At 34.2% G+C, this 72,089-nt stretch overlaps 3 protein-coding genes and 2 long non-coding RNA genes across 5 annotated transcripts; 4 read left to right on the top strand and 1 right to left on the bottom strand.

Annotated features, from left to right (window-relative positions):
• The first annotated feature begins 33,261 nt into the window (after positions 1 to 33,261).
• Positions 33,262 to 34,330, top strand: LOC111916028 (uncharacterized). The gene is made up of 4 exons (XM_023911672.3): positions 33,262 to 33,442; positions 33,522 to 33,597; positions 33,698 to 33,870; positions 34,009 to 34,330. Exons 1-4 carry the CDS (start codon positions 33,327 to 33,329, stop codon positions 34,082 to 34,084), a joined length of 441 nt encoding a protein of 146 aa, XP_023767440.1. The 5' UTR covers positions 33,262 to 33,326; the 3' UTR covers positions 34,085 to 34,330.
• A 2,694-nt stretch (positions 34,331 to 37,024) lies between these two features.
• On the top strand, positions 37,025 to 38,219 carry LOC111915975 (uncharacterized). Its single transcript, XM_023911607.3, has 4 exons — positions 37,025 to 37,384; positions 37,463 to 37,538; positions 37,647 to 37,819; positions 37,975 to 38,219. Exons 1-4 carry the CDS (start codon positions 37,269 to 37,271, stop codon positions 38,051 to 38,053), a joined length of 444 nt encoding a protein of 147 aa, XP_023767375.1. The 5' UTR covers positions 37,025 to 37,268; the 3' UTR covers positions 38,054 to 38,219.
• A 10,781-nt stretch (positions 38,220 to 49,000) lies between these two features.
• Positions 49,001 to 50,277, bottom strand: LOC111916029 (uncharacterized). Its single transcript, XR_002858356.3, has 3 exons — positions 50,120 to 50,277; positions 49,552 to 50,022; positions 49,001 to 49,233 (listed from the first exon to the last, which is right to left on the bottom strand). It is a non-coding gene; the product is annotated as an uncharacterized LOC111916029 (long non-coding RNA).
• LOC111916030 (uncharacterized) lies at positions 50,074 to 55,701 on the top strand. The gene is made up of 2 exons (XR_002858357.3): positions 50,074 to 50,210; positions 53,961 to 55,701. It is a non-coding gene; the product is annotated as an uncharacterized LOC111916030 (long non-coding RNA).
• An 8,169-nt stretch (positions 55,702 to 63,870) lies between these two features.
• On the top strand, positions 63,871 to 64,906 carry LOC111915976 (uncharacterized). The gene is made up of 4 exons (XM_023911608.3): positions 63,871 to 64,065; positions 64,161 to 64,236; positions 64,316 to 64,488; positions 64,584 to 64,906. Exons 1-4 carry the CDS (start codon positions 63,950 to 63,952, stop codon positions 64,657 to 64,659), a joined length of 441 nt encoding a protein of 146 aa, XP_023767376.1. The 5' UTR covers positions 63,871 to 63,949; the 3' UTR covers positions 64,660 to 64,906.
• The last annotated feature ends 7,183 nt before the right edge of the window (positions 64,907 to 72,089 follow it).

Here is a 72,089-nt window from a genome sequence, read left to right as displayed (position 1 = left end):
ATATTAAATTAAAACGTTTATATTAAATATTATCATTATGTAGAAAATATGATAATAAAGTCATCTTTTTATCTGTCTTAAATTTTATCATTCTGTACAACATATAATAATAGAGACAGCTTTATATCTTAAATAGTAAAAAAATGTTTTGTATCATAAATATTACCATAATTATGTAGAACATATGATAATAGTGACGTCGTTTATAAAGGTTACAACTTTAAATTGTATTACATACAGGGTTGTGAAACTTGGCTAACACAACCAAATACTTGGCATGTTACTTAAACTCGGCCACCAATGGAAGCGAGTTTGCCTAAATCAGCTAGAAGACACTCGGATCCTTATTAAACTTGATTTAAATCTAAAAGATACGGTCCAAAATCATTTTCGAAATTCTGAAATTTAATTGGTCACTTGTCGACAAAGACAATATCACCAAAGAATACACTCAACGTCCTACAAAGTTAGATGCAAGGAATATCTCATGGCTTAGTCCCTTTGAAATATTTCACAACCTTTCCTATTTATAGAGGAGAATACATTCTCTTGTTTACTCTCACGATCAATATGGGATGAAGACATTTTAATTAAACTCATTTCTTTATTTGCCAAAAATTTCATTTTGTTAAATAAAATATTAAATAATAAAAATAAAATGTTATATAGAAATTTATTGTTCAATAGTTCCATTTTTCAGTAATATCGTAAGTTGCTATAAAAAATTAAGTTTTTATTGAACAAATTTTTGTTAAATCCTAAAATCATAAATTCAGTTAGGTACTTAATATAGAAAGTTTGTTTATATGTATTTTCATGATTCAAAATGTCATTATAAAATAAATTCATTTATAAAATATAACCAAGTATATATTTCGTGCTTTTGAATCAAAGTGATTTTCCAAACAATTATAATTTTATGTTTAAGTAGATTTTTTTTATTTGTATAACATTAAGTAACTTATAATATTATTATAAACAATTTGAATAATCATGAGAGTTTCAATTGTATGTGGTGAAAGGAAAATGCTTCATTTATCTGTCCAAATTGATCAAACTCGGACCGATTCAACTAAATATACCAAACTACATAACGTTTTTTCTATTGAAACCCGGTTTGTATATATTTTGTATTTTTGAATCAAATTTATTTGTCAAACAATTATAATTTTATGTTTAGGTAACTTATTTATAATATTATTAGAAACAATTTGAAAAATCACGGGAGTTTCAAATGTATGTGCTGAAAGGAAAATGCTTCCTTTATCGGTCCAAATTGATCAAACTCAGATCGACTCAACTCAGTACACCAAACTACATAACGGTTTTTCAACTGAAACTCAGTTTGAACCTAAAAAAATCTTGTTCAAAACCATTTTCAGGATTCTAAAACTTAAATGGACAGTTGCCAATAAAAACAATCTCACCAAAGAATACCCTCAACATCCTAAAAAGGTAGGCATAAGGAAGTTCTCATAGTTTGTTCCCTTTGAAACATTTCACAACCTTTCCTATTTATAGAAGAGGAAACGTTCTTTTGTTTACTCTCACCATCGATGTGGGATGAAGACATTGTAATAAATCACGCTTTCTTGTTAATAAAACACTCAACTTATTTAGTGAAACATCTTTCTCTTGTTTACCCTTTCTTTATTGTTCAATAGTTCCATTTTTCTATAATCTCGTAAGTTGTTATCCAAAAAAGTAAATTTTTATTGAATAACTTTTTGTTCAATTCTAAAATCATAAATTCAGTTAAGTACTTAATATAGAAAGTTTGTTTATATGTATTTTCAAGATTCAAAAGTTCATTATAAAAAGAATTCATTTATAAAATATAATTTGCGTATATATTTCGTGCTTTTGATCAAATCGAATTTTCAAACAACTATAATTTTATCTTTAGGTAAATGTTTTTTTATATTTATATAACATTATGTAACTTTTTTAAAATATCATTGGAAACAATTTGAAAAATCATGGGAGTTTCAAATGTATGTAGTGAAAGGAAAATACTTCTTTTATGGTCCAAATAGATCAAACTCGGACCGATTCAACTAAATATACCAAACTACATTTTTTTTCTAGTCAAAACCGGTTTGTATATATTTCATGCTTTTGAATCAAAGTGATTTTTCAAACAGTTATAATTTTAGGTTTAAGTAGATGTTTTTTTTTTATATTTATATAAAATTATGTAACTTATTTATAATATTATTAAAAATAATTTTTAAATTCATAGGAGTTTCAAATATTTGTTGTGAAAGGAAAATGATTCATTTATCAGTCCAAATTGATCCAGCTCCAGTTCAACTCAATATACCCAACTACATAATTTTTTTTTCTAACAGAAACACGGTTTAAACCTGAAAAAATTCGGTTCAAAACCATTTTTGGAATTCTAAAAGTTAACTGGACACTTGCCAATATAGACAATCTCACCAAATAATACCTTCAAAATCCTACAAAGGTAGGCATGAGGAAGTTCTCATGGTTTGGTCCTTTTGAAACATTTTACAACATTTCCTATTTATAGAAGAGGAAACATTCTCTTGTTTACTCTCACCATCGATGTGGGATGAAGACATTGTAATAAAACACCCTTTCTTGTTTATAGAACATTATTTAACTTATTTATAATATTATTGTAAAGAAATTGAAAAGTCATGGGAGTTTCAAATGAATGTGGTGAAAGGAAGTTAAAATGGGGGTTTCAAATGTATGAAATTCAAGAAAAAATGCTAACTTTATAAGTATGTATGATTATGCGAATGCTCGCGCGTTGCGCAGAAACACCTATATAATTGAAGTCTTTACAAATATATGATTTTTTGAATATAACAATAACGTTGTTGTTAAATTTGATATAATAATTTGTATATACTAAACTGATATAATATATTGATTATTTTGAATTATATGATAATATATACATTTATTATAACTTCATAATCTCAATCGTTTGAGTGACTTCTACCCGCGAGTTACACATGAATAAAATTAAATATAATATATGATTTGATGTTATTTATAGTTGTTTTTATTGTTAATTTATTTTTTAAAATTTATTTACTTAATGTTTTAATTTCTATCATTATAATTATTTAAAACATCAAACATTGTTTTTTTATTTTAAAGCTAACAATATAATAATTTATATAGAGTTGTTTTTAACTATTGTTATTGTAAATTATTTTAAGCTACTTATTTGGAAACTTTTAACTATTATAAAAATATATTTAAGAAATATTTTAGTTAAATTGAAGTTACAATTTAGTTTATGCTTTTATCACTACAATTTATCACTTTTAACTATTTACAAAATATTTTTTAATTTTTTTTTAAATGGAACTGAAGTTTATATTTGAATTGACATTGTAATGCGCAGAAATACGTATATAGTTTAAGTCTTTACAAATATATATTTTTTAAAATATAATACTAACGTTGTTGTTAAATTTGATATAATAATTCGTATATTAATTCGATATAATATATTGACTATTTTGAATTATATGATAATCGTTTGAATAACTTCTATTCGCGAGTTACACATCAATAAAAATAAATATTATATATGGTTTAATATTATTTATAGTTGTTATTTTTAACTATTTTTTTAAAATATATTTGTTTAATGTTTTAATTTCTATCATCATAATTATTTAAAACATCAAACATTATTTTTTGATTTTAAAGGTAACAATATAATCATTTATATAGAGTTATTTTTAACTATAGTTATTATAAGTTATTTTAAGCTACTTATTTGAAAATTTTTAACGACTATATAAATATATTTAGGAAATATTTTAGTTAAACTGATATTACAATTTAGTTTTTTGCATTTATCACTATAATTTATTACTTTTAACTATTTACAAAATATTATTTGGTTTTTTTAGTGGAACTGAAATTTATATTTAAGTTGACACTGTAATGTTATATTTAAATTAACAATTTAAGTATTTTGTCCAAACTGTTCAAAAATTGTAGCTTTAAACTGATAATGGTTAAATGCAACAACATTTTAAATCTAATAAATAAAGTATAATATGTTAAAATTTAAAGACATAACTTTATAAATAGAAGTAAAGATATTATTTTAAAATTGAAATTTAATCTATTTATGATTACACTTTAGGTTTGATATTTATTTAGCTTTATTAACCAACTTACAATCATTATTAGAAAGACACTACAATTTATCACTTTTAACTATTTATAGAATAATCTTTGGGTGTTTAATTTAAATAAAATTTATATTTAAGTCGAGCCTATAATGTTATATTTTAATTAATAATTTAAGTATTTTATACAAATTGTTCAAAAATTATACCTTTAAAATGATAATGGTTTACATCCAACAATATATCAAAACTAATAAATTAAGTATAATATGTTAAAAGTTAAAAAACATAATTTTATAAGTAGAATTAAAGATATTATTTTAATAATGAAATTTAGTTTATATATGAATACACTTTAGATTTGATATTTATTTAACCTAATTACCAAATTATAATTATTATTATAAAGAAATTGAAAAGTCATGGGAGTTTCTAATGAATGTGGTAAAAGAAAAAAAGAATGGGGGTTTCAAATGCATAAGATTCAAGAAAAAATGCTAGCTTTATAAGTATGTATGATATATATATATATATATATATATATATATATATATATATATATATATATATATATATATATATATATATATAAGTATAAAAATTTGTTCAACATGTTAAACAAAAAGAATATTTTACAACTCATTTTATTACCGTATGTATAAAAACGCTAAATTTCATGGAATATCTTTATCACAGATTCATGATTATAAGCATACATAGATGTTGAAAATTTAAAAGTTTTCATTTCAATAGAACACACACTATAAACTATAATAGGTATAGTTTATGGAACTTGCATACCATTTTACCAAGTTCGAGATACAATACAGAAAGAAACATATAAACTATAATAGGTATAGTTTATTGAACATATGCACTATTATACCAAGTTCAAAATACAATACGGAAAACAAACATATAAACTATAATAGGTATAGTTTATGAGACATACATACATTTTATTCATTACAAAAAGGACTTTTCATTATTCTACACGTAACCGTCAATATAGATTTGTGAGACACACTTCACGTACTTATCTAAGTACCAACGAAAGCCCTGAAATTATAACCAGAGTCTCTTGGAGGGAGAGTGTGACACTAGTGTATAGATCTATACGGGACTGACAATCCCGCACCTAAACTGTTCGCTACAGTTAGGCCGATAGGCCTGGGGTGACAAATAGCGTACCGATTCCGACGCCTAAAGAACGTCTTATTCAGGCCATCTTAGGTCATCAAGCATGGTTATAATAACTCACAGTTTGGTATTGAACAATGCGATTAGTGTACACATACATAAACAATTTCACATAGTTTTATTAAATAATAAAACTACAATAAAATATTTTAAAGTACAGCTGGTGGATCCAGACACATACATTCACAACTACAGTATACTATTTTTTAATACAGAGAAACTTACATTTTAGGAAAGATTCATTTTATGGTTTTATGTGGATGAAAACTACATTATACTATTTTAGAGTATAACAATATTTACACATTTTGGTCTTAAGGTATTAAGACTACAATTCATTTACAACAGAAAATATAGGATTTTCTGGAAGAAAACACTTACATTTTCAAGGAACAAATGACAGAATTCTCATACAAATATGTTTATGAACTCACCAACTTAATTGTTGACACTCTTCTCAAAACTACTTGTATTCTCAGGAAATCAGTAAACAGGTATCCATATAGATTTTGAGAAGACGAAGCTTCATAGAGTCTCGTCTTTTAGTTTTTTCTATACATTTTGGTGTAAAGTATACATTCATTTGAACACAAATGTAAAACTATACATTATCAATATCATGGTTGTTGTACTTTGATTACTATTATGCAATTGTTGTGATGCTGTACATGACGTCAACTGCCCCCGAATGTTTCCGCCGTTCCGGTTTGGGGGTGTGACAACATAACTAAGAATCAAATCCATATTTAACATTGCTAATAATAGAAATATCATCACCAATTTTCATAAATGTCATTGCAAGGAAATATAAAGTAACAAAAATTCAATTTATTGATGAAATGCGAAAAAATTTGTCCTTACAATGCAAATATACAACTATGTTCCTAGACATTTCCTAAGCAATCTATTTGTCTATCATAAATCCTAAGCAACAGCTCAAAAATTTGATCCTCGAACCATGCGATCGAAATCCATCTCTCATGATCAGATTCAGCTCACTCTTCTTCTTAAGCTTCCTTCTTTCTATTAGATCCTGCAAAACATCAAAATGTAACTATCACATCATGTAATAAGAATCTATTAATAGGAACTTAAAAGAGTTAGATAGTGGATGTACCTGAAGTAGAGTCATACAACTTGACTTTACTATCTCTGCGATCTTTCAATAAGATAGGGCAGCTTCACATCCAATGTCCCTTCAATTGGCAATAGAAACATATGGAATCCTCAGGAACAACACATGGGACTATCTCTGAACTAGCCTTTCTCTTTACCATATGGTCAAATGGTTTGACCTTGGCCGATCCCTTTCCATCGGGAAAAGAAACCTTTTTTGGACTGCCATTGTTGCTATTGTCCATGGAGTTTTGGGAGACAAATCCTTCAAACATATTTGCTTGACCAGTGCACTTGAGCATTTTTGCTTCAGTAGCAATTAGCAAATATGTAAGATCAGTTAGGGTCACGTCCTGATCAGTCATATAGTAGTATTTAATGAACTGACTATATGACTCAAGAAGTGAGTAAAGAACCAAGTCAACAACCAGTTCCCTTGGGAAAACGACGCCCAGCATCCCCAATCTGTCAATGTGTGACTTCAGTTTTAGAATGTGCACACACATAGACTTTCCATCTTGATGTTTACTAGCCAATAATGCTAGAGTGACTTCGTACTTTTCAGCTTGACGAAAATGTGGCTCGGGGAGAATTACTGGAGGCGGTGAAGGAAGAGTTGGAGAAGCATGATTTCTAGTTCCACCATTTGAAGAAGGGCACATTCTTTCACCTTGATCAACTTGTGGAAGATCATCTTCATATTAAGAAGGAAAACCATTTCGAAAAGGATGAAGAAAACCATTATTGTCGGAACTCGACATCTATAAGGGAGAAAGGAATTCAATTTAGTTGATTTATATCCTTAATTATTAACCCACAAAATTCAAATTACGGCTAGGATCCATATTTTCGATTCGAATTCTAAAGAGGGATGCCGTAATCAAATTCGAGTCTATTTTAGGTAGGTAAGCAAAGACTAGTTTCAATCAAATGAAACTCCTAGATCTTTTGAGATTCATTGAACTATTCAATGACATTTTTAATCTCGATTATGCTCTCACTTTGTGATTGGGATGCGGAGGATCACAAACGAGATGTGAATAACCATGTAAATTAGCTTGGTACTCTCAATGTCATTTATCACCCAATCAATGTGTCGGTTAACCACACACGATCCATCGATTAATGATAATTTACGAGACACCCATTGCCAATAATATTAGTCCATGTTAGTGTGTCGGTTAACCCCACACACTCCACTAATGACTAATAAGGTGTAATGTGCAATTTCATTGGTTAGCATCAAATTCATATTTTTCCTAAAGTAACTAAGAAAGGGATGTTAGAAAATGGTTTAGTTACTTTTGTAATCGAATTGAATTTTTTTGGGTTAATTAATTGAATTGGTTTGGGCTTGGACCCATTGGGCCCTTATGTTTGGGCTAAGAGTGTGAACGCGGGGCGTACCACTCTAAGTACGTGCAACCTACTCACGAGTTATGAATGCAGATGCCATGCGTGTACGCATGCAGTCCCTAAAACCCTAAAATTTAGGGTAACCCCTATATAAAGAACATTATGCCCTAAAGACTAGCCATCCTCTCACCCTTAAGCAGATCCCACGAAACCCTAATCCCTTGTTTGTGTGTTTTGAGCTTAGAAGGCCATTAGAAGAGTATTTTGGTGTTTTTGAAGAAGGCGTTCACTCTTGAAGATTCATTGAAGAAGATACAACTTTTAGATCCATAACCTTATCAGCTTTTGACTCTCATTTGAGGTATAAAGTCTTAAACTTTGTGATTATTTCCTTAGATATCTTGTGTTGGGTTTTTGGACCTTTTTGATCCTAAGGATGAAGCTTTATGGTTCAAATCTGTTTCCTAGGCTTAGGGTTGTCACCCTTAGTGCTATTTGAGTCTCTAAGATAGAAAGTTTCCATCTTGAAGGTCTTGATTTTTTCATGCATGAGTTAAGGTCATTTTTATCAAAGTTTATTTCTATTTCTTGAGATTGGAGCTTTGGGGGCATGCAAAGTCACCAAGTCCGTGACTTTATAGTTCTAGAGGTCCTAAATGGCTTGGATCTACGTTTTGGGTAGTATGGCTTAAGCATTAACTGCTTAATGGCTTTTTTGAACTCTGGACGCGAACGCACTGCGTAAGGTCCGGGAACGCCTTGTGTTCCGGCCAAGACCCGCAATCTGAATTGACGAGGAACGCCCAATGTTCCACAAGGGAACGCCCTGTGTTCGATCCAACAATGGGCTTCCTTGGGCCATTTTCTTGTACTTTATTACCGTGGGCCTTAGTGGATCATCATTTGGGCTTTATTGGACTATATCTTATTGTGGGTCTAGGGTAAGAACCATTAGAGGGGTTGGGCCTAATTTAGAAAATTGGGCCATTGGTAGGCCACTAGTGGGCTTGTGAAGGCTATCTAGAATTGGGCCTTTCATGTTATGGTTTTGGGATTTAGCATGGCCCGAATTAGACCAGGGGTAAAATGGTTATTTTAACCAAAGAAGGATTATTGTGTTTTGAATAAGTGTTATTTTGGTAATGATAGCTTGGGGAGTCGCTAGAGCAGCCGTTAGATAATCCTTATCGTGAGATTCAACATTTAGGTGAGTTTGCCTCCTATGTGAACGGGACAAAGGCACCTATGACGGCCTGTATTTATATCAGTATGTATTTTAGACTAAGGTCTGATGTCGGGCGGTGCCCGATGTATGTTTATATGTTTTCTGGATTTTGATATGATGTCGGGCGGTGCCCGAGGGATGTTTGTATGCTTGATGTATTCGTGATTCTTGCATGTGTTTGTATTCGTATGCTTTTCGGATTACTGTCCAATGCACGATAAATGTTTGTATGCTTTCCAGATTTCGGTTTAATGTCGGGCGGGGCCCAAGGAATTTTTATATGTTTATGTTATATGATTGTTCTATGTGTATTGTTGATATGATATATATATATATATATATATATATATATATATATATATATATATATATATATATATACTGAGCTCTGCTTGATGCCGGGAGGGGCCCGATGCCAGACACTTTCTGATGTCGGGCGGGGCCCATGATATGTTTATATGTGATTTTGTGTATGGTATGTGGTAGTTTGGGGAAACTTAATAAGCTTTGTGCTTACGGTTTTCAGTTTTGGTTTCAGGTACTTCTGGTAGCAAAGGGAAGATTTCGGGATGACTGCATTGCACACACCATGATGTTTAGCCTGGGATGTTTACTGTGATATATTTGACATATGTTTTGATATGGATATACTGTTTATGATGTTTTGAGATACTAAATCTATGTTTTGAAGAGAGGTTTTGATAATTATGGTTTTGTTTTATAATTAAAAATGAAATTTTTGGTCATAAATTTTTGGATGTTACAACTCTATAATTATACTTTTAATGAGGATTAATTGTCATATCGAACCAGTTCGGCTAACGATCCTCCACCATAAAATTGAGCGGTGGGTAAGAATGGATACCCAATGACTGTCATTTTACAGGCTGCTTCCTTAAACTCCTCTTATAGTATAGCTTCGTGAATAAGGCGTACTAGCGGTTCGACTGACTCGTCTTATATATATAGTAATATTAAACCATTAATGTTACATATAATATAAGGGTGTATTTTAAACTTTTGAAATACTAGGGGTTTAATCTTTTAATAAATTAAACTTTTAATTTGATTAAATTTACACCTTTTATGGATTTATTAATTATCTTTTAATTAAACACTTAATTAAATTATTAATAACATCCATAAGGATGTACTTTAAACCTTTTAAAATACTAGGATGTATTTTCAAAACTTTTCAAAAATACTAGGTTAATTTTTTAATAATTAAATTAACAAATAATTTTATCTTTATCAAAAATTAAACCAAATCATGAAATTTGATAAGGATATACAATTACATTTAATAAAAATACAATTTTAGGCAGAAAAACGAATTAAGGTAATAATCTTAATCAAGCTAAGATAATCAAAATCGAAAAATAAGGGATCTGATAGGCCAACTTGTCGAGTTCCACATATGAACTCGCTGAGTTCTATGAAAAGAATGACGATTCAGCTCCCTTCCCCTTTAAACGATTCACAATTGCTCAAGTTTAACTGAAAAACATCCCAGGCACTGATACCACTGATGGGTTATGAGCATAACTACAAATCCTATGTGTTCATACAGCCCTATAATTAAGGATCTAGGTTTTCACTAATTGAACATGCAAACTTGAATACAATAGAGAAAACCCTAGGGACTATGTATTATAATCAAAATTCACATAATGAAGGGTTATAATACATACCTTAATATTGCTACTATAAACAATCTTGAATCCTTGCTTGAAAGACCTTTGGTAGCAAGTGCCACAAGTGTCACGCTTCTAATGGCTCACAGACAAACCAAACAACCAAGGAATAACATAGAGAGAGAGAGAGATAAGGGAAGAAGAAATTTTGGCACTAAGCCTTTTCTAATAGTGCATTGCCGAAATTCCTTATGGTATAGGGTTTACTAGGATGTATTTTCAAAAGTTTTCAAAAATACTAGGTTAAATTTTTTTAATAATTAAATTAACAAATAATTTTATCTTTATCAAAAATTAAACAAAATCATGAAATTTGATAAGGATATGCAATTAACTTTAATAAAAAAAATTCAATTTTAGGCAGAAAAACGAATTAAGATAATAATCCTAATCAAGGCAAGATAATAAAAATCGAAAAATCAGGGATCTAACATGCCAACTCGTCGAGTCTGTGCAATGCACTCGTCGAGTTCCACATATGAACTCGTCGAGTTCTATGAACATAATGACGATTACGTTGCCTTCTCCTTTGAACGATTCATAATTACTCAAGTTCAACTGAAAAACATCCTAGGCCCTAATACCACTAATGGGTTATGAGCATAACTACAAGTCCTATGTGTTCATGCAACCCTATAATTAAGGATCTAGGTTGTCTCTAATTAAACATGCAAACTTGAATACAAAAGAGAAAACCCTAGGAACTATGTATTATAATCAAAATTCACATAATAAAGGGTTATAATACATACCTTTCATATTTTTATTGTAAGCAATCTTGAATCCTTTCTTGAAAGACCTTTAGTAGCAAGCGCCACAAGTGTCGCGCCTCTAATGGCTCATAAACAACCAAGGAATAACATATATATATATATATATATATATATATATACATAGGGTTAGATTATTTTGTTTTTAGTAACTATTGTGTGCCAGAATGCACAGATCTGGACCATTGGATGGAATATAATCAAAAGTCATGATCTGAGGGTCTATGATAGTAGAATAGGATAACATGTACCATATAATCACACAAATTTGAGCATAAGGGCATTCTAGTCAATTAACCTATATTAAAAAAAGAAAATTTTCAGATTTTTAGGGATAATTAATTCCTTTATTTTTAAAAATCTAAATATTTTAAATTAATTTAAAATTAAAAATTCGATTTTTATTCTGTCAGAATGATAGAATTTTAACCATAAAGTAGTAAACATATTTTTCGATTTTATTCTGTCAGAATGACAGAATGTCAACCATAAACTAGTAAATATATTTTGAAAGAATACACAAAATCGATTCTTGAACTAATAATATACCAAATAATTACATTGTATGATTGTGATTCATTGAATTATAACAAACATTCTGAAAGAATAACAAATATAATTTTTAAAAAATAACAACATTCTGTCAGAATTGTATTGCATGAGAATGATTTTATACAATGAGTCTTTCCCATCAGGTCTTCAAGCCATTTCTATCACAAATTTATTGACAAATACTTTGTAGTGATACACTTGTAACAACTGCACATTAAACATATAATTAATTAACTACAAATTCTATCAGAATAAAGCAATAATATTCTTATATAATAAACTATTCTTTCAGAATGAAAATAATATAAAAAGGTAAACAAGGTCAAAGCTATGATCAGACCATATGTCTGTTTGCTTCAACATCATAAACATGAGGAAAAGTCAGTTTGCTTCAACATCAAATCTATGATTAGGATAGATGTTTGCTTCAACATCATAAACATAGATTGAATCATCAATACTTCCAGCTACAGGTTCTATGCCATCAAAGAATGGTAATTTCTGAAAAAAAAAAAAATTACAAAAACCCAACTCAAAAAACTTAATCAAAGATCAATAAAGTTCATGTAAACTTACCAGCATCTCCTCATTAACCAATGATTCCATCACTAACCATGAATACAATCTGAGACTGTCATATTTCTCTTTGGCGTTTCATCAAACACTTTAAGGACGCTCCTAAATCACCACATTTTCTATGAATCATGAATGAAAAAAACCAATTCAGAACCATCAACATCAAATGAGTTACACAGGAGGGTATACCTCATGTGTTCGGTTTCCATACGATCGAAGAAAAAAAGCATAAATTGTTATGTGGCTTCGGTTTTGATTGAAAATGGTAGAAAAAAATCAATTATGATAATTTTCATATCATGTAAGAAGAACAGAAGATGTATCATGAAATGGGTTTGAAATCATTGTCTGGAATTGATTAAAAACATATAAGAGTCAAAATTTTGGTCACCAACAGAAATAATTGAGGAACATTTTGTTTTACCTGAATCAATAATGAAGATAGATGCAAACTTTTCTTCGGCGGAATGATGGTGTGTGTGAACGGCAGCAATGGGATGGCCGACAATTTGGTTAGGGTTATGAAGATGCAAATGTAGGATTAGAGAAAGAGAAGGAGAAGATATAATAAATGGAAAAAATTGATGTCCAACTTTGTAAAAGAAATATATTAGGTATTTGTTTTGTTCCCTTAATTGTAGGGATTTATTTAAATGATCTCATTAATTGCTAGTGCAAAAAACCGGAAATACCCTTTTTTATTTAATTAATTATTTAATTATTTGCAATTTTCTGATTGGTGCATTTAGGCACACAATAGTTGCTAAAAACATTTGAACCTAGCTCTCTCTCTCTCTCTCTCTCTATATATATATATATATATATATATATATATATATATATATATATATATATATATATATATATATATATATATATATATATAGAGAGAGAGAGAGAGAGAGAGAGAGAGAGAAAGGAAGAAGAAATTTTGGCACTAAGCCTTTTCTAATAGTGTATTGTCGAAATTCCTTATGGTGTAGGGTTTATGTAGGTGTTAGGAAGGTATTGGATTAGGCAGGTGTATCCAAGATAACTCTAATCCCTTATCTTCCTCCCTGTGGCATCCAAGGCACCCTTAGAGCCCAAGGAAACCCTGGGAGCATCTAGATTTCGTTCTCCTTACCATAGGGAGGTTCTAGAATGCTCAATACTCAACTATTGAACATTGTCACCTTTAGTCCCCGCAGTTTCAATTAATTCCTTTAATCCTAAAATTAATTTCTGATTAAATATTAATTAAACAATATTATTTCTAATTAATATATTATTTCCATAATATATTAATAAATCATTCATTTTGATTTCTAATCAACTTATTAACCAAGTAATAAATTAATAAATCATTCTTTTCCTTCTAACTATTATCCTATTCAATTGCCAGGTTTGAAGGCAACCCAAAAGGACATTGCTACTATCAATTCATGTACATACCAAATATAGTTATGGGCTTAGACACCTAATCCAACACAGAACTCGCAGTTAGAGAACTTTGCAAAAAGTCTCTCCCTCCTTAATATCTCAAGCACTTCCCTCAAGTGCTCCTCATGTTGCTCCTGAGTCTTGTAATAGACCAAGATATCATCAATAAAGACTATCACAGACAGATCCAACATCAGTCTGTACACACGGTTTATGAGATCCATGAACGCGGCTGGAGCATCGGTAAGCCTAAAAGGCATCACCACGAGCTCATAATGGCCATATCGAGTCAGGAAAGTTGTCTTATCCAAATCCTCATCCTGACTCGCATCTGATGATAACTCGATTGAAAATCAATCTTGGAAAACCAAGATGCACCCTGAAGTTGATCTAAAAGATCATCAACCCTCGGAAGGAGATAGCGGTTCTTCACCGTTACCTTATTCAACTCTCGGTAGTCGATACACATACGATGAGACTCGTCCTTCTTTTTCACAAACAGAATCTGGTCTCCATAAGGTGAACTGCTTGACCTAATAAATCCCTTGTCTAACAACTCCTATAGTTGTATAGATAACTCCTGCATATCGGGAGGAGCCAGCCGATATGATGCTTTGGCTATCGGAGCCGCACCTAGAACCTAATCAATCCTGAACTCTACCTGCCTCTCCGGAGGTACCCCTGGAAAATCCTCTGGGAACACATCCGGATAATCCCGAAAGATCAGCACATCATCCACAGTATCCTTACCCGTATCTCGGGTATCCATGACATAGGTGATGAAACTCGAGCAACCCTGATGAAGATAACGTTTGGCCCTCGCTACAGAACAGATAACCGGCCCACATTGCGGTCTCTCACCCTGAATCACCAACTCTCCCCCACTTGGGGTCCGAACCCGTACTAACTGCTGCTAACTGTGGATCACTTCCTTATTAGGGCTTAACCAATCCATAACTACGATGACCTTGTTCCCGCGCAGAGGAATAGGAACCAGGTCAACCGGGTAGTGCTCGCTGAATATTTGGAGGGTACAACCCCGATTAACCCTCACAACTTGAACCATCATATCATCAGCAATCTCAACATCAAGAGGACAACCCATCTCCCCCGAGCTCCAGTAAATCTCTTTCTAAGTGCAAGAGATACAAACAATTGAGTAGCCCCCGAATCAAATAATACTAGGGCAGAGATGTCGTTCACAAGGAACGATCCTAAAATAAAACACATTACCATAAGCAAACAATTCAATATAAAGAGATAAAGAGAAGATACATATACGTCAGAGGTGCATCTGCCTGGCCCTGATGACCATCAATAATCTGAAGAGTCACAGGAGCGGGTGTTGACACCGGTCCTGCTGCAACCAAACTCGGACATTGGGCCTTCTTGTGGCCCCTCTTATTGCAATGAAAGCAAATCAGATCTGATCCTTGGGGTGGTGGTATCAGTATAATCCTTGCTATAATGACCAGTCCGGCCGCACTTGAAGCAACCAGAACCACCACCACTACCACTCCTGCACGAACCCTCGTGCGTCCTACCACACTTGCCACAGCGGCTACGGCCCTGACGATCGATTTGGAATCCGATACCTTGGGCCTTTTTCCCTAACCATATGATGTCTGAACCTAATATGGCTTCCTATTACTCTCCATCTCCAAGTCAATCTCCCTCTCCCGGGCTCGAGCTATCATATCCTCCAACGTCTTGTAGCTGGATCGGCGCAAACTATCGGATGTCACTCCTTAGTATCTCATGATATCGGTCCTTCTTCATCTCCGCATGTGCGACATATTGCGGAACCAAAAGTGCCCTCTCCCTGAACATAGCAGTGATCTCAGCCACCGTCTCAGTAGTCTGGCAGAGATCCTGGAACTCTCGCGGCAACTGCTGCATCTCAATAATTGGTGCAAACTCAACTCGGAACCTGGTCGAAAAATCATCCCAGGTCATCCCATCAGCAACATCCTCACCCACATCACTACCAGCCTCCTCCCACTAGTCTCGGGCCCTGTCCTTCAAAAGGCGGGAAGCTAGTCTAACCTAGTCCCTCTCCGGACAACGACTGGTGCGGAAAGCGTTTGCAACATATGCTAACCAATGCCTGCTCACAATAGGGTCCTTCTCCCCATGATAGTCTGGAGCTCGAAAAGCCCAAAACTCCCAGAAAGTCAAAGATCGAGCTCCTGCTATAGCCATCGTTTCAGAACGAAACGATCTCAATCCCTCCTCTAAAACCTCCAGGATACCCTCCTTGACTGAGCTGAAGATCACAGGAGTTTGATCGAGAATGCAACGAGTAATATCTGACAAGAGAAACTCCCTAGTCTGCTCATCGAGCTGACCGACTCCAGATCCTAAGCCTGAACCCTCCCCGACACCTGAACTGCCAACTGGTCTGCTCCGCAATACCACCATATTGAAAAATTGACTATAAAACTATCAAAATACGCATCAAAATATACTGATGAATTACAACCCTACACGCATCCTGATTTTATCGCATCACTCCTTGACTCGAGTAAGGATCCTCTGCTTCCAGTAGTACGGTCCCATACTACCTTCCACAACTATCTATATTTTCCTCAAGAATTTCCTTGACTCAATCAGGTTACTATAATTCCATCTAACCATCCCCCACAAATAAGGCTCCCAACACTAGATCTCTTCCTAGGTTTTCCTAGGGAAACTACCACTATCCGGCATCAGCTTCAGAAGGAACTCCCGCTATCTCCCTCTAACTAGCTCAGGAAGCGAGGTAAGTTGGGCCCCAGGTACATTGGACCATTCAGGGTTGTAGCCCGGGTGGGAAAAGTGGCGTATAGGTTGGATCTGCCAGCCGAACTCAGTCAGATACACAACACTTTCCATGTTTCTTAACTGCGAAAGTGTCTGGGGGACACCTCAGCAGTGGTACACTTGGAGGACATTTAGGTTGATGGCAGCCTGAACTACATTGAGCGGCTGGTGGCAATCCTTGACCGGAAGTTGAAGGATTTGAGGAACAAAAGAGTGGAACTTGTAAAGGTGCAATGGCAGCACCGAAAGGGGTCGAAGTAGACTTGGGAGCCAGTGGACAAGATGATGGAGCATTACCCCGAGCTGTTTCAGGATCGAGCAGCAGACTTCGAGGACGAAGTCTAAGATAAGTGGGGGAGATTTGTAGCACTTGGTTCTTGGTACGTATTCCCTTCTTTTAAATATTTTGCATTTTGGCCTTGGACTCGGCGAGTTGAAGGACCAACTCGCCGAGTAAAAGCGGGATGAGACGCGAAGTTTAAGCTGTGGACTCGACGAGTCGGGTCCCGGACTCGGCGAGTAGGCCCTGTCTGGACAAAAACCCTAATCCGAGGGTTTGCACCCTATTTAAACACCTTAACTCGGCCTCCTTTGTCCCATTTGCTCCCATAAGACCCCCATAGCAAACCCTAGCCGTTATTGAAGCAATCTAAGGCATTTGGAGTGATTTTGGTGCTTTTGTGATTCAAGGAAGGAAGGAAAAGCTTGAAGGATCAAGAGGAGGCTAGAGGGATCCGACTGTGAGCATCTTTTACAGTCTACAAAAGGTATAAAGTTTATACCTTGTTTGCTCTTTTGATAGATCCCATTTTCTGGAGTTTTATGGCTTTTTCTAAACCATTTTGGTCACCAACCATGATTGCAAGCATGGGTTGGGGTTGATGTTTCAGATTTGGTTCCTTAGAGGGGTTACAAGGCAGAAAGGAGTGGCTTTTGCACTCAAAGAAGGCCCCATGCATTGTAAGAGCTTGTTTTAGGCCCTTTTAAGCTCAAAGTCCCATGCAAGCACGTAAAGGTTGTAACTTTAGGTGCTAGATCGATTGTAGAAGCATAGATCTATCTTTTGATCAAGGGTTGTACATTAGAAATCGAAGATTTAGTGAGTGGATGTGACTAACTCGGCGAGTCCAAGGTTTCTGTCCCATATCAGTTGAGGGTCAAAGGACCCAGTGAGTGAGGAAGGTTTTAGGGAGGGTCTTGGGGAGTGACCCAACGATCTACACTAACCCTTTGTTCTGGAAGTTCATGGGACTCGACGAGTCTAAGGCAATCTTCTAAGGATGAAGATGAACTCGACAAGCTGTTCATACAACTCGGCGAGTCAAGGACAGGACCTGTGTATCAGTTGATGATGAACTCGACGAGTTGTTCATACAACTCGGTGAGTCGGATGAGGATTCGGTCGATGTTCATTTAGAAGGAAAACTCGTCGAGTCATCGCCTAACTCGACGAGTAGAGACAGGTATAAAGACAAATGGAAGGATAGGGACTCGGCGAGTTGGCGAGCCAACTCGGCGAGTCAGGTTAACTGGAAGTTGACTTTGACTTTGACTTGGTCAGGGGTAAAATGGTCATTTTACCCTAAGAACAGTTAGCATTGTATGACTAAGTGTTTTGTGGGAATTATAGCCGAAGGATTTTCGGAGCAGTAGCGGAAGCAGTCAGAGGATTCCCGCACAGTTCAGCAGCTACTACGAGGTGAGTTACCTTCCAGTAGCGGTGGGTCCACAACCACAATGCCGACCCACCAGTAGGAGTCGTATGTTAGATGATTGTCTTTGTGATATCATCTAGGTTTGCTACTACCTGATATGTTATATGTTGGCATGATATGTTATATGTGATAGTAGTAGAGTTCGGTTGTTAGGAACGAAGGGTAGGTCAGACACCCCAGATATGTCTGTCAGTATGTAATAATATGTTTATATGCTGGCATGATATGTTATATGTGACAGTGATAGTAGGAGGGGAATAGTCCCCAAGTTCGGTTGTTAGGACCGAAGGGTAGTTCGGACACCCTAGATATGTCTGATAATATGTTTATGTTATGATATATGTGATAGTAGCAGTAGGGGGTGGAATAGTCCTCGAGGGTCGGTTGTTAGGACCGACGGGCAAGTCAGCACCCCAGAATGGCTTGACATGGGTAGGATGGCACCCCAGAATGGCCGCATGGGTAGGACGGCACCCCAGAATGGCCGCATGGGTACGTCGGGCACCCCAGAATTGCCCGACAGTATGTATGTGATGTGATTGTTTGGTATGTGGTACGATGGGGGAACTCACTAAGCTTTGTGCTTACAGTTTATAGTTTTGGTTTCAGGTACCTCTTCAGCGAAGGGGAAGGAGCTGGCGCGGTAGCGACACATCATACACACACATTGTTTTCCGCACTACGAGTTATTCTGGGAATTGTACTCTGACATTATTATGTTTTACGATTTGGTTTTCAGACTCGAAACATGTTTTTATATGATCGGTTGATATTTTTTTACAAATGTTTTGCAAATCACTTAATCAAAAATGAATTTTTTGGACGTGAAAATTGGGTCGTTACAAGTTAGTATCATAGCCCTGGTTTGAGGGATTCGGGCACACCTTCGAGGGTGTCTGGACTCAAACCAAGGGATTAAAAGATTTTTACAAGGAAAATGACTTTCTAAAAGTTAAGGTAAAAGAGTTTTGAGAAGGAACAAGTGGGTGATGTGCGCAATCGGCCGAGCTCAAGTAAGTATTCCCCATAGTACCCATACAAGTTATCTTATGTCTATCTGTTTCAGTAGAACAGCATGCTAGAATAGGACTAAGGATCTAGGAATGCTGCCTTATGTGCCTGCTTTATGTGTTTCAGCTTATGTGAATTGCATGCTAGTATTGAGTAGACAGTAGTAGGATAGCTTGTTTAGGTTATGTCTGATAGTATGAGCTTAGCATTGTATGCTAGTGCAGTTTCTCACTATGAGAACATATTTGCTTGAATAGTTTTCCTGCATCCGAATGTTGCTTGCTTTGTGCATACGGGACTCTGAGTGATGGGAGTTAGCCATTAGGTGAATACACCACGTCACATGTGATCAGGGTTGAATAATCTAAGAGTGTTGGATTTGGCCCTATTGCATAGCTCTTGTCTGAGTCTAACCGTTATAGAGACGAGTCTATTACTCAAAGGATTATCTGAGCCTCATCACATGTGATGGTATTCAGGTAGTGGCTAATTGGAATGACAAGGAGGCCTTCAGCAGCTGAGGACCGGTTTGGGTGGAGTCAGAGATTTTCCTTAGGGCAAGCCTAGAATGGGAATAACAGAGAATCAGCAGTGGTGAAAGGGACTTGGTGGAGTGAAGGTAGACCTTAAGGAAGGTAAGGATAGATGTGGAAGGTAGTATGGGCCCGTACTACTGAAAGCAGAGAATCTGTACCCGAAGTAAGGAAAGCTGAGGCAAGACCAGGGAACTTGTAGTGGATGTGATCCCTCTAGAGGTATCGGTATCACTAACGGTTGGTATTATGTCTTGCAAAATGGTGGTACTTTAACAGAGGCCAGTAGTTGGCAGTTCAGGAGAGGGATCGGGTTTGGGATCAGGTTCCGAGCCAGTAGATGAGAGGCTACGCGAGTTCATCGCGTCAGAGATCACTAAAGGCATCCTTGAGTCGACCCCCATCATTTTCGGGTCGATCAAGGAAGGGATAGTTGAGCTGATGGAGGATCGCCTCAGGGCGTTCAAGAGTGATATGGCGTCTGGCCAGTCAGGATCCCACACACTGTCCTTTAAGGACTTCAGGGGCAGTGGTGTGCCGGATTTCCATGGGACGAAGGACCCCATTGCTGCCAGATGATGGATTGCAGACATTGAGTCTGCACAGTTGACCAGCTTCTGCCCCGAGGGGTCGAAGCTGAGATATGCAACAGAGTGTTTGAGAGACAGAGCTAGAGACTGGTGGGAGTCTGTTGGTGACTCATTGGGAGCCTCGGCTGTTGAGGCGGTGACCTGGTCAGACTTCGTGACCAGATTCAAGGAGGAGTTTGCGCCAGCTGTAGAGCTTTAGCAGCCGGCCAGAGAGTTTTTGGACATGAGACAGACTACGGAGACTGTGGCAGAGATCACCGCCAAGTTCTGGGAGAGGGCATTGTTGGTGCCCCAGTATGCGAGAGATGAGGATATGAGGAGGACCCGCTACCATCACATGCTACGAGCCGATATTCGGGAGCATGTTAGTTTTTTAGCTTGCCCTACCCTGGATTCCATGATTGTCAAGGCTAAGGAGAGGGAGATTGATCTGGAGCATGTCCGGAAGAGGAAGATTGAGGAGAGTCGGACGACTGGGGCTTCAGGAAAGAAGCCCAAGGGATCAGATGGTAGGCCAAAAGGCCAGTCAAGACCGGGCCGCTGCAGGAAATGCGGCAGGCCACATGAGGGGGCATGTAGATTGGGATCATCGGGCTGCTATAAGTGCGGAAAGACGGGGCACTTCAGCAAGACTATACTGCCCCTGCACCAGTTGTTCAGACGTATGAGTTGTTGTGTTTCCACTACAACCAGAGGGGTCACAAGAAGGCCAATTGCCCCCAGTTGACAGCAGCATCAGCGCCAGTGAAGGTGCCAGCTCCAGCGACCCTGCGGATCACTGATGGTCGGCACGGAAAGGCAGAGGCTCCAGTGGTGAGGATCCGGGCATTCCAGTTGACTACCGAGGAGGCACGCGCTGCACCTGATGTGGTGACGGGTATGACTTCTTATTTATGCTATTATGATATGCTGCTGTGATTTGATATGTTATGTATGTGCTCTGTTTAGGATCGTTCCATGTGAATGGTATTCCAGTTTAGATATTGTTTGATTCGGGTGCTACTCGATAATTTGTCTCTCTTGCGCTTAGCAAGAAGTTCCCTGAGTCTTCGGGCATGTTGGATTGCCCTTTAGAGGTAGATATTGCAGATGACCGATCGGTGCGAGCATCGACGGTATTTCGAGACTGTGTGCTGAGAATATTCGAGGAGCGTTATCTAATAGACTTGGTTCCTATTCCGTTGAGATGGAACAAGGTGATTATAGGCATGGATTGGTTGAGCCCCAATGGAGCAGTGATAGATTATACGCAGCAGCTGGTTCGGATCAGGACCCCAAGTGGGGGAGAGTTGGTAGTTTATGGCGAGAGGCCACAACAAGGACCAATGGTATGTTCAGCAGTGAGGGCTAGGCGTTACCTTCAGCAGGGTTGCGCAGGATATGTCGCTTATGTCATGGACACCCAGGAGACGGGTAAGGCGACAGTGGATGATGTGGCTGTGGTGCAAGAGTTTACAGATATATTCCCCGAGGAGTTGCCAGGGATACCTCCGGAGAGGCAGGTGGAGTTCAGGATCGACCTAGTCCCTGGTGCGGCTCCGATAGCCAAGGCACCGTATCGATTGGCTCCTCCTGAGATGCAGGAGTTGTCTACATAGCTACAGGAGCTGTTAGACAAGATATTCATTAGACCGAGTAGTTCTCCCTAGGGAGCCCCGATTCTGTTTGTGAGGAAGAAGGACGGTTCGCATCAGATTTATATAGATTATCGGGAGCTGAATAAGGTAGCAGTGAAGAACCGTTACCCACTCCTGAGGATTGATGACCTCTTTAACCAGCTGCAGGGAGCATCTTGGTTCTTCAAGATTGATTTACGTTCAGGATATCACCAGATGAGGGTTAGAGAGGAGGATGCACAGAAGACTGCGTTTCGTACGCGCCATGGCCACTACGAGTTTGTGGTGATGCCCTTCGGGCTCACCAATGCTCCTGCCGCATTCATGGACCTCATGAACCGCGTGTGTAGACCAATGTTAGACCGGTCGGTGATAGTGTTTATTGATGATATCTTGGTTTATTCCAAGACGCAGGAGGAGCACGAGGAGCACCTACGAGAGGTGCTAGAGACCCTGAGGAGGGAGAGCTTTTATGCTAAGTTCTCCAAGTGTGAGTTTTGGTTGCGCGAGGTGCAGTTCCTTGGGCATCTCGTCAACCAGAACGGGATTTTAGTGGACCTGGCCAAAGTGGAGGTCGTGATGAGATGGGAGGTTCTGAAGTCTCCATCCGAGATTCGGAGTTTCCTAGGATTGGCTGGCTACTATCGGTGATTCATCCAGGATTTCTCCAAGATAGTCGTACCCCTGACCAGGCTAACAAGAAAGGTTGTGGTCTTTTGATGGGGGCCTGAGCAGCAGGCTGCATTCGAGACACTGAGACAGAGATTGTGCGAGGCGCCAATCTTAGCCCTGCCAGAGGGCATGGAGGATTTTGTTGTGTACTGCGATGTGTCCATCTCAGGGTTGGGCGCAATATTGATGCAGAGAGGGCATGTCATCGCCTATGCGTCGAGGCAGATGAAGCCTCACGAGGTGAACTACCCGACGCATGATTTGGAGCTGGGGGCTGTCGTGTTCGCCCTCAAGATTTGGTGTCATTACCTTTATGGGGTTCGCTGTACCATCTACACTGACCATAAGAGTTTGAGGTACCTCAAGGATCAGCCAAATCTAGACATGAGGCAGCGTCGGTGGATGGACGTGGTAAAGGATTACGATTGCGAGATCCTTTACCATCTCGGGAATACCAATGTGGTGGCCGACACGCTTAGCCGCAAGGCAGCACCAATCAGGGATATCTGTCTGAGGATGAAAGTGGTGACTCCGTTTTTGGAGCAGATTCGGGAGGCCCAACAGGAGGCCATGAAGGAGGAACATCGAAAGAGCGAGCGGATTGTGGGGCAGGTTTCCTCCTTCGACTATGACAGCCGAGGATTACTGACACTACACCAAAGGGTGTGGGTGCCGTACCTCGGGGGTGTGCGCCAGAGGGTGATGGAGGAGGCGCACAAATCTCGGTTCTCCATTCATCCTGGGGCCACAAAGATGGATAGGGATCTTTGTCTGGATTATTGGTGGTCCTGCATGAAGCGGGATGTGGCTTGGTTTGTGGAGCGGTGCTTGAACTGCAGGAAGGTCAAGGCGGAGCATCAGAGACCTCATGACAAGATGCAGCCGTTGGATATTCCATTGTGGAAATGGGAAGACATCACGAAGGATTTTATCACCAAGCTTCCCAGGACCACGCGAGGAGTGGATTCGATCTGGGTCATCGTCGATCGATTGACCAAGAGCGCCCATTTTATCCCGATTCAGGACAGCATCTCGGCCAAGAAGTTGGTCGACATCTATATCCGGGAGGTAGTGGCGCGGCGCGGGGTGCCAGTATCGGTGATTTCAGACAGGGATGTGCGGTTCACTTCCAGGTTTTGGAAGAAGTTTCATGACGAGATGGGTACTCGTCTACATTTTAGCACCGCCTTTCACCTGCAGATGGATGGTCAGAGCGAGCGGACCATCCAGAACCTGGAGGATATGCTGCGAGCTTGCGTGTTAGACTTCGGAGGTAGCTGGGATACCTACCTTCCATTGGCAGAGTTCTCCTATAATAATAGTTATCATGAGAGCATTGATCGTCCTTCCTTCGAGATGCTATATGGGAGGAAGTTCAGGACCCCGATATGTTGGGGCGAGGTTGGCTAGAGGGTGATGGGGAGCACTGAGGTAGTACTCAAGACGACAGAGAAGATTCAGCAGGTCCGGAGCAAGCTTCAGACTGCTCAGAGTCGGAAGAAAAGCTATGTCGATAAGCGTCGATCAGACCTAGAATTCCAGGTCGGGGATATGGTTCTTCTGAAGGTGTCGCCATGGAAAGGCGTTATCCGATTCAGGAAGCGGGGTAAGTTGGGCCCCAGGTACATTCGACCGTTTAGGTTTGTAGCCCGGGCGGGAAAAGCGGCGTATAGGCTGGATCTACCAGCCGAACTCAGTCAGATACACAACACTTTCCATGTTTCTCAGCTGCGAAAGTGCCTGGGTGACGCCTCAACAGTGGTACCCTTGGAGGACATTCAGGTTGATGGCAGTCTGAACTACATTGAGCGACCGGTGGCAATCCTCGACCGGAAGTTGAAGGATTTGAGGAACAAAAGAGTGGAACTTGTAAAGGTGCAATGGCAGCACCGGAAGGGGTCGGAGTGGACTTGGGAACCGGTGGACGAGATGATGGAGCATTACCCCGAGCTGTTTCAGGATCGAGCAGCAGACTTCGAGGACGAAGTCTAAGATAAGTGGGGGAGATTTGTAGCACCTGGTTCTTGGTACGTATTCCCTTCTTTTAAATATTTTGCATTTTGGCCTTGGACTCGGCGAGTTGAAGCACCAACTCGCTGAGTAGAAGCGGGATGAGACGCGGAGTTTAAGCTGTGGACTCGACGAGTCGGGTCCCGGACTCGGCGAGTAGGCCCTGTCTGGACAAAAACCCTAATCCGAGGGTTTGCACCTTATTTAAACATCTTAACTCGGCCTCTTTCGTCCCATTTGCTCCCATAAGACCCCCATAGCAAACCCTAGCCGTTATTGAAGCAATCTAAGGCATATGGAGTGATTTTGGTGCTTTTGTGATTCAAGGAAGGAAGGAAAAGCTTGAGGGATCAAGAGGAGGCTAGAGGGATCCGACTGTGAGCATCTTTTGCAGTCTAGAAAAGGTATAAAGTCTATACCTTGTTTGATCTTTTGATAGATCCCATTTTGTGGAGTTTTAGGGCTTTTTCTAAGCCATTTTGGTCACCAACCATGATTGCAAGCATGGTTTGGGGTTGATGTTTCGGATCTGGTTCCTTAAAGGGGTTACAAGGCAGAAAGGAGTGGCTTTTGCACTCAAAGAAGGCCCCATGCATTGTAAGAGCTTGTTTTAGGCCCTTTTGAGCTCAAAGTCCCATGCAAGCACGGAAAGGTTGTAACTTTACGTGCTAGATCGATTGTAGAAGCATAGATCTATCTTTTGATCAAGGGTTGTACATCAGAATTCGAAGATTTAGTTAGTGGATGTGACTAACTCAGCGAGTCCAAGGTTTCTGTCCCATATCAGTTGAGGGTTAAAGGACCTAGTGAGTGAGGAAAGGTTTTAGGGAGGGTCCCGGGGAGTGACCCAACGATCTACACTAAGCCTTTGTTCTGGAAGTTCATGGACTCGGCGGTCCTACTTTGTGCTGAATGCCAACATACCCGCGGGGGTCTGGATAGGATGTAGGCCCTACGAGGCGGTCCAGTCATGTTAAAGGCCAAGCGAGTGGTCCGGATAGGTTGTAGGCCCAGCGAGGCGGACCAGTCATGCCGAAGGCTCGGGAGCGGTCCAAATAGGTTGTGACTTCCTTGATAAACCAAGAGGATATCAGATAACATACATATCATAACAGGGAGCCAACACCCAACAAAGCCCTAGGGGTTGTGACTTCCTTGATACGCGTAAGGGTCCTGCGCTTTCAGTAGTACGGGCCCATACTACCTTCCACACCTACTCGTATTTGTCTCAGAGGATCATCACAACACCCTAACAATAATTTTAGTAGTACGGGCCCAAACAACTCTACACCACCCATGGTTCCTTTGGTCTCAACTACCACAACTGTCCCACTTCCTTTTAATATTGCTTCCCAATCATCTTCAGTTCATCCTATGACCACTCAGTCCAGGTCTGGAATTTTTAGACAGAGACATATAGCTAATCTTGCCACTTTTTCTACATAAAGGCTTCATCATGTTTTTTTCCACCAAAGACCTAAAAAGATACAAAACAATATCTAAACAAACAAAGTGGGTGTTGGCTATGAAAGAAGAGATGACTGCCTTACATAAAAATTAAAACTTGGGACCGTGTTCCACGTCCCAAAGACTAAAATGTTATGGGATCTAAATGGGTTTATCATACCAAATACAAATCAGATGGCTCCATTGACCGATACAAAGCCCGCCTGGTTGCTCAGGGCTTTACCCAAGTATTTGGATTGGACTACTTTTTCAACTTTATTCTAGTTGTTAAATCTTCCACCATTCAGGTTGTTCTTGCTCTTGCTACTATCCATCATTGGCATTTACATCAACTTGATGTAAAAAAAATGCTTTTCTAATCGATAATCTTACAAAAACAATGTACATGGAACAACCACCTGGTTTGGTCGACCCAATTGCTCCAACTTATGTGTGTCGCCTTAAAAAGGCACTCTACGGACTTAAACAAGCTCCATATCTTGGTTTCAACGACTTAGCATGTTTCTTATTCACATGGGGTTTCAATGCAGTATGGTCGCTCCTTCTCTTTTCATTTTTAAACGAGACTCGACTAATCTTTACTTACTTTTCTATGTTGATGATATCATTTTGATAGGTAATGATGCTCCCCTCATTAAAAAGTTTACTAATCAACTCCATGATGATTTTTCTATGAAAGATTTAGGCAAACTAAGCTATTTATTGGGTCATGAAGTCATCTACACAAGCACTGGTCTCTTCCTTAGTCAAGCAAAATATGCATATGATATTATATCTTGAGCCGAATTACTTTATGTAAAACTCATTGGAATACCTCTCAATACAATTGAATCATTCAGCTCCCAAGGGGAACCATTTCATGATCCAACCTTATATCGATCATTAGTAGGAGCTCTACAATATCTCACCATCATGAAACCAGACCTCTTCGATACGGTGAATCAAGCCAGGCAATTTCTTCACGCTTCTACTATATGTCATTATCAATTGGTAAAGTGTATTCTTCGTTATGTCAAGGGCACATTTTCATATGGTCTTACCTTTGATAAGCCAGTCACTACTCAGTTAGTTGGTTACTCTGATGCAAATTGGCATTGAGACACGAAGATCCACATATGGATACTCCATCTACTTGGGTGGTAATCTTGTTTCTTGCAGTGCATAAAAGCAACCAACCATTTCTAGATCAAGTTATGAATCGGAGTATCAGGCAATGGCCAACACGGCTATAGGAATCATATGGCTTACTCATCTTTTAAGGGAACTCCATGCTCTACCACCAGATCGACCCACTCTTTTATGTGACAACAAAAGTGCTATATTTCTTAGTAGCCAAAATCCTATCTCTCATAAACAGGCAAAACAAAATGATATTGACTGCCACTTCATCTGCAAGCTTGTGTCATTCGGTCGATTATACAGAAAGTTTGTATTAACCAAGCTTAAGGTTACTGACATATTTACTAAAAGTCTTATATGACCATTATTTGAACATTTTCGTGGCATGTTACGTGTTGCCCCCCCACCAATCAGCTTGAAGGGGGGAGGGGGGTACTAGTTGTACATTAGTTGTACCTAATTAACTCTTGTGCATAATTATAGGAACCTAAATTACTCAAACATTGCGATAAGAAACACCTGACACAAAATAAACAGGTTGACACTATATGCCACAAATATTTAATTTGTAAGGTTGGTTCAAGCTCTTTCAATGCAACACAACATGACATGTTTAATAGAGATTAGTTTGTTGATCATTAAAATAACTCTTTTAGAAATGTAGATGTTGACATGCTTTAAAGAATCTCACATGTTTCTCAAAATATAAAGTTCCATATGATCTTACATTTACATGTTAACATCTATATTGGTTAGATACAATTGGCATTTACAATCTTATCCATCATACTCCTTCTAGAAATATGTGGAATTTTACAATCACTAATTTACTACCTTACGAACTCAATTAATAGTTGTATTTTAGAAATTTTATGAAAACAAATAATATCACACTAAAATGTAGGATAAAATTAGGGAAATCTTCAGAAAAGTCCCAATATTTACGGAAAAGTTACACTTTAGTCCCAAGATTTTTTTTTGAACGAAAAAGTCCCGAAAATCGGCAAAAATTTGCAGTTTGACCCTTTTTGACCGGTTGAAACCGGTACCAAAGTAATTTGGGACTATTTCGTAAACTAATCCAAAATATTTGGATTTTTTTGCAAACAAAAAGTATTAGGACTTTTTTGTAAACAAAAATATTAGGAGTTTTCTACAAACAAAACCCTTATTATTATTATTATTATTAAAAATATAAATAAGAATACTATTTTTGAACTTGTTATTATTAATATTGTTACTAATACATATAAATACATTAAATGAAAAAATAATATTAATGACATTGTTTAAGGGTGAAGGTGGAGGAGATGGTGATGCTTTTAGCATTAAAATCATGAATGTCTACTTGTCTATTTTTACTTTGTATATGTTCATTTTATATTTATTATTATTGTTTTCAATTCATAATATTAATACGTAACAATTTGAAAGAAGTTGCATATTAATAGTTTAAGGTAGTAGGGTTTCTCACTTTGTATATAAAATTGTTTAAGGTAGAAGAATTACTTTCCAAATCCAACAAATCCACTACAAACATCTGCGTAGGTAACCCATATCAAAATTCAAAAGTATTTATAACAATATTTAGTTTAATAAAAAGTAATAGGAATAATTCAAAAGTATTAATCAAAATTCAAAAGTATTAATCTAAAAAACATGTCCTATTGCTTTTTATTAAACAAGATATTGTAATTAATATTTATGAATTTTGATATGGACTACCTATGTAGATGTTTGTAGTGGATCTGTTGAATATAAAAAGTAATCCTTCTACCTTAAACATTTTTATATACAAAGTGAGAAATCCTTCTAGCTTAAACTATTTATAAAGAATATTACAAATATGTAACTTCTTTTAAATTGTTAAGTATTATTATTCTGAATTGAAAACAATAACAACAAATGTGAAATGACCATATACAAAGTAAAAATATACAAGCAAACATTCATAATTTCAATGCTAAAAACATCAACATCTCCTCCACCTCCACCCTTAAACAATGTCATTAATATTATTTTTTTTCATTTAAATGCATTTATATGTATTAGTAACAATATTAATAAAAACAAGTTCAAAAAATAGTATTCTTATTTATATTTTAATAATAATAATAATAATAATAATAATAATAATAATAATAATAATAAATGTTCTGTTTGTAGAAAAGTCATAATATTTTTGTTTACAGAAAAGTTATAATATTTTTTGTTTACAGAAAAGTCATAATATTTTGGATTAGTTTACGAAATAGTCCCAAATTAATTTGGTATGAGTTTTAACCCGTCAAAAATGGTCAAACTATAAATTTTTGCCGGTTTTCGGGATTTTTTCATTCAAAGAAAAAATCTTCGGACTAAAGTGTAACTTTTCCGTAAATATTGGGACTTTTATGAAGATTTCCCATAAAATTAACACTTCTAAAAGATATTTAAGAAAACAATTTACCTGATTAGAACCAAATCAATAGCTTTTCCGATATGTAGTTTAAGAAATAACATGTAGAGCTCCAAGATATTATTCTTTTGTTTTGCCTCAATGACATTGGGATAACTAACAGTAAAGTCTCAATATTTTGGCAAAAGTTTTAAAAAAGTCCCAAAATCTTTTTTTTTAATAAAAAAAGTCCAGAAAACCGGATAATTCATTCAGTTTAGTCCCTTTAGACCTTTTCAACAGGTCACCCATGCCACCTGCCATGACAATTGAACAGGTGTTGATGTAGGGTCACGTCAGCGAATTACTCTTTAATATGAAAAAAACAGGTTTTTTGAGGAAAAGGAGGAAGTGGGATTCAAAAACACAACCTCCCAAACACTAACCAACCATCCTTCCACTAGAGTACATGACATTTTGTGTTTTTACTCCTCAAAATTGGAATATAACCTTTTAAACGCATAAGTCTTAATTACAATTATTATTATTAAAATTATAATTATTATTATTAATATTATTATTATATATAAAACATAAAAAAAATTAATATTTCGTAAAAAATATGTTAAATATATAAAGTTTTTTTTTACGTATTTATATGTATTTTTACGTATTTTTATTTATATTAAATATTTTTTATGCATTTTATATATTTATACACATGCATAATTTTTATGTATTTTTTTTTACGAAAAACCTTCTAAAACATGTATGTGTATATGACGTATATTTTTTTACGTAATATATATATATATATATATATATATATATATATATATATATATATATATATATATATATATATATATATATAACATAATTTTTATGTATATTAAATATCTTTTTTGTGCATTTTATATATTTTTTTATATATAAAATATTGTAATTATTACGAAATATTAAAATTATTTACGTTTTATAAATAATAATATTAATAATAATTATAATAATAATAATAATTATAATTATTATATATATATATATATATATATATATATATATATATATATATATATATATATATATATATATATATATATATATATATATATTAAAGTTATGAAAGATATAACAGTGACAATTTTTTTTTGTCAATTTTGGTCCTCCAACTTACAACATTACCCTTTCATCTTTATGCTTTTGTTCACAAACAATCCTTTCACTTTGGTTTGAATTTTTCATAACCCTCGCCTTTTATTACATATTATTAGTATTTAATCTTTTGGCAGAAATGGTCCCTTATTATTATTATTATTATTATTATTATTATTATTATTATTATTATTATTAGACAAAATTACACGATTGGTCCATGTGGTTTACCAGATTTAACATTCTCTTTTTAGTTTTAAATTAATGTTTTATTTATTACAAAATACCCACCCACCATCTGTCATCACCACCACCACCACCACCGCCAAAATTACATAAATGGTCCATATGGTTCACCCATGGTGACAAATTCAGTCCCTACTACCTGAAAAGACCAAATTACCCTCATATTAACGGACAAAAAACAACCAACATGCTACTTTACTTTACAATGCAATACCTTCTGACCCCAGCAACACCGGAGAATCTTTTCTAGTTGTAATTAAGACTTATGCGTTTAAAAGGTGGTTGGTTTGTGTTTGGGAGGTTGTGGGTTTGAATCCCACTTCCTCATTTTCCTAAAAAAAAACTGTTTTTTTCATGTTAAAGAGTAATTCGTTGACGTGGCATGCCACATCAGCACCTGTCCAGTTATCATGCCATGTGACATGGGTGACATGCTGAAAAGGTCAAAAGAGACTAAACCGAATGAATTATCCGAGTTGTCATGCCATGTGGCATGGATGACCTGCTGAAAAGGTCAAAATGGACTAAACTGAATGAATTATCCGATTTTCTGGGCTTTTTTATTAAAAAAATGGGATTTTTTTAAAACTTTTGCCAAAATATTGGGACTTTACCGTAGTTATCCCCAATGACATTAAATATACCGTTTCGTGATATGCTTCATGGTCTTGCTATATCGATCTTATCTCCTCTCATCAGTTATCCTCCCACCTACATGTTTATGATTTTGCCTATTAGATTTATTGAAAATTTTAGGGTTTCTCATCATTTTAGGCCATTCTACTCGCATAACCAAAGCAAAACAGAAAGTAAATTGAAACATGAACAACTTAAAGAACTAAAGGGGGAAGGAACATGTATTACTTAAGAATGCTTACAACTACAAGAGAGAAAACAAAACTTAAAGAGGTGATTCACAAATGAGGGTATCCTACTCATATATACAAGTGTTTTAACATACTACAAATTTGGAACTTGCTTTTTCTCACAATAGATTTCAAAAAAAAAAAATCAAACATACCTTTTTGTGAGAAAATGAATGTTTGAAACTCATAAATGAGTTCCAAAGTAGGTCAGTTTCAAGAATAAAAACTTATTTTTGTATTTTCTCAAAATGTTAATTTTGTACTACCTATTTCTAGAAAATTATGATAATTTCTTTTTATTATCTCTTATTATCGTCTCCGTAATATTAATAAACAAATACCAGAACTTATTCTACTTTATATTTAACTGATTATTTTATCGTGCCGCATGTTCGAAAAAATAATATTTATGCGTCGTGGTCATTACCACGAATTGCATGACGTCGTAATCAATTTATAATGGGAATAGTGGGAACGACGAGAGAACTTGGGAAGAAAGCCAAAACAAGAGGTCAACACACACCAGCTACTACTCTATTCTTCGACCACTCAATTTTCCATGTATTGCATTTCACCCCCTATCATTAACCGAGTTTTTATCTATTGATATTATTGATGTACATTTTTTTTATATCATAATCACAATTTTTAGCACACGAGAAATATAACATAGGTACCATTAATAGCCACATGTCGAAGAATACGATTTTTAATTGAATCATTATATTTAATTTCATTTTAAACGAATTGTTGTTTTTATAAATGTATAATAGATATATGTTTATTTGGGAAAGTGTGGAGTAGTGGTATTATGATATATTATGTACATTTTTCTTTAAAATTTATATCCATATAAGTCTTTCAAAATTGCTAGTTTAGTTAAGCGATATTGATTTTGACATTTGAGATTGCAACAAAAAAGAATGAAAAGGGTTAACGTGTCATACCCTCAAAGTCAAAGGTAAAAGTTTAGAAATTCTCGATACTACAAGGACTTTTCAGCAATTCATCTCAAAGCCAGCTACAAATACCCTGAACCTAAAGACGAAGGTGTTGAATCCTACCTAGTTTTCAATTAATCATCTTCAGATCTTCGCCGGAGAAAAAAGATGACCGGAATAGTTGAAATTTTGCCGAAAGAGTATGGCTACATCATTCTCAACCTCACTGCCTACTATTTCCTCAATCTGTATATGCAGATTCAGGTCGGCAGAGCTCGAAAGAAGTAATATTTCCAAACAAACACTGTTTCACTTTCATTCTAATTGCCCTAATTTGAAATTTAACAAAATTTTCTGTTGAAGGTATAATGTTTCATACCCAGCACTCTACGCTACTGAAGCAGATACCAAGGATTACAAACTCTTCAACTGTATTCAGGTTTGTACAGATCGCTTGCTGATTTGTGAAAAATACATCATTTTTCTTCGATTCGTTTGTGGGATTTTGATGAATCTGAGTTTTGTTTGTTTGATTACAGAGAGGGCATCAGAATTCGCTCGAATCTCTGCCGATCTTCTTTGTTTTGATGGTTTTGGGAGGGTTTAAACACCCAGTTATATGTTCGTATCTGGGATTAGCATACACAGTTACTCGGTTTTTCTATTTCAAGGGTTACTCCTCCGGTGATCCTAAGGGACGTCTCCCGATTGGGTATGTGAATTCTAGTGATAAACCCTTGTCTCTTTGCTTTATACTTTTAATTCGATGATATTTAGATTAAGTTTCTTGTAAGGAATGATAATGGATCTGTAATCTGTATTCACCTTGGATTTCATGTTCTGTCTGCAGAGGATTCAACGGTCTTGCATTATTGGGGCTTGTGATAGTCAATATCACTTTTGGGGTGAATCTTCTAAAGGCATAAATCACAAGCATCATGAAGAAAAGAATGTTCTTTGGGACCCTTTGTTTTTTGTTGTATTTGATTAGAGGAAGAAACAGTTTCATTTTGTAATGTTGATGAGAAAAAAAATTATTGTTTTTACTTTTTAGTTGAGGCATTGGTCTTTAAGCTGTTGTAAACTGTAGTTTTAAGTGCATTTGGAATGATAGTTCCAAGAGCTTTCAGTAAAATGTAACTCTTTAATAATATTGCATTTTGTTCGACTCATGAGAATCCTTCAATGTTATCAATATAATCTGTTCAAAAAGAGGACTACAACATAGATTTGTGTGAATTTACACAGTTGCACAGTCTTCCAGTTAGGAGTATACATCCTACACATAACAAGTCGGTAGGCAACCTTGATAGGATCATATAAGATAAAATGCATGGCAAAATTGAGAAACCAATATTGATCATATATTAGAATGATTAAATTTGTAATTAAGTCTGTTATCTTATCTCACTTTGCACATTGAGAAACCAATATTGATCATATATTAGAATGATTAAAATCTGTCTCAAGTTCAATGATAGGAGAACAAACGGAAATAGAGATTACAATAGATACACCATTAAAAGTAAATGAAAACCTTTGGAAGCAAACATGTGTATGGTTAGGGACATCAGACATGCATTGGTTGGTGTTGTGAGGTGGTATTGACGACCCTTTAAATTTTATTGTGAAATGCAAAAATTAATGGAAACTCTTCAAAATTCGCCATAAATCCATCACAAATCCTTCGAAAATCTGTTGGGAATCTGTCATAAAGTCCTAATAAATGTAAATTTAATATAAATTTATCGATGTAACCCTTTTAGAGATGGAAACTGTCGTCGCAAAATGAGTTTTTTTAGTAATGCAACCCTTTAAAAAATCATGCAACCCCTAATAAATTTGATATTGTTGGTTGTTTTTTATATATAATGTATGATACTAACAATTTGATATATTGTTATGATGTTCAAGGGTATGAGGTCACATTAAACGCTATGTTTCGGGTTCGGTTAACCAAACCGAAAAAGTCAAAAATTTTGGTTCGGTAAACCTAAAAAACAGTATGGTTTTCAGATTTTTATGTTCGATTTTTTGATTTTTGGATATTTTGAAGGGAAAATTTGTGAAATGACCAAAAAGTGGAGGTGTTTGAAAAAAATTACCAAGAAAATGGATGTTTCAGAAAATGACCATGAGCTCCACAGAGAGGTCTCTGCAAAAATCATTCAGCTTTGAGGAATTAGAAAAGCTCTGAGAAAGTGGCGTGGCATTGTGGTAAGGGTAAATTTGTAAAATCAAAAAGAAAAAACTTAACAAAATTGAAATTTTTTCTTATAACGTAGTTTTATAGTTTAATTTGTTATGTTGAATCAATGGTATGTGAAAAAATGATGAAACATCGCTAAATTAACAAGAAACACTTACCAAAATTGTTTTTTGGCCATGGTTATGCGAAAAACAATTCCTGAGAGACATGTGTTTGAAGAACAATAGGAATTGTTCTTCAAACATATGTTTCTGAGAAATTGTTCTTCGTATAGCCATGGCCAAAAAACGATTTTGGTAAGTTTTTTCGATTTGAAACATAATTTTTTCAAACGATTTCAAACACAATTTATTCGATTTTGGTGAGTTCAAACATAATTTTTTCGATTTCAAACATAACTTTTTTCGCAGCACCCTTTCAATTTTGGTGAAGCTTTTTTTTATGTGTGTTTTTCGAATTTACCACTGCCACGTCACTTTCTCATAGCTTTTTTATTCCTTTGAACCAAAGGAGTTCCTTTTTTACCCTCTATGTAGAACTTGTGGTAATTTTCCAAAACATCAATTTTCTTGATTATTTTTTTCAAACGCCTCCGATTTTTTGTTATTTCACAAATTTACCTCTAAGTCTGACTATCTTGACAATGCACCAACATGCCTCTGCCGGCGGAGACTTAACTGATTATATTATTGTGTCGCATGTGCGGAAGAAATAATATTTATGCATGAGTGGTGGTCATTACCAAGAATTGCATTACGTCAAAATCAATTCGACCATTCATTTTTCCATCTATTGCATTTTCAACCCCTATATTTAACCGACTTTTTATCTATTGATATTACTGAATGTTATTTTTAGGAAGGAAAATAAAAAGATTCTAACTTGTTATCCTGTTTATCTTCCAATGCTACGGTGGGGAGAGAAAAATGAGAAAACGAACTAAGAACATAATTCAGATTTTACCAAATGTTATAATCTTAGAGGGTGTTTGACAAAGCTTAAAAAATGAGCTTTGTAACTTATTACTGGTTTGATACCGGTATAAGTCAAAAAAAAAGGTTTGAGTAAAAAACAACTTATAGTTGTTGGTAAGATCTAATAAGTCAAAAAATGATAAGTAACGTACTCATTACTTAATAAAAACTCATTATTTAAGTCTTTTCAAATAAATTTTACGGAACACCCTCTTATTATTATATGGTTAAATATGTGGACTGGGAAAAAAGATTTGCATCTTTTAATTGAAATATGACAGATTCTCATTAATTTTCAATCAACATTTAGATTTTGGTTATATCTGCTAGTTATTTAAAAAGAGTAATAATTTCATTAAGTTATAAATAAAATCAAAAGTTGTATTTATCTCCAAACATAAGAAAACGTTTAATGATTGATTTAGAGAAATAACTTACATAACTATAATCGTTCATGCATGTGTAACTTAAACAAGTATTTTATCCTGAAATTTTTCAAAATACCTTTCTTTTGTATCATAACAGTTTTTTTGTACACTAGAAGTATAATATAAATACCACTAATAAATAATAACCACATGTCAAAAACTATAATATTTTATTGAATTAGTATATTCGATTTCATGGCAACGAATTATTGTGTTTATAAATGTATAAACAAATATTTCTAGTTTTATTAAGCGACAAAAAGTTTTTGAATTTTGACATTTAGGATTGCAACCAAAAAGAATGCAAGGGTTAACATGTAATACTCGAGAAACCAAAGGTGAAAGTTTAGTACATCTCCATACTACAGGGACTTTTCGGTAATTCGTCTGAAAGCATACTACAAAAACCCTGAACCAGAAGACGACGCTTGCTGATAACGTCGTTAACAGAATCCTTACCAGTTCTCAAATAGTCATATATCTTAATCGGAGCAAAAAGATGGCCGGAATAGTTGTTCTTTTACCGAAGGAGTACAGCTATATCATTCTCACCATTATCACCTACTGTTTCGTCAACCTGTATATGCTGCTTCAAGTCAACAAAGCTCGAAAGAAGTAATATTTCCATACAAACACTCTTTCCCTTTGATTCTAACTTCCCTAATTGGAAATTTAATAACTTTTTCAATGAAGGTATCATGTGTCATATCCAGCACTCTACGCCACTGAAGCTGATACCAAGGATTACAAACTCTTCAACTGTATTCAGGTTTGTACAGAATTACAGATCGCTTGCTGATTTGTGAAAAATACATCATTTTTCTTCGATTCGTTTAAGGGGTTTTGAGGAATCTGAGTTTTGTTTGTTTGATTACAGAGAGGGCATCAGAATTCGCTTGAATCCCTTCCGATCTTCTTTGTTTTGATGGTTTTGGGAGGGTTTAAACACCCAGTTATATGTTCGTGTTTGGGATTAGTTTACACAGTTACTCGGTTTTTCTATTTCAAGGGTTACTCTTCCGGTGATCCTAAGGGACGTCTCCCGATTGGGTATGTGAATTCTACTGATAAACCCATGTCTGTTTGCTTTGTACTTTTAACTATGATTTGATGATATATGCAGATACGATTTCATCTAAATAAACGATTTTGTAAGGAATGATGATGGATCTGTTTTCACTTTCGTTTGCTTGTTCTGTTTGCAGGGGATTCAACGGTATTGCATTACTGGGGCTTGTGATAGTCAATATTACGTTCGGCATAAGTCTTCTGATCACGGCATAAATCACAAGAATCATGAAGAATCAAGAAAGAAAGCAGATTCTTTGGGGGACCCATTGTTTTTCGTGGTATTTGATTAGAGGAAGAAGCAGTTTCATTTTGTACTGTTGATGAGAAAAAAATGATGGTTTTTGTGTGGCAAAAAATGAAGGAAAGAGAATTGTGATAAGGGTATATTAGTCTTTTTAAAACTCGATTAGGAACTATAATTGAAACAAATCCAAACCACAAGAACTTTCCAAATGAAAACGAAAGAGTTATGCATCAAACACATAGACTTCTTTAAACCATAAGGAGCATTTATGTAGTTTACTTTAAAATTTAAGTGATAAACCGAAGTGATTAGTGGTTACAAGGTCTTTTGAACCGGAATAAAAATGGTAAACAACATCATTTTGTCCACGTCAAAACCCGTCCCATGATTCACGTGAGAGATCAATTGCAGAATTCCGCCAGTATTTTAGACGTGTCAGTATTTGAATCTTTTAAACCTCGGATCTCTTGTATGAAATTTCACTGCTCAACTATTAGACTTCCGATGCGTTGACAAGTTTAAAGAGCAAAGAGCAACGGAAAATGCGTTCAAGTTTAAAGAACAAAGAGCAATGGGAAATATGGAACCCTTAGGAAAAAACGGAGTAACCCTAAAAATGATTCTATTGCCGATTTTTTTCGAAGAAAAATATAAGAACCAAAAGGAAAGTTTTGACTGTTCTTTCCGATATTTCCTCCTAAACAAGGAAATATAAGGTCATAAGCATTGTTGACTCGATAATGTGATCACCACATCCACCAAGGTGACAATATCAATAGTTAAACTTGGAAAAAGGAAAGAAAAGTATTACAAAATCTATAACTATGCAAACTATCCGTACACGTACTAGCTTCAAATGATGAAAGAGAGTCTTCTTCTTGCTACCACCATATTCATCATCATTGCCACATTTATAGTATCTCTTTCAAATAAAATCAACATCACGTTATAACGAATTTTGTTAGATTTCTCTATTGAATCTTTCTATTGCTTGTGTTTTTTTATTCATCAATCTTGAGAAGATGTTATGCTTGGGGAAAATATGCATGATATGCACATTCTTGATAGTGTTGGGAATAACAATCGGCTTGTTGTTCGGTTTTGGCGTATTCAGTGATGGATTTCATAAGATCAAGAACGTGTTTCATTATTCTCAATCTCATTCGTATTCACATGTTGTTTATGGAAGGTCTTTTCGCTCCCCTCCCCCGTTCTAATGTAAATTGTCATCAACAAAAAGTTGTTTAGAATATATGAATTCGGTTCAAAATTCCAGGTATTCGGTTTTGGGAACGGATTCATATATTGTCTTTTTTAATATAGATACTCGATGTATTTGGAAATGTGAATTATATATTTTGAAGTATCTAATTTTAGTTTGTAATTATTAGAATATTTGAGTGAAGTACATGTATAATGATCTTTCTTTATATGTGTTTCAAGTATGAAATAAATAAGTTTGTTCATACCTATTGGCTTGTAATCCCTTAAAATGACGAGTAAATATCATCATATGGTGTTGAGTGAAAAACAAAATACATAAAACCAGTAAGGGCATTTTTGGTACAGAGAATTGGAACTGAAGCAGAGAATGGAAATGGAGAGAAATGGAATTAAGATGGAGAAAGAGAATTGATTCTCATGTTTGGTACCACAAAGAAATTACCATAGAAATATATATATAAAGATCAATTCTTTTGTTTGGTTCTACTAATCTATCGAATGAGAAATGATTTTTTTTTTATCATGTTTACTTTATCAAACAACAATCTTTTGTCATAATGATTTTTTTTATTTTATTAAACTTTTTTTATGTGTTATTGTATTTTTTTAACTAACAGTACTCAAAGTTCAAATGAAGTATCTTGTGGGTATATTTGTATTGGTAAATAACATTATGGTTTATTTGTGATTTTTTTAAATTTATCAAAGTGAATGCGATTTTCTTATATGTGTCGTTTTCAAAAAAATATATATATTAAAAAGTTGATGTCAAAATATTAAATCAACTAGCAAAATAATATAAAAAATTACTGTTTGTCGAAATTTTGAGTCATGGTTGTAAAAATTTGGAGCTGTGTCCCATTAGATTTCCTTTTACCTTTTGACGTCCTATTATTCATAATTTAAAAAAGTAGTAGACTAGCAGCGACATTGTTTTCGTATCCATTTCTCCGCTTTTTTACTCAATTCTCCCTAGAAGGTAATTTTTGTTTTCTCACCTTTTCTCCTTATTTTATAGAGAATCAAATAGGTGGAAAGGGAAACGATTTTTTTCTCACTTTCCTCATTTTTAGTGTCAAACAAACAAGAGAAATGGAATCAATTCTATTTCTCTCCTCCCATTTCTTTGTACCAAACACCTCCTAAGTGATTAGATTGTTTATAAAATATATACATTGAAATTTTGGTATATGGAAATCTGGATACTCAAATTAGTATCCAAAAGTTTCAATACTAATTTGGATATCATTTGTCAAGATTCAGTATCGCAAATTTTAATATCTCTACTCTACTCAATGTCATAAAGTTCCAATATTAGTTTGGATATCAAAATTCGATATTAAAATTTTTCATATATCTAATATACTCAAATGGTTATAATCTATCGAAGGACTTGTCATGGTAGTTGATGTAACAAGGTAGGAGAGAGAGTTTAATTAGGTATGTACCTAGCTAAATTTGGATTTAGGGCCAGTTTGATTTGATACTTACCCAGTCCGGTTAGACGTTTTTGTCTGACTCGGTCCGATCAAATACAGTCAGACTGTTTGACTTGTATCTGACCCAATCCATATGTCTAACTCGGTCCACAAATAATCGCTGATTCGGTCCACAAAAAAAATCACAGCTGACCGAGAAAAATCTTTTGGTTGCCCTTATCCCAAATCACGTGTGCTCCTTAACGCATCTTCTTCTTTGTCGCTAAAGTCATGAACGAATGCAAGTCTTAAGCTTCATCGCTTCCTCCTCAACTACCGACCTCCTCCTCCACCGTCACCTTCCTCCATCCTCGTCGCAACCGCTGTCACCAACCTCGTCCTCTGCCGTCTCTCTCCTTCATTGTTAGTTTCTTGTCTAGTCCCTTCTTTATCTCTACAAAGCGATTTCCAAATGGATTGTTCAAAGACCTAATTATTGATTAGTATTGTTCTTCTCCCTAAAGCCCTAGTTGTTGCATAAAGTAAAAACTTTCTCCATTTGAATCCCGAATCAGTGATCACTGTCATCGGTTCTTAGGCGTTTCATATATGTTTTTAGTGTTCTGGATCGTTTTCCTGCTTCAAGTTGCTTAATATTTCAATTATGCTTGTGATTTTTTACTATTGGTTTATTATTATCTAATGTTCTAATGTTGAATCAGCTACAAGAACAGAGATCATTGATTTCTTATGAGTTGGATTTGAGGGGGTCCAACTAGTAATGTGGAGAAACTGATTATGATCCTATCAGACAATATAGTCTTGTTAGTTCTGATGAATAGCTTCATGCTCTAGGAGTAGTAGTTGATGTGATTTTCTTGCCTTGATCTTGCTCTACATGATTTTCATGTCCATTATTTTGTTATGCTCGTGATTATTTGCTGTTGTTCTGCAAGGATTTTGTTGCTCTAAATGGTATTTGTATTTCTCAGTTTCTAGAAGGACAAAAATTCTTCTTTGATGGGAGCTCCTACAACTAATTTGAAGGAGCTTCACATGGATCCAAATGATTTGAAAGATGTAGCATCTACAACAGTTTGATGTTTGTATGCTAGAGCTTCACGTGATTTTGATAATAATGTTTGATTTTGCTGTAAGGATAGAACTCTACAATGTGTAATTGGTAAAACTATATCTATAATTTGTCAAGTTAAACGTGAAGATGCAAGAACTCAGTTGTGTCATTTAATTTTGTTTGTTATGAGATTGCATTTAGTTTTATTTTTTATTCATGTAACTTGGAACTTGGAAGGTGTTTGCTCTTATGAATGTATTTGTTTTACTTTGGTATATTCTATTCAAATTATGACTTAGACATGACAAATGTTTTGCTTATTATAAAAAAATGTTACCCTAGATGTAATGTATATATAAAAATTTAATGTTATAAATTAAATGGTAAATCATAAATGAATTATTATAAAAAATGTTGTTTGTGGGTAATATAGTTATTTTGCACGGTCAGTCAGAAGCAAAATCAAACAACAAGTTTCAGTCAGAAGTTAACTCAGTCAAAACTTCTAACCCAATCAGCTTATAACCCAGTCAGATCTAACCCAGTTAGCAACTATCAAACGACCCCTTAGTTACAATTATGTTAAGGGATAGCCCATGTTATCTTTTAAATTTTCCATGGTAATGTAAATAGTTTAACAAATTCTATGACATACTACAGTTTTATATGTTTATATGACGTTTAGATAGAATTATTAAAGGAAGTGTTAATTTAAAACATGAACATTTAAATTGACATCAGAAAAGAGAGCTCTTTGGGCGCTACTACACATAATTACTCATAGTATTGTGCATGTAAGTCCTCTCCTTAGCTTTTAGGCTAGCTCGAACGGAACAACTGGCAAAGATTTCACGCCGCGAACAAACTTTCTCCGCCTGAAAATATTCTCGCGTCCCTTACGTTAACCTGAAAGGAATTAAATTTTGAATATTGGTAGATTAGTATGCATAATGGCAGCTTTAAAAGGTTCTCCAATCTGGGGGGGGGGGGGGGGGGGGGTACAGGGGGGCACCAGCAACCCTTACATTTTTTGGCCACAGTGGAAAAAATTTCGAAAATTTTCAAAATTTTTCTACTATCGTGCAACCCCTACTGTGAAATCTTGCGTCCGTCTCTGCTCCAATCCAAGGACTTAGTGAATTTGCGGAAAGTAAAGAATACTTAGCATTACATACACAACGTAAAATCAATAAAAAAATAATTTATATTCAAGTGTTTTTTCTATTATTAATGCATAATATCAATTTAGAAGCCCAATAATTTTGTGAAAAAAATAGATTTCTATATTTTACCATTATATCTACTCACAAAATATCAAGGACAATGATGTTCTCATAAAAAAAAAAAGTCCACCATTTCCAATTGGCCGACACTAAACAGTCAAATACAAACTAATAACAAAAACCAACAGAAAAGTCATCTCAATCGAATGTCATGTCAAAAAAACAAAGATCTATCAGAGGTTGTTAGTTGCAAATAGAATTTAATTAGACGTACTAGATTGCGACAAGTCAACACAATTTTGATTAGCTTTAATAAGATATAGATGTTTTGTATAAAAAATGAATATTATTTGTCACAAGTTGTTATTTGCAAATAGAGTTGAATTAGGCGTACTATATAGCCTATAAGCATGGTCTTTGCGACAAGTCAACACAATTCTGCTTAATTACATAGGATATATAGATGTTTTGTATAAAAATGAATATTTTTGTTACAAAAGTACAATGAAGTAAGTTTTAAATCTCTATGCTTAATAAAAACCTCCCTTAAACGCCACATGTCACCATTTTACTCCACTTCTTGCCACGTGTCACTACTACACCTATGTGCTGCCTGCTTTTCCCGCCCATTTCTTGTAGTCAAACATCGACATCTTTATCTCCTATTAATCAACAAATCAGTTTTAATACTCCAACATTCTATCATTGAAAGCATTATATTTACGTTTGAATGTTGTACATATAATACGAATAAAGATATGATATCAGCTACTGATAATTCAATCGCATTATCTTTTACCAAAAATAACTCCAACATAATAGGAATGCAATCAATCCCCTAAATTAGTTTTCTTTATTGACATTTTCAGAGCTATCGATACTTCTTATGCATCTTTGCAAACTACCATTTGCATTCAGACATTTGAATCCATCAGGTTAGTATAAAACAAAAAATTGTTCACTGATGGTAGTTTATGTGATGTACGATCTTTTTTTCTTCTTCTCCTTATGTTTCTGATACCTTCCTTTGATTATTTATGTGGTAAGCAAAAGGTATAATGTCAGTTTATGATCATTTACACTTCTGTTTATGTCCCTTTTCTAAACAACCTAATATTTGTTAACAACCTACTAACTCTTTTGGGAAACCTAATCTTTGAGTTCCACTTCCAAGTCTATTAGCATCTACCTATAGATATATATAGATCAGTCCCTGTACTGATACTCATAATTTTTAAACCCTTTTTTTTTTTTTTATTATGGGTGTCTTCTACAACCCAATTCTTACCTGCAAAACTTCCATCAATGAAAATAACAAAATGATGTAAATTAAAATAATTTTTTTTTTACATAATAAGTGAAAAAATGGGGAAAAAATGAATACGTGAAGATATATTTTTCCTGGTTTGCCTTCGGAAGTGATAATGTAGCAAGAACAGAGAAAACTATCATCGATTTCATGTATATTCCTTCGTTTCTTAGATATTTTCACTTGTATGTAAAGAAATAGTATGGACATCAGAATGTCACAAACCCAAGTCCTACCTAAGCATTCAATGATAGTGGAATGAAGAAGAGCAAAAAAGAAAAATACAATATTTATGCTACAGGAAAAAATTTATGCTATTTTTCGGCTACTTTTTGCACTTAACAACCATTACAACAATGAACTTGGCATGTAGTAGCATTCTACAACTAATACCGTTTATGTCCCTTAGCTTAATGTTGTATGTTTTTTTTCTGTTCATCTGTTAGTGTGTGTCAATTTACATTGATTTTGTTGAATTTTATATATGTTACTGCGTGTTTATATATATGTACTCAACAATTGTTAACAATTTACTTACCACGTTTTATAGCAACCTACTTTTAATTTTTTTTAATTTTTCTTCATGTGACTGTTATTCATCCCAACTTGAAGGGATCATTTAGGTATTAATTATTATTTTACTCTAATAGTGGATGGTTTGGTACAATTAAAAGAACAAAGGGCAAATAGGGCAATTTGGTCCTTTCATGGTTGTTACCAAAACTCCACCATTCAATACAACTAAAATGCTATTTGTTTTTTTATTTTTTCCATTTGTTTACTCAAAGGGCCAAAAATGTAATGTAGTTTTGTTATTATGATTACATTTAATACACATTTAGCATTTTTAAATTAAAAAAAGAACATATTACCCCTACTACCTTTTCATGTTTTGGTATTTCTACTTATTTCTTAGGGACGTCATATATAATTTTTTAGTACTTTTTATTATTTCATTTTCAGTTTTTCGTATTAGAGCCATATTCTTTATAAAATTATTTCCTATTATAGCCCTATACTTTATAAAATGATTTCTTAACTAAAACAATGCCTTGAATGAAAAAAATAGTAAAATAAATCTTTGTAATATAGAAGTACGGAACTATGATGCTATAATATGCAAATAGTTGTAAGTAAGTTGTATGCTACAACTATATTACTACAACTCGAAAAAAGAGACTTATATGTATTACTACAACTGGGCAATTGACTTTTTGTACTTTATCAACATGAATGATCATTTACACTCTCATGTATTAACACACCAACCAATTCCTACAAACATTTTGATAAAAACGAATATTTAAATGGAAAAGTAAACACAACATATATATTTCATTTTAATGAAATTCCTATGAAAAAATTAATATGGAGAAGATGTTTTAGATTAGAAGTATAATCATATGATCCAACAGAACATCACGTTTATCAAAAACAAAAGAGAACAGGATGACCAAATTTAAATCTGAATTATTAAGGGAAAAATAGTTGAAGGGCAGTTTGGGAATTAACTTTAAAAAGTTAAACAAAAATGTCACTTTCACCGGATATAATAATCCTACTTTTCATTCCAACGTTGCATTAAAACATAATTTTCTTTTTCTTTTAGTGAATTGTCTCTGAATATATCTTACCAGAGACCATGAAATTCAACGATGATACTTTTAATTTAAAAATAAAAAAAAAAAAAAAAAAAAAAAAAAAAAAAAAAAAAGAAGAAGACCATATTAGCTTCCAAAACCCCAACTCAAAATACAAAACATGTGCATCCACTTGTGTTGGATTCAGCTATGTGTGCAGCTTTCAATGGGCTCATAGACAACACAGACAAATAACATTTTAATTAATTTTTTAAAATACCATTTTATAATAATTTTATATATTATGGTCGACAATTCTATAAGTCAATCTAATTTATACTATATCATTATACATGAACATTTTAATTAATTTATTTAAACGTAAATATCATCAAAACATATTAAATATTATTTATTAAAGACAAATAACATAAATATGTAAATTGTTAATTGTTTCAAGATAATTGATTACTCATTATGATTTAGAACTATCCTTTATTTACTATTTTATTATTATTCAATTTCTCAATCATTCGAGTTACAAGAGATACCAATTGTCTCTAACTCTTACTCTAAAATTATTAATTTTATTTTTACCTTTACTTTATTATTTATCAAACAAGAATATAAAGGACACATACATTACTTTATTATTTTTTATTATTTATCAAACAAGAATATAAAGGACACATACATTAAAGAGAGAAGATAAAATAGAAAGTTATACTTGGATAATTGAAAATCCAAGAAAAAAATATACCACATCATTTTCTCAACATATATCCGGTGCTCAAGTTATTCATTTTTAACCAACACATTACTTGTGTTGTTAAAAAAACTAGGAATTAACTTGTAATGACCATTGTCTATTTGGATCACTTTAACTATTAACAGGTATAAGAATTTTTATCCATCTTGAAGTTCGATATTGTGTATAAAGAAGTTTTTAAAAATTTATAAAAACAATGTATACTTTTATTATTTATATCAATTATTTTATTAATTAAATTACCATTAATTCACCATTTTAATTCGTAATTTTTTTGTGTCTATTTATTTTTCTTATATTATAATAGTTTTTAAATGTCATATAACAACTGTCATTTACATGATTGTTTATGTTTCTCTTTTAATATTTACAAATTGTCCATCGGATGTGCAAATTACTATACTTTCATAGTTTCAATCAATCATTTTATAATATGAACTTACTGACAAAACATTTATATTTACAAATTATTAAAACAAAAGTTATCATTGCTCAATAATTACGTTATAATTTTATTAAAAATATTTTTTTTTTTTCTCATCCGTGGTGTCCACGGGTTATAACCTAGTTCAATAATAATTACATAAACATCCGTTATTTTTTAATTTTGATCCATAAAATTTCTTCATACCTTATATTTTCATTAAATTATGCTAATATCAGATCAAACACTAAAATTATTTTTTAAAGCATAAGGAATTATTAAATCAAAATAAATAATTTGGAAAAACAGAACATAACAACCTTAATACATGTCGAACTATCGCATTCATGTTTGTTAATATTTACCTACTTATGATCCTACAAGTGAAAAGTTATCCCAATCACACTGTGATCCCATTCTAAAGCAAGGTTTTAGTAGGATTTTAGGATCCAACTAAATCATAAGTAGATATGTCATCACCTCTTTAGTCTTTATTCTATAATAAGGTTTTTAGTATTTTGAATCTTACTCAAGTCTTTATTTCTACTAAATCCAATGCATAGTCTAAAAAGCTTTCCAATAAGATCAAATCAAACTTCAAAAATTTATCCATTCAATTCGAAATCGAGCATTACAAATCATGAGAAGCCTCATAGATAGAGTAGCAAAACTTCATTTATTAAGAGCACAATGACATGCATGCCATTTACTTTATGTTCTGTTCATTTAGTTGTACATGATCACAATGATATTGTTTCTTTTTGCGATTAAGATGTTTTGTGTCTAATTAGGACAATTTTCATGATTACATCTATAAAAATTATTGTTATTGTCTAAGATATTAAATTTGATTTTCCCACCGATGCCTTAAGCAACATCAAGTTATAATCGCAAACGTAAAAACAATACATTACAATCAAATTTGAAGACTAATTCATATGCATATAACATTTTGATTTGGATCCACTCTTACGATTATAATTTTACAAAATACAAAATGATCATAGATAAAATTTCAATCTTGACAACCGCAATATAAATTATTGTTTTTAACAATGTATAATATATGCATTTTGGGAAATGTGGTAGTGGTGGCATAATGATATCTCATATTATTTATTATTGGTTTCCTACGATATTTAAGATTGGAAGTTGTAACTGATAGTCGATATTTCTTTGGAGGTGAGTCTTACCATGGCGTCAATCACTAGAATCATGAATAAAACTATGTCCTTCGGTTATCGTGTGTGTGTGTGTGTGTGTGTGTGTGTGTGTGATTGACTCTCCAATTGCCCACATTCACTTTACCATACGAGATACAAGGGTATTTGCAATGTCAAGGCGTTTAAGGAAGGGAAGATAGATCACAATATTTCTTTAAGTTGTAGACTTGTAGCATGTAATTTGTAAATTGTAATACAAAAAAATGTGTTTTTGAAATGGATAGTTCCAAGAGCTTTCTATAAGTATAAAGTGCAAATATACAATAATAGCAACCATCTTATTTTTAAGTCCATCCTTTGTATTTTCTTACCTAAAAATACAACGTTTGGTTCATTACATTAGGGAGTTTTTAACTTTTTAATCAAAATAAAAGAGTAAATTATATAAATCGTTACTATGGTCTCATGTGTCAACTCTATCTTCTTCCTTTTTTAATTGGACCATCTTTATAGTAACCAAACATAAAATGACTATATTACCCGTACACTTACCTATCTATATTTTTATTATTGTATTTTATATTTGTTATATGATAACTATTATTAAACTATTAAAACTCATCTTTACCCCTCCCAACATTCAACATTATCGTCCACCACAAAAAGCTTGTACCAACACGATCTCCAAATTCACACCACAAAAGTTCTTCATTTTTAAGGTCATTATTACATATACGCAAACAACTATTTCATTGATGCCAAGATCAAATTTACAACAAAACATCCAGGAGCATCCATTACAAGACATATAATACCCTATTTAGAGTACTTGATTTAGTATTCTTAGTCCCAAAGTTACTTACATGATAACCCAAAAGTGGTGAACATATGTTTATACAAAATGAACACTTAGTATTCTTGTTAGAAGCTTAAGCTAGCTCCTTACCCTTAGCATAGCTTGTACCTGAAATTTATAATGAATTTAACAAAGGATAATTACACTTTGGGGTTTTGGGGTAAAGGAGCTAATAGTTAAAAGTAATTAAATAGATTATATAAATCTTCAATTTTACCTTCTTTTCATAGTTGAAAATTGAATAGAAGACTTGTGATTATGAGAAATTGGGTCAAAATCATTCAATGTTCGATTACATTTACATATAAATCATGGCTAACAAAAACCCGAATTTCAAATAGAATCTGTTTTAGCAGATAAGTTCCACGAATATCGACAAGAATATCAACAGGATTCTAAAGGAGAGGATTTGTGCGAATAACATACCTTATCTTTTGGAAGAAACCCAAGCACCATTAATCCAGTTTTGATGAACCCTTAAAAATCCCAAGGGGAAAACAATCTCTTCCTTTGAATTTTCAAAATGCACAAAGTAATTCGACCCTATTTTCCCGCTAATTTTTCCGACCCACCACCCATCCTTCTCGTAGGCGTCAACAGCGTCGCCCAACGAAAATCCAGTTACCGGAATCTGTGGAGGAAGCGGCTGGATTTGATCGGCGGAGACCACCTCTCTCAAGGGCCCGAAACCGTCTTCTTTCAGGAGAGTTCTGTACTGGATAATGTACTCTTTCTTGGAAAGCCTAGCGATGATGTTTGCTGTGTAGTATGAACCCTCGAACCCCTCTTCGTTGCTTGAAATTTCGACTCTGTCGCCTCTTTGAAACGCCATTGTTGTCGACGACGATGATGCTTTTTTCTTCATATCAGCAACAGAAAGCTTCTGGGGTTTCGTTACTGAAAATTGAAAGGAATGCTTAAAAATCAAAACATGATCATGAGCTACAGCCTACAATAAATTGAAGAGAACAGGTAAAATTTGATCTTGACGAACATTTGAACTAGAAAAAAGATCAGCGAGGACGTTTCTCGTGATCGATCTTGGTGACAATCCCCAGAAAAGCAAAATATCCCTAAAGCTGAAGGTACGCGATTTGTAGTAATCCTATATGCCTCTTGACCAAACTAGAGAATAGCAACATGTCTTATACTCTAAAAGATGATTTTATTTCTTATGGCAAATAATATTTGCATAGTATGTAACTTTATAATTTTAATAAAAGTACATAAACCACATTATTTTTTTGGGCTAATCAATAGCTAAAAATAGAAATCATGAGTCACAGCGTAATCATTTTGTGAATTTTGTTATAACTCTAAAAAAAAAAAAAAAAAATTCCACTATGCAAGCCAATCACTTGTGAAGATTTTGATTTTTTTTGCAAAATGAACAGTTTTGCCTTTACTAATTACTAGTCTAACTGCGATATGATTTTACAATATATTTGCTTTAATGTTGTAGTTTTTTCTTTTAACATACGTTAGAACATCTACAATGATAAATCTATAATATTATAATATTATTTAAAAATATTATCACCATAGTTGCTATTATAATACCTTATTCAAGTGTATGTAAGTCGTCAAGTGCTCTTGATGTGGTTATCTTTTAAAAACATTTACATGTGGAATTCAGTCCCAAAGTATGATCATAGGTTTTACAAATTAAATTCGAATTAGGTATAGGAGCAGTCAACATAGTATCATCAAAAAAGTTTAGGGATATATACACTAAAGTCTCAATATTTTCAACGATTTTACAAGAAAGTCGTAAGCTTTAATTTTTTTTATAGTAAAGTCCTAAATTAGACTCTAGGGTGTTAGGAGCCTATGTTGAGGGATGTGTTGAGGGCTTCCTTGTATGTTCTTGTTTGATTGGGGCTTGGAGGTCTGAGTCACGGCCCGAAGACTTGGTAGGATCAGTTAAGTCTTATTGGGATCGATTTGTGTTTTGTTAGGCTGTGAGTGTTGTTGTTGGTTAGTGGATCGGGGGGTAAGCTCGAGTGTTGTTCGTTAGTGGATTGGGGGTAAGCCCGGGTGCTGTTGTTGGTTAGTGGATCGGTGGTAAACCTGAGTGTTGTTTTTGGTTAGTGGATTGGAGGTAGCTCGGGTACTGTTTTTGTTTAGTAGACTAGGGGTGAGCCCGAGTGTTGACAATAGATAGCCAAGCATAGCTATTAGAACCGAGTATAAGCATGGCCTAGTTTAGTATGCGACCAGTTGGCTTTCGTCACATTGGTGCACTTATGTGCAGGATTAGCATGACGACGTTCGGCATAGAATGTCTTGAGCTGATCAAATCTACAGATTTCCAGACAGTTTGGTTGATGTGAGGGGTTGCATCATGAAGTAGAAGCGAGAAATGAATTTGAGGACAAAATCTAATTTAAGTGGGGGAGAATTTTAACATCTTGTTTCCTATCATTTCTTATTTCAAGGTCGTGGGTCGGAAGTCAATTGTGTAAAGGCTATGGGCCTTAAAGAGGCAAAGTTTAGTCTTTGTGGAAGGAGGTAATCATGGTTAAGTGATTTAACCCTTGAATTGTGTTTTGGGCCGAAGGGTAGAAAGGGAAAAGTGATAGGTCGGGTTCTTGCATAAATATGGATTTTTATTCGATAAGTTTTTAGCCCAAGATATTTAGATAATATTGTGGCGCTCTTCAATACCTTTCCGTGGATATAAAGATCGTCGAAAAAGGATTTGGAATGAAGAAGTTATGATTTTTAGAAGTTATGAGGGTTTTGGGTTTAGCCTAGTACGCTAGGCGTATAGGGTGTACGTTGGGCATACTAAGCAAGGATGATCGCGGAGATTCAACTTGGTACGTTGGATGTACCAGGAGTACGCTGGACGTACGCGATCAGAACCCAAACCCTAATTTTGGGTTTTTGAGCCCTATTTTACTCCTTAACTTCCCCCAAACCCTTTTCATTCTCATCCTCCACCTCTCCAACATCCTCCCTTGAAACCCCAACCCTAGTTTGAGCCTTGTGAGCAAAAGAAGGTGTTTTTAAGTGCTTTGGAGTGTTCTTGGTGCATCTTGGAGAAGAAAGAGCTCATTGGATAAGTGTTGGTTGCATTGAAGCTTGTAGATCCAGACCTTGTTCACCTTAATCTTTCTTCTAGAGGTACAAAACTGGAATCTTGGTGATGCATTTGTTAGATCTAGCTAGTTTTGGGTGTTATGAGCTTTTGGTCACTTTAGTGCATAAAGTTTAGATCTTGAAAGTTGTGACCTTGTTATGAATAAATTTGGAAACTTTATCCATCTAAACATCATATTGATTTTGATCTGAAGGTTAGACACTTAGACATAATGGATTAAGTTGAGAGCGATGCACTGTTGGTCCCTTTGAGACTTAAAGACTAGATCTTGTTTGTTTGGATCATCCTAATGGATAAAGTTGGAAACTTTATCCATTATGAAGCTATTAGGAACCATAAAAATATGATTGTGGCCCTTCCATCCCTTCCATGCAAGACTTATGATGTCTTAATGGATTAATAAGTTAGGGTTTTAGCTTTTGGATCTTTCGAGCCATGGAAAGTCATAAAGGTGGAAACTTTATGACTTAAGCCGATGTTCTGAGCCTAGATCTGATCTCTAGACAAAAGGCCTTAATGGATAAAGTGCTTAATAAAGGAGTGAGGACAGGCCGTATACGTTATGCGTACTCAGCAGCCTTGGACTTTAACTTTTGTTGACTTCCGTTGACCGTTGACTTTTTGACCTAGTTTGACTTTGGGTCAAACTTAAGGGATTTGGACTATTGATTAAGGTTTTACCTGGTTGTGATGATTATCGGATTCACGGGAGCAAGTAGTGCAGAAGGGAGCGTATTGCAGTGTTTCAAGGTTCTTCAATTCAGGTGAGTTTTGCCACATTGTACCCGTGGGTCGAATGCACCTATACCGGCCTACTAGTTTTGCTTATCTTTTAGTGGAGGGATGCCATAGGGACTATATATAGTCATGTAGGATAGACTGATGACTCTAGAGTAGGATCACCTGTTCGGGTGTCTATCTCACGTCTGAGTATATACGATTATGCATTCCTTGGATTGTTGGTATTTAGTATGTTATCGTGTTGTAGTGATCTGTTAGATCTATATCATGGTATATAGGATGTTGCTATGTTGTAGTGATCTGTTAGATCTGTATCCTGGTATATAAGAGATTGTTGTGATATAGTGATCTGCTAGATTTGTGTATATATCCTTATATGATAGGAAGTTGTAGTAGTGGTATATTGGTTATCATCTAGTGGAGTGCCCTAGGGGTTGTATGTAGTCATGTATGATAGCCTGAGAACTCTTGATCTAGGCTTTCTTGTCTGTTCCTTGTTTGTTTGTGGCTCTAGAGTAGGATCATCTATTCAGGTGGCTATCTCACCTCTGGTTACGTATGGTTACGCACTTCATGGAGGTTTACTAGTAGCATGATAGTGTGCTAAGAGAGGAATATTAGGCGGTAGTGAGTTGTATGATTGATGTTTTCCTGTATTATGTACCTACTTGATCCTTGATTGTTTATATGTCGACATATGGTGGTAGTGGGTTGAGGTAGTCTTGCTTTGTGCTGTAGTCTAAAATACTCGATGCAGGTAGGCTATAAACGATTGGGTTGAGGCGGTAGGCCAACAAACCCTGGGTATTCCATCCTAATGACTGATTGGACCCGTTACATGTTGGCATTCCAGTCTGCGGACTGATTGGGTTGGGGTATTCCAACCTGATGATTGTAGGCCGTTATGCATGATTGTATGCTTATCATATGGGGTATTTTGGGGGATACTCAATAAGCTTTATGCTTAACCAGTTGTTTATTGTTTCAGGTATCATCAGTTATCATGGGAAAGCAAAGGCGTGGTTGTACACATTCATCAGCAGCAATGAAGATTTCGCGCTTCAATATTACTATGATTTTCAATAAATATGTGTTGGAATAAACAATGTTCTTAATAATGGATTTATAATTAGGAAGTTCTACTCTAATAAAAATGAAATTTTTTTGTTGTGAAAGTGGGACGTTACACAATCATTTCAGAACGAAACCAGAACCAATATCAAGAATCTGGAACAACAGGTGTCTCAACTTGTCACTTATGTGGGTCAGCTAGAATCTCAAGGAAAGTTATCGGGGCACATTAAAAATAACCCAAAGCACAATCTGAGTGCTATTTTCTTTAGAAGTGGAAAAGTTATGAAGGTCCAAGCGTATCTGAACCAAAAAAAAAAAGTTGAAGAAGACTATGAAGAAGTTATGGTTGAAGAAGAAGATGAAAAAGATAAAGAAATAGAAGCTGAAGAAGAATATGAAGAAGTTTTGGTTGACAAAGATGATGAAAAAAGATGAATGAAAAGAAACCCTAAGACCAGACAATCCAAATCTGAGGGAGTACAATCCAGTTGTACTATTCCCATCCCGATTGAAGAATACCAAGCGTGAGCGAGAGGATGAGGATATAAATCTTTTGTGAGGTTGAGGTAAAATTTCCACTTTTAGATGTTATCAAACACATCCCTCATTATTCCAAATTTTTATATGAATTATGTGTTTCAAAGAAAAGATTTAAAACTAACGAAACATTAAAAGCTAGTGAAAATATTTCTGCTATTTGGCAAAAGGGTTTACCTCCAAAGTGTATGGATCCGAGAGTTTTCTCGATTCTTTGTAAATTGGGCGACCTTAATTTTCCAAAAGTCATGCTTGATCTAGGAGCTTCAGTCAATGTCCTTCCCTTTTCTATTTTTGAATAATTAAAATTGAGAACTTTAAAAAAGACCAAGATAATTATCGAGTTGGCTGATCACTCGATAGTACACCCAAAAGGTGTACTGGAGGATGTTCTTGTCCAAGTGAATAATTAGATCTTTGTTGCTAATTTTTATATTCTGGACATGGATAATTTGGACATATAAAATACAAACTCTATCATTTTGTGAAGTCCATTTATGAAAACTGCAAAAACAAAAATAGATGTCTTTAATGGCACGATTTCATTGGAGTTTTATGAGGAAGTGGTTAATTTTAAAATAAATGATGATGATTTTCCTTCTGATAAAGTAAATGTTAGTTATCTGAGTACCAACAGTCTTTTGTTTGAGGACTTCTGTGAGTTTTCTAATGTCTCTATGTAAGAAATATTTGTTGACAGGAAATTATCTAACAGATTAGAAGAGCTAGAAAAGGGAAATATTAGGAAAAAAGAAGGGAAATTAGCTGTTGAAAAGAAGTTAATAGAAGATGATAAATCTGAAGAGGAAAAGGAGCATCTAACTTCTACTGAAGAAACATCAGAAAAGGATCTAAAAGAAAAAGCTAAGCTTGGGGAAGAAGAGGAGAAACTGATTTCTGCTAAAGAAAAACCAGAGAAAAAACTGAAAAGAAAATGTAGGAGATGTGATTTTTGATAAGAAACTGTCACACCCCCGAACCGTCAGAAATGACGGCGGAAACGTCCGGGGGCGAGTGATGTCATGTGTAGTATCACAACAATTGTATCATAGCAAACATAGTAAACACAACCAAACATTGAATACATAATAGAATAAGATTTACATTGTCATTACAAAGTTTTGTTTCTTAGCAAAAGTAAAACAGAAAGACGTGACTCTACGCGCCGACTTCTCCAAAAGTCCTGGAAGTACCTGTCTACTAATTTCCTGAGAATACAAGAATTTTTGAAAGAATATCATCAAAAAGCTGGTGAATTCATAAGCATTTTTGTTTTGGAAAAACGATTCTTTATTCTTTCGAAAGGTACATTATTTTCCTCCAGAAAACCTTACATATTTTAATATGGTAAAAGTTAGGTAAACATGATTTCTGCTAGTTCATCTTGCGAGCACTTAGTGTATACAAATCATATACAATCCAAATCGAACAAACAGCCGACTGTGTGGTTCTGCCCCAAGCCCACAACCAAACAAGGAACAGGAGAAGAGGTGGACACCACACATTCCACTGGTTGTCAGATTCTCCTGTACATAATCCTGAAGTATTCACTGGGTACTTACAACATTATCTAGTTTTGATATGGTGCTATTGATCCTCAAGAAAATTCCTTATTTTCTTATGAAAGGTATGATTAACCAATTCCTTCTATGACTTCTTAGTTTATATTGGTTATGTATAAACCAACATCGAACAGACAGTTAATTGTGTGAGTTTGCCCTAAACCCACAACCAAACAAGGAACAGGAGATGAGGCGGAAACCACACATTCCACAGTCTATCAGATATTCTTCATACATAACTCGGACGTATAAACTAAGAAATCACGGAATTATTAATGAATGTTCATTAGTTGATTTATAAACCATCTATTTATAAAATACCAGTGATTACCCCGGGAAATCCTACATTTCCCTTAAGTGAAAACTATTGAATTACTCGATTTAAATAAGAACATATAAGTATCTACCATACTTATATAGATTAAACATAGTTTCCCTGAAAGACCCTGGTTACTTGAAGTAGATTAGCCTTATTACATAAATAAAACTAATAAACATGTGGTGAACTAATTCCTGAAGGTATTATTAATACCCTCTAGTAATCAAATCGGTTATTACATTGAGTTTAGTTTACTTGATTCATTATGTTATCTAGGTTGTGAGTGTCAAAACCGTACTTAGACTTGATATGGCACGTAACGGGGCCAGTATCTTTTTATGACTTTGTCACCCCTGGACTTGTCGGTCCAACTATAGCTAGCAGTAAGGTGCGAGATAGTCAGTCCCGTATAGATCTATACACAATAGTCACGTTCTCCCTACAAGAGATTCTGGTTACAAGTGCTAATCCTACACCCTGATTCTGTGGGGGTTTTACCAAGGACGTGTCTCCAAATTTAGACTAACAATTTACAAGTAATAATACTGAAAATCTTGTTTATGATCTATATGAATCCTTTATAAAATAACACAATTTACGATATGATTCACGAGTTCATTGCTTTAGTTTTCAAAACTGTTTCTACGAGTTGATTTCTTAATCGTTTGGTAAAACTGTTTTCTGTATTAAAAGCATACTGAACATATAATTATATTAAACAAATAATATACTTTGAGCACAAGTTTCCTTGTACTTTTTCTTGTATTCCCCCCCCCCCCCCCCCCTGAAAACATGAAAAACTCAGAAAAAGCATATGGGTATGAACTCACCTTGCATGGATGGGTTGAAACAAAAATCGGTATGAGATGTTGAGTGCTTAAAGGAGCCTTGAACACAATTAGATCCTATTTAACATGTAATAACACATATAGGAGTAAAAATTAGGGTATTTCACGACTAGACATAACGGGAAACCACTATAAGGACTTGGGAAACACTTGAACTAAGTGTTAAAACCTTATGTGATTGAGTAAAGGAGGTGTATGGCCACCCTAAGGGTGTGTGCGGCCATGGGTGTACGTTCCATGAGTGTACGGCCATACACTCATGATGAAGGGTGCTTTGTGGTGTTTCCAAGGTTCTACAAGCATCCAAGGAGTGTTCTAGGTCCCATACTTAGTGGTTTTGCAAGTTTAAGGCCAAATATGAACATCAAAGTGGGTGTTTATGGTTCTGGGAGGTGTGTGCGGCCGTACAAGGGGAGTGCGCGGTCGTACTCTCTTCATCCTTGCCCAAAATGTCGATTTTTCAAGAGAATCAAGGCTAGGGTCGTGTCCAACTAGAAGATAGAGGCCAAATTCTCACTTTTGAGGGGCTTTAAGGTGTGTATGGCCGACCTTATGAAGGCGTGCGGTCGTATACCTTCAAAGGATGAAGAATAAGGCCTAAAACATGAAGAATCAAGGCAATCTTTCAAGTATAACAAGCTAGGGAATGAATCACTTACGTTTTTGATGCCTTTGAAGTGTTCTTGGGTGAAGATTCTAGAGAGAGAAAGTAGCAGTGTGCAGCCAAATGAAGAAAAGGATGAATGAGAGGGGTCTCCTCATATTTATAGGGGTGGGTGACCCACCACCCCGGGTGTGCAGTTGAGGGGTGGGTGTGCGGCCGCACACCCATGTGTATGTCCGTACACTCCTCCCAAGAGGGTGTATGACCCATTTTTGCTACTTCATGACTTTATAGTTTATCCCTAATCTTAATTTTGGTTTTACTCAAGCCTAGAACACTTAAACGAACCCTTAAATGGTGTTAAAAGGTGACGGAGTCGAGTTTAACCTTGATAGAAGTTCCGGGTTATCACAGAAAATGAAAGAAGAAAATCTGAAGAGAAGAAAGAGAAGATTTCTGAAAAGAAAAAGGAGACCAGAAAAAGGAAGAAGTTTAAAAATCTAAAGAAAAACTTATATGAGAACAATATGAAGTCTTTCTAGTTTGTTGAACAAGTTCCAGATCCACCAATCTTGCCATATCTGAAGGGATCTGGAGTGACAAGGAAAATAGTTGAGCTTCAAAGAAGTCTCAACCAAACCAGTTAGTAAATCTGGTTGGACAAAGTCGAGCCAACGACTTTAAAAAAATGCAGCTTTCCGGGAGGCAATCCGATGAGTAGTTTTTAGGTTTTTCCGCTTACAATAAAGATATGGTCGCAGTTACAAGCTAGCTTAGGGAAATCATAGAATCTTCAAAGTTGTAGAAATTCAGATTTTTCGCCAATATCTTCGTCAAAATCAGAAATTTTTACAAACTTATAAGGTACATTCATTCCTAGCAGCACCGTTTTTGTTTTTATATGCTTTATTGAGTTGTTCATTCTTCTCTAATCATTGAGGACAATACATCATTTTATGCTTGGGGAGAAGGTTAGTGTGAAAATTTTGCATTTTTGTTAAAATTTTTAAAATGTTCAATTTTAGGTTAAAATTTATCAAATTTTCTACATTTTATTTGCTACATTTCATTTGCATATAAAATTCGAAAAATCCAAAAAATATTTTTCTTTTTATTTTTTTGCATTCATAATAATAATAAAAAACCAAGAATATTTTATTTATAGTTTTTTTTATTTTTTATTTTCTGCATAAAATTTCCGAAAATGAAAAAAAATTCCAAAAAAATAAATTTTATATGAGATGAAGATATTATTTACATTCGATAGCTCTGTAAAGATGAAGTGTGATAGGAACCGAAAATAACAGTCTCATTACAATCAATTTTAAGAATTATATTTTCATATCGGAAAGTGCTTTAAATGTTTTCGAAATATGAACCAACATAGGAGTCGGACAATTTTTACAATAGAAGTGTGGGATGGAAAAACGAACAATGTTTTAGGAATAACTTCCTTAAATGCCTTAAAAAGAACCTAGATTAAATAACCATTTATCTTTCCTTGAAGTACCGAATCCTATAGTTTCTACGTCTTTTGAGGTTAGGAGGGAACTCTTGTTATATCCACACAATTTATTATCATTTTTTTGAAGTATTGAAGATATGGTGGGCTTCAAAGTAAAATTTGTGCTCAGTCAATATATATATATATATATATATATATATATATATATATATATATATATATATATATATATATTAGAAATCGTACATCAAGCGACTTGAAGAAATCTAAAATGTGAAGTCAAATCCAAGTCAAGTTTATGTCGAAATTAAGAACCAGGTAAAGTTAAATCTGAAAAGTTGATCAAGATAAAGAAGATGTGTGGTATAATGAGATAGATCCCTTGATAGTGGAATCATAGGGATGAACTTGGATTTTATGTCCATAATGGAGCTTACCACGTTTACTGGACGAGTTCGGAAAAAAAAGAGGGTCAGTCAAGCTAAGTTTTTGTAAACGAATTTTCGTGAAATTATTTTTAAAAATCACTGTTTCCACAAATTTAATTCAGCCTAAAAATTATTTACTCAAGCTTGGTTTGACTTATTAAATATAAATTCTGAATCTACAATAAATGTATTGAGATTGTCGTCTAGGTAACGATTTCATTAGAGCTTCGTCGGTGTGAAATCTGATCATGTGAGAAAAAAAAAGAGTGAAGTATTTTTATTGCAAGTTTTTTTTTAGTTTCTTTTATTTTATTCTAAATTCTTTTTAGGTCATCTGTGTCTTTCTATTTGTTTATAATGTTTAATTTTTTTTTTTATTACTTGAGGCAAGTAAACTTCAAGCTTGGGGAGATTTGATAGATGTCATTTTATGCATCTTTTAGGGTAGTTTTTATTAGAATTTAGCATCATAATTTTTAAATTTTCATGTCCTTAGTTTAAATAATGTTCAACTCATGTCATTCGTTTGAAGTCCTGTACTGCTTATATTTTTATGTCATTTTCAGATAATTCGAGTGAAGCTGTATTTTGGGAGCAGCTTTGGATGCGTTTGATCGAGCATTGGAGTTAATTGGAGATTGGAACTTATGAAGGATGTTGAGGACTACTTGGAAGATGTTTTGGTCAAGAAATATTTGATCGAATTGATCATACAAAGATAGATTGCTACATATCTCATGACTTGTAATTCCAATTGACGAAATTCAAATCCGAAAACTAGAGTTTTTTTTGACGACTTTCGTGTTTGTGAAAAATGAAAATTTTCGATCGAATTTTGCCTTGAAATTCGATCGCATAAAAAATTTGATCGAATAAACATTTCGTAGTTCAGAAAGTCTGAAAACTAGAAAAATGAAAACTTCAATCAAAGCATGAAAAATTCGATCGAATTTCCCAAAAATTGGATCAAATTTTATGTTTTCTTGCTCCAGAAGGTTCCCTCTTACATATAAATACATGTCTCATGATCAGATTCGAAGGGGAGACGATTCCTGAAGCTCTAGACGACGAAAAAGATGATTTTTGAGGCAATTTCTCTCCGGTTCAGGGATTTTTGAAGATCTGAAAGCTAAAGATCATCTCCTACATTTAGTTAGCAAGATTAGTCTGTTAGTTTATATTTTTATTAGTTTTAATTCTTTTTTAGCTATGTCTGGCTAAACTCTAGTTTTCAGTTCTGCATAGACTAATACTTTTCATGTGATCAATTATCATATATGGTTTTCTTTATTTGTTTCTATCTAGTTGTTTTAGTTTTAAACTTAATGAACGTTTGATTTTTAATTCTTTTTAGCTTGATCACCTAGCTAGGGTTTTATCATTCCAGTTAATCATCTAATAAAACACATATAAGAGGATATATATATATATATATATATATATATATATATATATATATATATATATATATATATATATATATATATATATATATATATATATATATATAAAACCAAATCAGAAGCTTATAATTATGATATCAAATAGTTTGAATTCGACCGAATTATATTCAACCACTTTCTAGACAAAGTATATCAAATACCCCCTTGCCTAGAGTTACCACAATTATGTATGTCGGGAAATATATATTTATAAGGGTAGTGGTATTATTTATTATGACTTCCATGAAGTTTTAATCCAATTTACAATGAGAGTAGTGGGTATGAGTACGACTGGAACTTGGTGAGAAAGCCAAAAGAACAAGTCAACAATGGATTAATTCAAGTAAAATGGTACAAAAAATAATGTAATACATAGGATTTTACGTTGGGTTAGAAATGCTTAAAAAATAAGTAATTATTTTAATGAGTAATTATGTCAAACGTATCAATTATAATTATATATTATATATAGAATAATAAACTAATAAAAAATATCCCTACACTTAATACACAAAGCAAAAGATTAAATATGTAAAATAACCCGACTTTATCTCATTTTGTTACTTGAATTAATGCAAAATAACTCTTTTTTTTTCATGAGAATTTGCTTCCAAGCCAAATCTATCTTTCCTTTTTTCTCAAATCTTTCCATGTAGGTGAATTGAGCCGTTCGATTTTAAACACAACTAGGTGAGACCTGTGTATTACATGGATTTATAAAAAAAAAGGTTTAATATAAAATTATAACCATTACATATATTTTAAAGTAATAATTTTACATAAATACAAAAAATATAATAAATAAAATAAGTAATTTAATATATAATATAAGATATTTGAAATGTTGCAGAATATTTATTATGCAATTTAATAAAATAATCTATTTTACATATATAAATCTCACTAAAAAATGGATTTTAAATTTAAAAAAATAAAAAATACAAAAAAATAACAAGTGAAAAAAATAATTCAAAAACTTTTAAAAAATAATAATATCAAATTCAATGAGAACATAATATTTGACCATCAATATGAATATGATACGATGATGATTACCTGATATTGGAACACTTTAAATGAATGAGTTTTTTTCAAATTCCAAAAAACTCAGACGCTAAAAGAAAATTTACATATAGTAACATTTTATTTAGAATTACCCAGATTGTGTAAATAGTAAGAGTAAATAATATTATGAGAGGAGCGGTTTATTGATTGGGAAATTGCATGATATTCTAATCAAATTTATAATGAGGGTAGTGGCCTAGTGGATACTATGGGAACTTGGGGAGAAAGCCAAAGGAAGAGTTCAACTATGTGATGTGATATAGCCCTCAATTTTTATATGTTTCACTTTAGACCCCTATAATTATATTTTTCGTTTCAGAAAAGTAATGTTAAGCTTTGTAACATATTATCCTGTTCACCAAGAAAAAAATGAAAATGATCTAACTTTTTTTTTTTTTCATGAAGAACACCACCCTTTTTTTATGTCAAAATGTCACAAAGAGATGTGGAGCTAAGCACTTTCGACTACCACTCCTCTTTATTACAAGGTTAAGTATAATAAATTAACATTTTTGTTATATAAAAAACACAATAAATGCTTTACAAGGCTTTAATTTAACAGTAGTTATTTAAAGTTTGCTGTTTTTTTTTAAGTTTCATCCATAAATTTTCTTCACACCATACATTTTCATTAGGTTATACATGAAATATTACATTGCAATTATCTTGAAACATGAAAATTTATTAAATAAAAATATATTATCTAAAAAATGAACAACATAACAACCTTGAATGCATGTCAAACTTGAACAATTATCTCATTATGTAAACCTATCATCATCATTTTAAAAAAAAAAGATATGTTAGTAAATACTTTCTTAACCAAATTTAGAAAACAATTAAATTTTGAAAATTATATTAAATTTCATGGCACATAGATCATGGTTTAAGATCCTATAAACGAAAAAATGATCACATTCACACTAGACCCATTCTATAGCAAAGATTTACAGTAGGATCTTACGATTTCGATTAAATTGTAGGTAGATCCGGCCTCATCTCTTTAGATATTAAATTTCATGGCATATTATGATTTGCATCTACAAAAATTATAGTCATTGTCTAAGATATTAAATTTGATTTCCTCATGCTTGAACAATATCAACTCATGGCTATGGCACAAACAATACCTTATGATCAAATTTGAAGTTTTTTTATTTGGATCCAATTTTCCAATTAGTATTTTCAATTTTATAAAACGATCAAATTTAAAGTTTTTTGATTTAAATCCAATTTTTCAATTAGTATTTTTAATTTTACAAAACGTAAAGCAATTATAGATAATATTTTGATCTTGACACCCTTAATATAATTTTATTGTTTTTACAAATATATAAGTATTTACATTTTAGAAAAACGTGTAGCAGTGGTATAATGATAAATATCATATCATGTTTTTTTCTCTAAATACTTAAGTTTGTAACCGAAAAAGAATGCAAGGGTTAAACAGTAATACTTTCTAAGTCAAAGGTCAATAAGTCACGAAGTTGTTCAATACCTCGGGGACTTTTTCAGCAATACATCCAAATGTAAGCTACAAATACCCCGAACGTGAAGACGAAGGTGGTAAGAACATCTCGCCACCAGATTCCTCCTCTCTCAGTTCTCGATCAATCTTCCTCGGAGAAAAATTATGGCCGGAAAAGTTGAGGTTCTGCCAAAAGAGTACGGCTACATCGTTTTCACCATCATTGCCTACGGTTTCGTCAACCTGTATATGCAGATTCAAGTCGGCAAAGCTCGAAAGAAGTAATATTTTCACACAAACACACACACACACACACTCAACTTGATTCTATTCTATCTTTCCCTAATTTGAAACTTAACAAGTTTTGCTGATGAAGGTATAAAGTGTGGTACCCAACACTCTACGCCACCGAAGCTGATACCAAGGATTACAAAATCTTCAACTGTATTCAGGTTTGTAAGAATGAATCACTTGCTGATTTAGAAGATTCAAAAATCATTTCTGATGGAGTAATTTTGGGTTTGTTTGCAGAGAGGGCATCAGAACTCGCTTGAGTCTTTACCGATCTTCTTTGTTTTTATGGTTTTGGGAGGGATTCAGCATCCACTTATATGCTCGGCTCTTGGATTGGTTTACTCAGTCAGCCGATTTTTCTATTTCACCGGTTATTCCTCCGGTAATCCTAAGGGACGTATCCCAATTGGGTATGTGGATTCTACTTATAGTTATAATAAACTCTTGTGTATTTGACTTTTGACTTTAATTTGAAGATACTTTGGTTTGCATGATCTGTTTGCAGGAAATACAATAGTGTTGCATTGGTGGGGCTTCTGTTAGCTAATATTTCGTTCGGGGTGAATCTTATCAGGGCATAAATCATAAGAATCATCAAGAAAACCATGTCCTTTTGACGAATGACGATTTGTTTTGGTATTTATGTTCATAGGAAGTAAATGGTGATTTTACATGGCCTTGGCTCTTAAGCTGTTGTAGTAGAATATAGTTGTAAACTTGTAATACAAAAGAAGGTGTCTTGGAAAGGATAGTTCCAACTTCCAACTTCCAAGAACTTTGTATTAGTGTCGGTATATGTTATATTATAAGCCCGAAGTTTTTTATGTTTCTTAAGGTGAGTATTTGGACTTGTAGACCGAACCGACCAGACCATTTATTGGACCATCAGACCGGTTCTTGGTACTAGAATTTGAGCAAAACCGATCTGATCAGTTCCGGGTAAAAACTGGTTTTGGACCCGACTTATTTAAAAAAAATTGAATTATGTGAAATTCTTTAAACAAACATATCTTATTGGTATTAAGTCAGATTGACATTCGATTTTTTCCAACATGATATTAAACTATAATTTTCTTGTTTTTGGTTTAATATTCGATAAGTTACAATCTTTCAAATATAAGATATCAAAGTTGAAATATTTTAGCTTTTTAGTAAAAAATTTAAACTTTTGTATTCTGTGAAATATTTTAAACAAGCAAATCTAATTCGTTTTAACTCAAATTGACATGCAGTTTTTCCAATGTGGAATTTAGATTTTGTAGATGATTTTAAACAATAATTTTTTTTTGTTTGTGGTGTTATATTCGATGAGTTGCAATCTTTCAAATATGAGATATCAAAGCTGAAATATTTTAGCTTTTCAGTAAGAAATTTAAACTTTTGTATTCTGTGAAATTCTTTAAACAAACAAATCTGATTTGTTTTAAGTCGAATTGGCATACAGTTTTTCCAGCATGTAATTCAGAGTTTGTAGATGATTTTAGACTATAATTATGTAGTTTTTAGTGTTATATTCAATAAGTTACAGTCCCTCAAAGATGAGATAGCAAAGCTGAAATATTTTAGCTTTGCAGCAAGAAATTTAAACTTTTAGGATTGACATGCGGTTTTTTCCAACGTGTAATTTAGAGTTTGTAGATAATTTTAGACTATAATTTTGTTGTTTTTGGTGTTATAGTCAATGAGTTACAATCCTTCAAAGATGAGATATCAAAGCTGAAATATTTCAAATTTAAAAAGAAAAAGAAATTTAAACCTTTTTAGTTTGTGAAATTCTTTAAAAAGGCATATCTCATTCGTTTTATGTCAATTTTTTTTGGGGGGAACGACAACTACAATATATTTCTAAACTACTTCTAAATCCTCATATACCTCAGACGAGACTTGAACCTTCAACCTCAAGGAAGAAGGGCAACACCTGCTACCATTGGGCTATAAGCCCTTTGGTGTTTTATGTCGGATTGACAAACAGTTTTTTCCAACGTGTAATTTAGACTTTGTATATGATTTTAGACTATAATTTTTTTTTTGGTGTTATATTCAATGAGTTACAATCCTTCAAACAAATAGTATGAAATATAAACAATCAAAGTATGACCAATAAAATGGCACAAGAAACGGAAACATATTCATTTTTACAAGTTGTACTGTATCAAACTCAAAAAAGTATTCATTTTAACGAGTTGTAACGTATCAAACCCAATAACATATTCGTTTTAACGAGTTATATCAAAGTCAAAAATGGGTTTTAATAAGTTGTACCGTATGCATGTAAAGTTTTACCGGTCCAAACAGGTCCAAGAACCGGAAAACCCAGACCTGGACCTAGACCCGGTAAGTCTCATTCGATCCGGTCCACGGTCCACAATATTCTCCGAAACCGGTCTGGTCCAAGAGTCGGTCTGGTCCGGTCCAAATGCTCACCCTATCTTATACACCATAAAAATACAACGTTTATGTTGTTGGATAGTTTAAAAGAGTTATGAATAATAATTAAAATTAAAGAAAATGTAACATATCTTATAATTTTTTGGGTTTTGTTTTAAAATATCAAGAACGTTATTACTTTTTTTTTTGCATTCTAGGGACTTAAATTCAAATTTTATCAGCTAAAAAAATCCATTAACCAATTATGATAAATATTGTTGCCATATAGGTAAGCTTTTGATGGTTTAGACGCCTAATCTGCATATGGATGGAAGCAGATTAGGAGCCACCTAAAGGTTGTTATTAATTGGATTAATCAACCTTCATCACCTTCATATACAATAGCCACCACCGTCTCACAACCCAAATCCACTGTGGCCTTCATCTGCTCTCATTATCTCCTTACCTTCTCAATTTCTATTAGTTCAATTGAATGAATCACTAGAACAGACCCAAAACACACGCATACAAACACACACTTAATCTCTCCTTATATCCCTCTCAAACACCAATCAATTTTGTTAGAAATGTCCAATAAACTTAAGCCCTCTGTAGAAACATCAAATTCATGCACATATCCACACAATCTATTACATTGACTTCTCAGAAAACTCAATGCAAATCACAAATTCAATAGCCGACATCTTCTTATATATGTGTATCTCTGTATTACCGGAAATGATAAATAAGAATAGATCAAACCTGAAGCAAGACGATTAACCTACCACCAATCTTCTTTTCTCTTCACTTGATTAAGCTACCACCAATCTACATAAATTTATCAACAAAGTAGGGAGACAGAGCAGGGCGTGATGCAATTGAAATTATGATTAAAAGGAACGATGAACTTGAAGTGGGATTGAAGTTCAACAACAAATTAGGGGTTGACAGATGTAGCTTGTAGAGGTATGCAAAGGGGAGTGAGTATGTATCCAACAGAGGAAGTAGTTGTTAAGGGTTTAAGGGGACGACAATGGGCGGTGTGAGGCTGGTCTGGATTTTCAATGGAGCGGTGGCCTGGTGTCTTAGTTCACATAGAGGGGTGTCAGGTTATGGTTCTCGATGTTTAACCCTACCAAATTCGTGCCTAAGCCCAACCAAGCTCGTTTCAAATTTTCAAGGCTCGAGCTCGAGCTTGGCTTATTTTGAGTTTAAATTTCAAATCTCAAGATTAGATCATGGAGGATTTAGGAGGTTTTTGGGAGTGCTTTTTAAACTCTAAAAGTATTTTTAGACAAAAAGGCTTATTGACTTATAGTGGTGGCAAAATGAGTTTTTTAAAAAGTGTTTGGATTAGCTTTTATGGTGAAAAAGCCAAAAGGTCAATAAGTTAGATATGTTTGGCTTAAAAATCATTTATGGAGTTATTTTGGTTAAAAAGCCATAAGTAGTTTTAAAAAGCCAAGTTTTATATGCTTTTCAAAAATAGTTTTTTCAAGCTAATAGAAAAACAATTATGAAAAGTGTTTTCAGTTTGCCAAACACTTTTTTTCTTACTTATTGGCATTTCAAAAAGTCAATAAGTTGTTTTGAAAAGCAATCTCAAACACCTCTTTAACAGGCTCGAGCTTGGATTTGGCTCGAAAATGAGATAGATTGAGTCAGCAACAAGCTTCGACCAAGAAAAAGATAAAAGTGATGGAACCCTAGATTTTTGTGCAAATGACATGCATATGAAAAAAGGTGAAGGAATGGTGCATTGTCTTTCTCGGTGGTGACTTAAATATTATTCAATAAATAAATAACTATATATATTCAGGGTTTTTCAATAAAAGAATAATCATAAAAGTTTAAAACAAATGAAAAAAAGAAGAAGTGGGTTTTTTGTTATGATTTGGCGCATGCACATCCACCCTAAGTGTTGAAAATCTTTGGATGATATTGGTTCCTTGGTTACATGGTGTAAATATTAAACTTTTGCATATATATATATATATATATATATATATATATATATATATATATATATATATATATATATATATAAACTATACTATTATATTGTAACATATCTACACTCGATTAGGCTTGCAAACCTACTTGTGCTTGATACAAAAGCTTGAGTTTGAGCTCGTTTAATAAATGAGTCCAAAGTTGAGCTTGAATTTAGCTCAGACTTGTTTAATGAGTTGATCCTGAGTAGTGTACGAGTAACTCAACTCATTTGTACCCCTAAAGGCTTCAAGCTTCAAAGCTTCAAGATTTTCTTTCTTGTTTACTGATTTTCGAGCTTCAAGAGTAGAATTTTCTTCTTGTATGTTGTAACTTTTAAAGTGTTTAGAAACCCTTACACCATTATTGTGTTCTTTAATATTTTATGCGGTGATCGTAATTGCTTTTACATCCTTTATGTAGAGCTGGAAGGATGAAGAACTCAAATGAGAAGGATTGTCAGTGGATTTTTAGGAAGAAGAAAAATGATGTGTATAAGGAAAAAAAAAACCCTAACATACGTGATGTGGCAAGGATTTCAGTATCTGTGCATTCGTTGAATTTTCTCGATCATTATTAGATTCGAGATTGTTGGAAATTATGCGAACAATATGGAGTTGTATCGGGTGTCTACATTGTGATAATACTATAAAAGTTAGGCAAGAGACTTGTTTAAGTGTAAATTCCGTTTGTTTGCCTAAGTTGCAAGATTTACTAGAGAAAAGAAAAAGGTTCCATTGATGAATTATTTAAGATAATCAAATTTTGATCAACATCCAAAAAAAGTTGGCCCAATATGTGAATGAGAATAAGAAGTCCTTTGCTTGAGTGTTAAAGGGAGAAAAGAAGCTAGTAGATGTGGGAAAAGGGTGGAAAAGCATTTTTTGGGTGCATGTGGGTTGTTGAATCTACACGATGTCTCATGTGTTCTGCCTAGCGAGGTAAGGGATGTGAACATGATTCCTAATCTCTATAAAGTTTGCGTGAAGGAAGGATTTTCTGATTTGAGGATTAATTGTGTAGGTGGTTTATGAGCATAGTTAGAATTCTAGGATACAAATATATGTATTAAATTCAAACAATACAACAAAATGAAATTATTTTCTGAAGAGTTGAAACTATTATCAAAGGAATTTAAAATTGATGAAAGAATGGTGTGGACGAAGATCGATGGCTTACCTCTTTATGCTTGGACGTCAAGAGCATTTCAAAAGGTTGCAAGTGAACTGGGAGATGTGATCTTCATTGTTGAAGATAAATTGGAGAGGATTTCTATGGGGAAAGTGTGTATTTAAATGACTAATATATACGTTTTTGAAAAGTAAGCTTGAAACGAGCCAAGCTCGAGCTCGAGCCTTAGAAGTTTCAAACGAACCGTGTTCGAGCTTGGTTGGTCTTAGTTTCAACTCAGCTTATTTACATGCCTAGGAGCATTAGTGGGTAAGAACTTTGTCTAATGGATAAAATCTTTGACTAGCTGGGTGTGAAGTTATTATCCAACGGTCCTTGACAATATCCAATTGTTCTTTACCTTGGAAGAGGAAGAAGATGATGAATCTTGAGTTTGGAACACCAATGTAGAGTTTTTAAACAATGTTTTGAAGGTTTTTGTTGATGTTGTTGATGATCTTCGTGATAGAGGGTCTAGAACGCGAACTACTAAAAGGAAATTTTGAGTACACACTACCGAAAGGTTTTCAAGGTTTATTTTAGACGCATCAACGACTACGATCAATGAGGCGTTATCCAAATGAGGTTAGGGTGGAGAAGGTCGGAATTGAGCCATTATTTATTCTTCGAGGAGAAGCATTAAACGATATTCCAAGAGTGTGTAAAGTACCAACGGGTGGCGAATAATATTCACAAGGTAATTGAACTTTGATGAAGATGGTGTAGTTCATCAAGTTTTTGACATTAAAAGTGTTTGTCTATATTTTCAAGAAATTCCAAATCTTTGATCTTGGTAGAGTACAAGATGACATAAAGTTCACCCATATAAATTTTACAAAGTTCGTTGCCACATTGCATAGTCTTCGGGTCTCTTTTTGTTAAGAAAATTTTTCTCGAGACTTGCTAAACTTGACAAGGAGTGGAATTTTTTTCTCGAGAACCATTTGGTAATGGAATCGACATTCTTCCATTTCGGATTTGTAGATTTTCGAGTGGGTTCATCGTACGAGTCATCAATATGATTGATGACATCAAAACTGATGCAATGAGTGGAGAAGAGCCCAACCGAATTATTCAGTCGATGTAGGTCTAGGAGAAGGGAAATATATGTTTTAATGTTTATGATTTTTGTAAGCCTTGTCAGGGTTTTGTTGGGCGTCGACCATGGTTGTGGTCCTTGTGGAAGGTAGTAAAATGTGGCAGCGGCCGTGGTGTAAGTGCTGAGAAATGAGAAGAACGGTTAAAGTAGGGATGAAAGTGGGTCCAAAGTTGACCCGAATGAACCTGGACTTGAAAAAGCCGAAATCGGTTAACGAGATTTTGTAGGATCGGAAACCAGATCGGTATATAGGAACTAGTTCTAGTTCGGTTTCGGGTATGGTACCGGGTAAAATGGGTCTAGAACCGGAAAACCCGGAAACATCAAAGTGGGTAGGGTGCAACCGGTTAAAGTAGTTTTAGAACCGGAAAATCCGTAAAAACCAGAACTTTTTGGTAATTACTTGCTACTTACTGGGTAGAACTTTGAAAATTTTCATATTGATATCTCGACTTCGGGGGACTGTAAGTTGTTGAATATGAGCCCAAAATTAAGAAAAATTATAGTTTAAAATCATGTACAAACTCTAAACTATACTCTTGAAAAAAAATTGTATGTCAATCTGATTTTAAACGAATGAGATGTGCATGTTTTAAAACTTTCACAGAATACAAAGTATAAAAACAAATAGCTGAAAAGTTGGAAATTTTCAGCTTTGATATCCTGACTTCGGGGACTGTAATTCATTGAATACTAAACCAAAAATGATAAAATTATAATCCAAACTCATCTACAAACTCTAAATTGTAAGTTGAAAAAAAACCACATGTCAATCCGATTGCAAATGAATTAAATATGCATGTTTTAAAATTTTCACAGAATACAAAAAAGCCGAAAAACTAAAATTTTAAGCTTTGATATCTCAACTTTAGGGGACTGTAAGTTATTAAATATGAACCCAAATTTGATAAAATTATAGTATAAAATATGTACAAACTCTAAACTACAGTCTAGAAAAAATTGTATATTAATCTGACTCTAAACGAATGAGATATGTATGTTTTAACATTTTCACAGAATTAAAAGTACAAAACAATAGCTGAAAAGTTGAAATTTTCCACATTTGATATCCTTACTTTGGGGAACTGTATTTTATTGAATATTAAACCAATAATGACAAAACTATTGCTTAAACTCATGTATAAACTCTAAACTACATATTGAAAAAACTACATGTCAATCTAACTTCAAACGCATTAGATATACATGTTTTATAATTTTCATTGAATACAAAAAAGTTAAAAAAAAAAAAAAAACTAAAAACTTCAAGCTTTGAAATATTGATTTTGGGGGACTGTAAGTCAATAAATATAAAACTAAAAATGACAAATTTATAGTTTACAATCATGTGCAAACTCTGAACCACACGTTGGAAAAAACGAC

This window comes from Lactuca sativa, chromosome 2 (assembly GCF_002870075.4).
Source record: "Lactuca sativa cultivar Salinas chromosome 2, Lsat_Salinas_v11, whole genome shotgun sequence".
NCBI lineage: Eukaryota > Viridiplantae > Streptophyta > Magnoliopsida > Asterales > Asteraceae > Lactuca > Lactuca sativa.
This window is presented reverse-complemented; position numbering and strand designations above follow the sequence as displayed.

Coding starts and splice junctions, on each gene's coding strand:
- LOC111916028 (XM_023911672.3), top strand. CDS start 33,327: ATGACCGGAATAGTTGAAATTTTGCCGAAAGAGTATGGCTACATCATT. Junction 33,598..33,697: donor AACTCTTCAACTGTATTCAG/GTTTGTACAGAT, acceptor GTTTGATTACAG/AGAGGGCATCAGAATTCGCT. Junction 33,871..34,008: donor AAGGGACGTCTCCCGATTGG/GTATGTGAATTC, acceptor TTCTGTCTGCAG/AGGATTCAACGGTCTTGCAT.
- LOC111915975 (XM_023911607.3), top strand. CDS start 37,269: ATGGCCGGAATAGTTGTTCTTTTACCGAAGGAGTACAGCTATATCATT. Junction 37,539..37,646: donor AACTCTTCAACTGTATTCAG/GTTTGTACAGAA, acceptor GTTTGATTACAG/AGAGGGCATCAGAATTCGCT. Junction 37,820..37,974: donor AAGGGACGTCTCCCGATTGG/GTATGTGAATTC, acceptor TTCTGTTTGCAG/GGGATTCAACGGTATTGCAT.
- LOC111915976 (XM_023911608.3), top strand. CDS start 63,950: ATGGCCGGAAAAGTTGAGGTTCTGCCAAAAGAGTACGGCTACATCGTT. Junction 64,066..64,160: donor GTCGGCAAAGCTCGAAAGAA/GTAATATTTTCA, acceptor TTGCTGATGAAG/GTATAAAGTGTGGTACCCAA. Junction 64,489..64,583: donor AAGGGACGTATCCCAATTGG/GTATGTGGATTC, acceptor ATCTGTTTGCAG/GAAATACAATAGTGTTGCAT.